This window comes from Triticum urartu, chromosome 3 (genome assembly GCF_003073215.2).
Source record: "Triticum urartu cultivar G1812 chromosome 3, Tu2.1, whole genome shotgun sequence".
In the NCBI taxonomy this organism is placed as follows: domain Eukaryota; kingdom Viridiplantae; phylum Streptophyta; class Magnoliopsida; order Poales; family Poaceae; genus Triticum; species Triticum urartu.
Genome location: NC_053024.1, coordinates 606693286 through 606765374, shown reverse-complemented (window position 1 = coordinate 606765374; position 72089 = coordinate 606693286). Strand labels below are relative to the sequence as shown.

Below are 72089 nucleotides of genomic sequence, written 5' to 3'. Positions count from 1 at the left end.
CAGGTCGAGTAGCGCTCGCAGCGCTCGACCCCTGTTTCGAGAGCCGCGCGCTGTCGCTCGCGTTGACCAGCGCCCCAAGCCGGCCTACCTCCTCCACTGACCGGGCCAAGAGCCCATGGTGAGCCTCCCAAGTTCCTGTAGCTCCAGTCCGGCCCAGTTCCAACCAGATCCGGCCCGTATCCTGTTTTTTTTACATAGTATGTTTTCCTATTTTTCCCAGAGAATGTCAGTTTTGCAGAAAAGACCCTCTTGTTCATGCATTTAATATCTCACAAACCATGCATCGGATTAAAATAAGTTATATATGAAACTTGCTTAGAATTTTCTCTAGATTCATAATATCCAACTTTCATCCATGTTCAAAATGTTTAAAATGATGTTTGTTTAAATTTGCCCCTATGCCATACTAAAATGATTTATTTCATAACTAAATAACCGTAACTCGGATTTTAATAAACTTTATATGTATATGGTGTAGAATTTTTCCTAGTTTAACATGGTGACATCATTTTGCATGATTACCAACTATAAAATATGGCTTAGGGCAGAACCGCACCAAATATAAAATATGCATATGGGGATTTACCGAAATTGTTGTTCGTTGCTTCCGGCCTCATTTAAACTTGACTAGATAGGTAGTTTTGCTTTGCTTCACCCTCTTGCCATGTTTAACAACATTTAATATTGTTGGGTACATAAACGAGATCGAATCTAAACAAGTCATGTGGTGTTTCGTCAATATGCAACGGAGTTGCATATTGAGCTCCACTTAATTTGTAGGGTTGTTTGTTGCACTTTGCCATGTCATGCTTCTTTAAACTGTACATGCATCATACTTGGTTGTGCATCGTGCCATGCTTATGTGATGTTTGTTTACTATGTTGTGTGCTTCTTTCCGGTGTTGCTTCTTCGGGTTGGTTCCGTTAACGTCGCGTTGTGAGGAACCGTTCGTCTACGTCCGTTTGTCTTCTTCATGGACTCGTTCTTCTTCCTAGCGGGATTTCAGGCAAGATGACCATACCCTCGAAATCACTTCTATCTTTGCTTGCTAGATGCTCGCTCTTTTGCTATGCCTATGCTACGATACCTACCACTTGCTTATCATGCCTCCCATATTGTTAAACCAAGCCTCTAACCCACCTTGTCCTAGCAAACCGTTGTTTGGCTATGTTACCGCTTTGCTCAGCCCCTCTTATAGCGTTGTTAGTTGCAGTTGAAGATTGAAGTTTGTTCCTTGTTGGAACATGGAGATGTTGTTCCTTGTTGGAACGTTGTTTACTTGTTGGGATATCACAATATATCTTATCTAATTAATGCATCTATATACTTGGTAAAGGGTGGAAGGCTCGGCCTTATGCCTGGTGTTTTGTTCCAATCTTGCCATCCTAGTTTCCGTCATATCGGTGTTATGTTCCCGGATTTTGCGTTCCTTACGCGGTTGGGTAATAATGGGAACCCCTTGACAGTTCGCCTTGAATAAAACTCCTCCAGCAATGCCCAACATTGGTTTTACCATTTGCCACCTAGCCTTTTCTTTCCCTTGGGTTCTGCAGACTCAAGGGTCATCATTATTTTAACCCCCCCGGGCCAGTGCTCCTCTGAGTATTGGTCCAACCTGTCAGCTGCCGGTGGCCACCAGGGGCAACTCTGGGCTGGCCTACCCGTACCTTGGACAATCTGAGTGTGCCCTGAGAAAGAGATATGTGCAGCTCCTATCAGGATTTGTCGGCACATTCGGGCGGTGTTGCTGGTTTAGTTTTACCTTGTAGAAATGTCTTGTAACCGGGATTCCGAGTCTGATCAGGTCTTCCCGCTAGAAGGAATATCCTTCGTTGACCGTGAGAGCTTGTGATGGGCTAAGTTGGGACACCCCTGCAGGGATTTGAACTTTCAAAAGTTGTGCCCGCGGTTATGGGCAGATGGGAATTTGTTAATGTTCGGTTGTAGAAAACCCGAAGTTGACCTTAATTAAAATGCATCAACCGCGTGTGTAACCGTGATGGTCTCTTTCCGGCGGAGTCCGGGAAGTGAACACGGTGTTGGAGTTATGCTTGACGTAGGTTGTTCTAGGATCACTTCTTGATCATAGTTTCTCGATTGTGCTTTGCCTTCTCTTCTCGCTCTCATTTGCGTATGTTTATCCACCATATATGCTAGTCGCTTGCTGCAGCTCCACCTCATACCTTTTACCTTACCCATAAGCTTAAATAGTCTTGATCGCGAGGGTGTGAGATTGCTGAGTCCCCGTGACTCACAGATACTTTCAAAACCAGCTTGCAGGTGCCGATGAGTCCGTGCAGATGACGCAACCAAGCTCAGGAGGAGCTCGATGAAGATCTTGTCCTTTGTGTTGTTTCGTTCTAGTTGATCAGTAGTGGAGCCCAGTTGGGGTCGATCGGGGGACCTTGTCGCTTTTGGGGTTCTTCTTTTATTTTGGTTCCGTAGTCGGACCTTGATTGTATTTGATTGTTGTGATGCTGTATTCATGTATTGTGTGAAGTGGCGATTGTAAGCCAACTATGTATCTCTTTCCCTTATGTATTACATGGGTTGTGTGAAGATTACCTCACTTGCGACATTGCTTTCAATGCGGTTATGCCTCTAAGTCGTGCTTCGACACGTGGGAGATATAGCCGCATCGAGGGTGTTACAAGTAGCTCCGTGCAGAGCATTGTAGACATAGAAATTTAGAAAATACATACGGATCTAAATGTGGCAGACCCATTGACTAAACCTCTCTCACAAGCAAAACATGATCACACTTTAGTAAACCCTTTTGGGTGTTGGTCACATGGCGATGTAAACTATGGGTGTTAATCACATGACGATGTGAACTATCAGTGTTAAGTCACATGGCGATGTGAACTAGATTATTGACTCTAGTGCAAGTAGGAGACTGAAGGAAATATGCCCTAGAGGCAATAATAAAGTTGTTATTTTATATTTCCTTATATCATGATAAATATCTATTATTCATGCTAGAATTGTAATAACAGGAAACTTAGTACAAGTGTGAATACATAGACAAAACAGAGTGTCCCTAGTATTCCTCTACTTGACTACCTCGTTAATCAAAGATGGTTAAGTCTCCTAGCCATAGACATGTGTTGTCATTTGATTAACGGGATCACATCATTAGAGGATGATGTGATGGACAAGACCCAGCTGTTATCTTAACATAATGATCGTTTAGTTTTATTGCTATTGCTTTCTTCATGACTTATACATGTTCCTCTAACTATGAGATTATGCAACTCCCGAATACCGAAGGAACATCTTGTGTGCTATCAAACGTCACAACGTAGCTGGGTGATTATAAAGATGCTCTACAGGTGTCTCCGATGGTGTTTGTTGAGTTGGCATAGATCAAGATTAGGATTTGTCACTCCGAGTATCGGAGAGGTATCTCTGGGCCCTCTCGGTAATGTACATCACTATAAGCTTTGCAAGCAATGTGACTAATGAGTTAGTTACGGGATGATGCATTACGAAATGAGTAAAGAGACTTGCCGGTAATGAGATTGAACTAGGTATGAGGATACCGACGATCGAATTTCGGGCAAGTAACATACCGATGACAAAGGGAACAACGTATGTTGTTATGCGGTTTGACTAATAAAGATCTTCGTAGAATATGTAGGAGCCAATATGAGCATCTAGGTTCCACCGTTGGTTATTAACCGGAGATGTGTCTCGGTCATGTCTGCATAGCTCTCGAACCCGTAGGGTCCGCATGCTTAACACTCGATGACAATTTGTATTATGACTTATGTGATTTGATGACCGAAGTTTTTTTGGAGTCCCGGATGAGATCACGGACATGACGAGGTGTCTCAAAATGGTCGAGAGGTAAGATTCATATATAGGACAATGGTATTTGGACACCGAAAGTGTTCCGGTGATACCGGGTCACCGGAAGTGGTTCCTAAAGGAAATATGCCCTAGAGGCAATAATAAAGTTATTATTTATTTCCTCATATCATGATAAATGTTTATTATTCATGCTAGAATTGTATTAACCGGAAACATAATACATGTGTGAATACATAGACAAACATAGTGTCACTAGTATGCCTCTACTTGACTAGCTCATTGATCAAAGATGGTTGGGTTTCCTAGCCATAGACATGAGTTGTCATTTGATCAATGGGATCACATCAATAGGAGAATGATGTGATTGACTTGACCCATTCTGTTATCTTAGCACTTGATCGTTTAGTTTACTGCTATTGCTTTCTTCATGACTTATACATGTTCCTATGACTATGAGATTATGCAACTCCCGAATACCGGAGGAACACTTTGTGTGCTACCAAACGTCACATCGTAACTGGGTGATTATAAGGGTGCTCTACAGGTACCTCCAATGGTGTTCGTGGAGTTGGCATAGATCAAGAATAGGATTTGTCACTCTAATTGTCGGAGAGGTATCTCTGGGCCCTCTCGGTAATGCACATCACTATAAGCCTTGCAAGCAATGTGACTAATGAGTTAGTTGCGGGATGATGCATTATGAAACGAGTAAAGAGACTTGTTGGTAATAAGATTGAGCTAGGTATTGAGATATCGATGATCGAATCTCGAGCAAGTAACATACCGATGCAGAGGGAACAACGTATGTTGTTATGCGGTTTGACCGATAAAGATCTTCGTAGAATGTGTAGGAACCAATATGAGCATCTAGGTTTCGCTATTGGTTATTGACCGGAAACATGTCTCGGTCATGTCTACATAGCTCTCGAACCCGTAGGGTCCGCGCGCTTAAAGTTCTGTGACGATCGGTATTATGAGTTTATATGTTTTGATGTACCGAAGGTAGTTCGGAGTCCCGGATATGATCACGGACATGACGAGGAGTCTCGAAATGGTTGAGACATAAAGATTGATATATTGGAAGCCTACATTTGGACACCAGAAGAGATTCGGGTGAAATCGGGATTTTACGGAAGTACCAGAGGGGTTACCGGAACCCCCCGGGGGTTAATGGGCCTTGTTGGGCCCTAGTGGAGAGAGAGAGAGGGGCCGGCCAGGGCAGGCCGCGTGCCCCCTCCCCCTCTGCTATGAATTGGACTAGGAAGGGGGGGGCCCTGAGGGAGTCCTGGATTAGGGGGTCTCCGGACAGCCGGACTGTTGGACTGTGAAGATACAAGATTGAAGACTTCGTCCCGTGTCCGGATGGGACTCTATTTGGCGTGGAAGGCAAACTAGGCAATACGGATATGTATATCTCCTCCTTTGTAACCGACCTTATGTAACCCTAGCCCCCTCCGGTGTCTATATAAACCGGAGGGTTTTAGTCCGTAGGACAACATACAATCATACCATAGGCTAGCTTCTAGGGTTTAGCCTCTCCGATCTCGTGGTAGATCAACTCTTGTACTACTCATATTATCAAGAATAATCAAGCAGGACGTAGGGTTTTACCTCCATCAAGAGGGCCCGAACCTGGGTAAAACATCGTGTCCCCTGCCTCCTGTTACCATCCGCCTTAGAAGCACAGTTTGGGACCCCCTACCCGAGATCCGCGGTTTTGACACCGACATTGGTGCTTTCATTGAGAGTTCCTATGTGTCGTTGTCGTTAGGCTTGATGGCTCCTTCGATCATCGATAGCGATGCAGTCCAGGGTGAGACTTTTCTCCTCAGACAGATCTTTGTATTCGGCGGCTTCGCACTGCGGGCCAACTCGCTTGGCCATCTGGAGCAGATCGAGAGTTACGCCCCTGGCCATCAGGTCAGGTTTGTAAGCTTAAACTACACGGCCGATATCCGCAGAGACTTGATCTTCGACGGATTCGAGCCCCTGCCTAGTGCGCCACACGGCCACGATGAGCATGATTTAGCTCTGCCATCGGACAATGTCCAGGAGATCACGCCGGCAGCCGCTCCGACCCTCAGTTCGGAGCCAGTTGCGCCTTCCATGGGCGGGTGGATAGACCCCACCATGGAGGCCGCACTCTCATCGGTGATCGAGCCGAATATCGACCTTACCATTCACGAGAGCCGTGATGCCACTCTGTCGGATCCTTCCCCGGCCACGGACTCCGAACCGCCTGCGCCCGTGCCCATCGAATCCGATTGGGCGTCGATCATGGAGTTTACCTCCGCAGATATCTTTCAGCACTCGCCCTTCGGCGACATACTGAACTCATTAAGGTCTCTCTCCTTGTCAGGAGAGTCCTGGCCGAACTATGTCCGGCAGGATTGGGGTGTGGATGACGAAGAAATTCGCCGCCCACCCACCACCCACTTAGTAGCCACTGTCGACGATTTGACCGACATGCTCGACCTCGACTCCGAAGACATCGACGGTATGGACAACGATGCAGGAGACGAACAGGAACCACTGCCCACAGGGCACTGGACGCCCACCTCATCATATGATGTAGACATGGTGGACACACCCAAAGAAAACGATGACGAGGAACGAAAGGACGCAACGAAGGGTTGTTCCCTCGAGAAGCAGTCAAAGCGGAGGCATAAGCGCCGCTCCAAATCCTGCCTCGGCAGAAACAGTGGTCACATAGACCCAACGATAGAGCAGGGTGAACCATCGCCCAACCAGGGAAACACGGGGAATCAAACCGAACAACCTGACTCCGTCGAAGATAACAGTCCGGACGATATCACGCCGGACAGGCGCCCGGAGCAACAGAATGCCCATCAAAGGCTTGTTGCCACTACGAGGAGTCTGAAAAAGCAGAAGCAAAGGCTTAGGGCTGCGCAAGACACACTCAGAATCAGATGGAGTGAAGTACTCAACACTGCAGCGAACTACGGCGGTAATCGCCACACCAAGAGCTACCCGAAGCGAAAGTTGCTACCTGAATTCGACAAGGAGGCCTTAGATCCCCCGCAATTAGAAAATAAAAGGGCCATACGGTCGGATAGACAACCTCGTGGCCAATATAGAGCCGCAAATGATGCCGCACATAAGCCAGTACGCGATCCACATGAGGGCTCGCATCAAAAGGACGGCGCAACCAGATCCATATATGGGCCACGCATGTGCGCTCCAGTATGCAATACGACACAACAAACATCCGAACACCATGGTACACCCAAATACAGGGGTGCCGCACACCCCCTATGTTTCACCGATGAGGTGTTGGACCATGAATTTCCAGAGGGATTCAAACCCGTAAACATAGAGGCGTACGACGGAACAACAGACCCTGGGGTCTGGATTGAGGACTATATCCTCCATATCCACATGGCTCGAGGAGACGATCTCCATGCCATCAAGTACTTACTCCTCAAGCTCAAAGGGCCAGCTCGGCACTGGCTTAAAAGCCTCCCCGAAAACTCCATTGGAAGCTGGGAAGAGCTCGAAGACGCCTTTCGGGTAAATTTTCAAGGGACCTATGTCCGACCACCGGATGCAGACGATTTAAGTCATATAACTCAACAGCCAGGAGAGTCAGCCCGAAAGCTTTGGAACAGGTTCCTCACTAAGAAGAACCAAATAGTAGACTATCCGGACGTTGAAGCCTTAGCATCTTTCAAGCACAGCGTTCGAGACGAATGGCTTGCCAGACACCTCGGCCAAGAAAAGCCGAGAACAATGGCAGCATTAACAAGCCTCATGACCCGCTTTTGCGCGGGCGAGGACAGATGGTTAGCCCGATGCAGCACCAGCGACCCAAGTACATCCGAAGTCAGGGACGGAAACGGGAAATCACGACGCAACAAAAACAAGCGCCGGAATAAAGAAGACAGCTCGAAGAGCACAGCGGTAAACGCCGGATTCAGAAGCTCTCGGCCAGGTCAGCAAAAGCCGCCCTCCAAAGGCAACAGAGATGAACTGTCCAGCCTAAACAAGATTCTGGACCAAATATGTCAGATCCATAGTACCCCCGACAAACCTGCAAATCATACCCATAGAGAATGTTGGGTCTTCAAGCAGTCCGGCAAGCTCAACGCCGAACATAAGGGGAAGGATACACCAAGCGAAGACGAGGACGAGCCTCGCAAGCAAAGCACTGGGGAACAGAAGAAATTCCCACCAGAAGTCAAAACAGTCAACATGTTATACATGATAAAGGGCAGAAACAAAGCGGCACTCCCAGAGACACATGCCCCAGGGCCTATCACCGCGGAGTTCTGCCACTGGTCGTCCCAACCGATCACTTTTGACCATCGGGATTACTCAGCAAGTGTCCGCGTGTAGGATGGGCTGCCTTGGTATTAGATCCAATAATTGACGGATGCCACTTCACACGAGTCCTGATGGACGGCGACAGCAATCTAAACCTGATATATCAGGACACAGTCCGCAACATGGGGATAGACGCAGCAAAAATTAGCCATAGCAACACTACCTTTAAAGGAGTAACACCAGGCCCATAAGCCCATTGCACGGGCTCCCTGCTACTAGAGGTTATATTTGGCTTCCCCGATAAATTCCGCAGTGAAAAATTAACCTTCCACATCGCTCCGTTCCAAAGTGGCTACCAATCACTACTCGGACGCGAAGCTTTCGCTTGCTTTAACGCAATACCGCATTACGCATCCCTCATGCTTAAGATGCCCGGTCCATGCGGCATCATTACAGTAAATGGAGATATTGAGCGCCCCTTGCGCGCGGAAGACCGTGCGGCTGCCTCGGCAGCCGCACACTAAACGGCCTCACTAACTAAAGCATCTGACAGGTCGTTAAGACCACGCACACGGTTGGACGAGTCTGGCGCAGTTATATGTAATTGATACAGGTTTGATGGCTATACCCCTATTACAATACAAGGGGCTCAACGCGCGCAAACAAGTGGCAATTAGGCTCAACTTTACTCATCTTGAACTGTACATATTTTCTTTTGTACAACCTACCTTTTTGCACGACAACTTTTCAACTAAGTTCCTCTCTTTTACAAATGACCATCGTGCTACACCCGTCCAGGATACGGCACAACGGACACACATGCGCAGACGTGCAGCAGGGACCTGTTCCAAGGATTCTTTTTAGATTAAGACCCTGCGTAAACCTTTTTTACTGTCTCCTGTTGATACACATCCCCTGGATTCTCAGTACAATTGAGAAGGATGCTGATGTATTGGCATGTGGCCACGTCAGAATATTGCACGTACCTGGACACCAGGGGCTTATTACAAAGGGCACTGTTTAGGCCCGGTTTACACCAAAAAGACCGAATACCTTAGGGAGTGTTCAGCGTCGCGAGTTTGGCCTTATATGCATCAGCTCCGAATCATGTCTTTGGTCAAATGTTGGGTTTGCCCGGCTCCTGTGTTTTGCTGCCTTACATTCCGCTCTATCGGCTAAGGCGGCACCAGGAGAACTACTGCGATTGTGCCCTGGTTCATCCGGACGAGCACCTCAGTAGAGAAAGCCGAAAACTGACTGTCATGATATACGTGAGACTGGTCAACCACTCGATGACCTACTGGAATCTTTGGGATTCCTCCGCCTTAACGAAGGGCCGTTTCCCGGCCAGGCATGTACGCACCCCGAATTCAGATGAGTGCGGAGCCACCAGGGGCTATATAGTAGCCCCACTGTCAAACTCCTCTAGCTAAGTGAAAGTGGTAAAGCATTATAGTCCGGTTGCCTAGTTCGCTGCGCTATCACCTCCTTAATGGACCAAGACGTTGGATCAAGTGTGAACATGCGTCTTCTGTGAACACCCCCGCATTATATGCATGGGGGCTGAAGCCGACGACTGCAATCTTTCAGGTTATATACATATATACATAAACGGCCGCACAGGAGGCATCATAATACTTTTGGGCAAAAGTATAAATAGAGCCTTGATAAACTTAATAAAACATTGTTTTTACAATGGGAATACATGTCATTCAAACATAATATTCTTCGAGCACTGGGCCTCTATCGAACGAGCGCCTTCAAGAACTTCTTCAAAATAGTGCTCGGCAGCCACTTGGCCTATGGCCGAACCCTGCGCCGCGACAGTGGTGGCATCCATCTCCGCCTAGTATGTTTTGACACGGGCAAGGGCCATCCGCGAGCCTTCTATGCACGCCGACCTCTTCATCGCATTAATGCGCGGCACCGCACCAAGGAACTGCTGCACCAAATTAAAATAGTTGTTCGGCTTTGGCCTTTCTGGCCACAGATGATCCACAACAGACCTCATGGTGAGTCCGGAAAATCTATTCAGCTCGGCCCATTTGGCAAGCCGATCAGTCAATGGAAGCAGAGGCTCTGGAATATTAAATTGTGACCAGAATAGCTTGTCCACTTCACGATCTGTTTGATCTCGGAAGTATTCGGCCGCATCAACAGCACTCGCCGCCAAGTCCAGATATGCGTCCGCCGAACTCCACAGCCGGTCCAGAGGGGCATACTGAGGATCTCCAAACTTCCTCCGCGGCATGAAGGGTTTCCTAGCCGCGATATCCCCGGCTTGACGCAGCTCCTCCTTCTTCGCTCTCATCGCAGAGCGGGTGTCTTTGGTCTCTATCATGGCCTTTTCCAGGTCCGTCGCCTTCGCCCGGTTTTCTTCTTCAAGAAGCTGGCAACGGTCGGCAGTGTCTTTTAACTTTACATCCATCTTGGCCATTTTCTCTTTGCTCTCGCAATGCGCGGCCTTTTCGGCTCTTAACTCTTCGGCCGCCTTTAAAGCGGCCGCATTACTACTCCTTACTTGCTCCTTGGCTCGGGCAAGCTCCGCCCGAAGGGCCTCCATGGTGGCAGCTCCATCTGCAGTCACAACATATTAAAGATACTGGCATCATGCTGCTCTTATTATGTGATGATCACCAGAAAAATCACTCACCCTAAGCCTCGTCAAGACGCTTGTTGACAAGCACAATGTCGGCATCTACCGCATCCAGTTGCCACTTTAGTCCGGCAAACCCATCAGTCCGGCTAGCCACCGGAGCTTCAACCACCTGCACATAAAGGCGGTCTGGTTATTACCTGGGACTACGATCCTCTGTTTTGCGCCGTTCTCGACGACAACCAGAGTCTCAGGGGCTACTATCTACACAGGGCACACCTTAAAATGTGCGGTACTATCAAAAATGTACATCATTTCACGTACCTCAAAACCCGTCAGTAGACTCATAAAGGCTTCATGCAACCCGCTTTCGACGGACGAAATCCTTTCAACCACCGTACCCATCAACGCACGGTGCTCTTCTGAGATAGTCGCTCGCTCTAGCAGATCCCTCAGTATGTCCGACTGCATACCAGACGGTGTTGGACTCTTTTGGTTGCTCTCTTCAAGAGCCGGATACTGGGGACTTCGGGTGGCCATAGGATTGTCTTCTGGCCTCGCCGGATCCGGAGAGACCCTCCGCGACGACACTTCAAGGCCGCCGGCTTCTTGAGCTGGGGAGTCCGGGGGAGGCGTTTTGCTCTCCATCATCTCCGGAAGAAGATCCCCCGAAGACGAGCTCTGCTGAGAAGGGCTAAGATCCGAACTGCAAGATAAACGCTTTAGTTATTTTTCCTCAGAAGTAAGGTAGGATATCTTCACTATTAAGTACTTTTTGATTACTTACAGCTCATTAGAGGGCTGATCCCCGCGCGTACATTGTGCGGCAAGAGCACCCTCCGAGGCAGGACCCTCTGGTGGATATTTCTTCTCCCGTTTGGAAACCTTGGTTTCCGGATCTTCAGAGGTAGTCCTCTTCCTTCCCTGGGGCAAGAGAATGTCAGATTCTTCCCCTGGGTTGTCCGCCCTCACGGAGACGCACATTCCCTCGGTTGGAATAGGTAGCGGTGGAGGCCCGCTTTCGCCCTCTTTATTCCCCCCTTCATCTTCCTTTGAGGGCACCAGGCAAGATGCTGGCTCAAGCATCTTTTCCAGCACCGGATTGTCCAAGCCTTCAGGAAGGGGGGCCAGACACCGGATCATCTTCGCCTTTGTTATCCAGTCCTGGTCAAAGAGCGATTCTTCAGAATGATGTCATGATAAAGAAAAGGATAGTGTGTTCGGCCATGGGATTACTTACTTGGGCTGCGGTGCGGTTGCTACTCAGGCCCACATCCTCGGTAGTGTCCGGACACTCTATTTGGGGTCCAAAGAATGATTTGTACATCTCCTCATGCGTCAGGCCGAGGAAATTCTGAATAGTGCGCGGTCCTTCCGGGTTGAATTCCCACATGCGGAGGGGCCGGCGTTTGCAAGGCTGGACTCGACGAACCAGCATGACTTGCATCACCATAACCAGACTGAAATCTCCCTCAAAGAGATCTCGGATGCAGCTCTGCAGTATGGGCACGTCCTTGGCTGGTCCCCAGCTCAGCCCCCTGCTGATCCATGACATCAGTTGTGGTGGAGGGCCCGAGTGGAAGGTGGGGGCGGCTACCCACTTGGCACTTCCGGGAGCTGTGACATAAAACCACTCTCGTTGCCATAGTCCGGAAACCTCTGGAAAGGAGCCCTTCAGCCATGGAGCGCCAGCAATTTTGCTTATTATAGCACCTTTGCACGCTGCGTACTGCCCCTCGACCATCTTCGGCTTCACATCAAAGGTCTTGAGCCACAGGCCGAAGTGAGGGGTAATGCATAGGAAGGCCTCGCAAATGACAATAAATGACGATATGTGAAGGAGGGAATCCGAGGCTAGGTCGTGAAAATCCATCCCGTAATATAACATAAGACCCCTAACAAAAGGATCCAGTGCGAGGCCTAGTCCTCGGAGGAAGTGGGAGACGAACACAACGCTCTCGTTGGGTTCGGGAGTAGGGATGACCTGCCCTCTGGCGGGCAGCCTATGCGAAATTTCGGCGGTCAGGTATCTGGCCTCCCTCAACTTCTTGATATCCTCCTCCGTGACGGAGGAGGGCATCCACCGGCCTTGAAGGCTGGATCCGGACATGATTGAAGGTCCGAAGCACCTGAACTGGGCTTTGGGTGTTAGAACTCGGGGCGGGGGAAGGATTCGATTGAGCACGGGAGGGAAGAATTAAAAGCTTTGTCCCTTTATAAAGAGGGTGAATATCAAGCATCCTCCTCATGGCCGTTTGGGACTTGCCTAAAATCTAGGAGTCCTAGGAACGGTTGGGTTACCCGCGCCTGTATTAATGAGGATCCCGTGATAAGGGGAACACGATCTCTGCTTTGACAAGACGTGTCAAGAAACCGCCTCGCGTTATGTGCGGGGCTGGTTAAGGAAAAACGGTTCGAATAATTACCGGGCCATGGCATGATGTCATGCTGCCAAAACATGTCAGCAGATTGGATTTGTGGAAATATTATTCTCTATACGGTGGTATGTGGAACTTATTTTGCAGGGTCGGACACTATCCTTGTATTCAAATTCTTCCGTGGTGTATTTGGAGGAGGAACCCGCCTTGCAATGCCGAAGACAACACTGTGCGCCGGACTCATCGTCATTGAAGCCCGGTTCAGGGGCTACTGAGGGAGCCTTGGATTAGGGGGTCTCCGGACAGCCGGACTGTTGGACTATGAAGATACAAGATTGAAAACTTCATCCCGTGTCCGGATGGGACTCTATTTGGCATGGAAGGCAAGCTAGGCAATACGGATATGTATATCTCCTCCTTTGTAACCGACCTTGTGTAACCCTAGCCCCCTCCAGTGTCTATATAAACCGGAGGGTTTTAGTCCGTAGGACAACATACAATCATACCATAGGCTAGCTTCTAGGGTTTAGCCTCTCCGATCTCGTGGTAGATCAACTCTTGTACTACTCATATTATCAAGAATAATCAAGCAGGACGTAGGGTTTTACCTCCATCAAGAGGGCCCGAACCTGGGTAAAACATCATGTCCCCTGCCTCCTGTTACCATCCGCCTTAGACCCACAGTTCGGGACCCCCTACCTGAGATCTGCCGGTTTTGACACCGACACCCCCCTTTCCTTCTCCTTCCCCCTTCCTTTCCCCTCCTAGTAGGAGTAGGAAAGAGGGGAGTCCTACTCCTACTATGAGGAGGACTCCTCCTCCTGGTGCGCCCTACAGGGCCGGCCGGCCTCCCCCCTTGCTCCTTTATATACGGGTGCAGGGGGCACCCTAGAACACACAAGTTGATCATTGGTCTCTCCCAGCCGTGTGCGGTGCCCCCCTCCACCATAATCCACCTCGGTCATATCGTAGCGGTGTTTAGGTGAAGCCCTGCGTCAGTAGCTTCATCAACATCATCACCACGCCGTCGTGCTGACGAAACTCTCCCTCGAGCTCTACTGGATCGTGAGTTCACGGGACGGCACCGAGCTGAACGTGTACTGAATGCGGAGGTGCCGTACGTTCGGTACTGAGGATCGGTCGATCGTTAAGACATACGACTACATCAACTGCGTTGTCATAACGCTTCCGCTTAACGGTCTACGAGGGTACGTGGACGACACTCTCCCCTCTTGTTGCTATGCATCACCATGATCTTGCTTGTGCGTAGGATTTTTTTGAAATTAATACATTCCCCAACAGTGGCATCCGAGCCAGGTTTATGTGTAGATGTTATATGCACGAGTAGAACACAAGTGAGTTGTGGGCGATACTAGTCATACTGCTTACCAGCATGTCATACTTTGGTTCGGCGGTATTGTTGGATGAAGCGGCCCGGACCGACATTACGCGTACGCTTACGCGAGACTGGTTCTACCGACGTGCTTTGCACACAGGTGGCTGGCAGGTGTCAGTTTCTCCAACTTTAGTTGAACCGAGTGTGACTATGCCCGGTCCTTGTTGAAGGTTAAAACAACACTAACTTGACGAACTATCATTGTGGTTTTGATGCGTAGGTAAGAACGGTTCTTGCTCAGTCCGTAGAAGCCACGTAAAACTTGCAACAACAAAGTAGAGGACGTCTAACTTGTTTTTGCAGGGCATGTTGTGATGTGGTATGGTCAAGGCATGATGCTATATTTTATTGTATGAGATGATCATGTTTTGTAATAGAGTTATCGGCAACTGGCAGGAGCCATATGGTTGTCGCTTTATTGTATGAAATGCAATCGCCATGTAATTGCTTTACTTTATCACTAAGCGGTAGCGATAGTCGTAAAAGCAATAGTTGGCGAGATGACAACGATGCTACGATGGAGATCAAGGTATCGCGCCGGTGACGATGGTGATGATGACGGTGCTTTGGAGATGGAGATCAAAGGCACAAGATGATGATGGCCATATCATATCACTTATATTTGATTGCAGGTGATGTTTATCCTTTATGCATCTTATTCTGCTTTGATTGACGGTAGCATTATAAGATGATCTCTCACTAAAAATTTCAAGGTACAAGTGTTCTCCCTGAGTATGCACCGTTGTAAAAGATCGTCGTGCCGAGACACCACGTGATGATCGGGTGTGATAAGCTCAAAGTTCTTATACAACGGGTGTAAGCTAATTTTTGCACACGCAGAATACTCAGGTTAAACTTGACGAGCCTAGCATATGCAGATATGGCCTCAGAACACTGAGACCGAAAGGTCGAGCGTGAATCATATAGTAGATATGATCAACATAGTGATGTTCACCATTGAAAACTACTCCATTTCACGTGATGATCGGTTATGGTTTAGTTGATTTGGATCACATGATCACTTAGATGATTAGAGGGATATCTATCTAAGTGGGAGTTCTTAAATAATATGATTAATTGAACTTAAATTTATCATGAACTTAGTACCTGATAGTATTTTGCCTGTCTATGTTGTTGTAGATAGATGCCCTGTGTTGTTGTTCCATTGAATTTTAATGCGTTCCTTGAGAAAGCAAAGTTGAAAGATAACGGTAGCAATTACATGGACTGGGTCCGTAACTTGAGGATTATCCTCATTGCTACACAAAAGAGTTACATCCTGGAAGCACCGCTAGGTGTACCACCTGCGCTGGCAACTATAGACATTGTGAATGCCTGTCAGTCGCGCGTTGATGACTACTCAATAGTTCAGTGTGCTATGCTTTACGGCTTAGAACCGGTACTTCAATGACGTTTTGAATGTCATGGAGCATATGAGATGTTCCAGGAGTTGAAGTTAATATTTCAAGCAAATGCCCAGATTGAGAGATATGAAGTCTCCAATAAGTTCTACAGCTGCAAGATGGAGGATAATAGTTCTGTCGGTGAACATATACTCAGAATGTCTGGGTACCATAATCACTTGACTCAATTGAGAGTTAATCTTCCTGTTGATAGTGTCATTAGCAGAGTTATTCAATCACTGCCACCAAGCTACAAGAGCTTCGTGATGAACTATAATATGCAAGGGATGGATAAGACAATTCCCGAGCTCTTCGCAATGCTAAAGGCTGCGGAGGTAGAAATCAAGAAGGAGCATCAAGTGTTGATGGTCAACAAGACCACCAGTTTCAAGAAAAAGGGTAAAGGGAAGAAGAAGGGGAACTTCAAAAAGAACGACAAGCAAGTTGCTGCTCAGGAGAAGAAACCCAAGTCTGGACCTAAGCCTGAGACTGAGTGCTTCTACTGGAAACAGACTAGTCACTGGAAGCGGAACTTCCCCAAGTATTTGGCAGATAAGAAGGATGGCAAAGTGAACAAAGGTATCCGCGATATACATGTTACTGATGTGTACCTTACTAGAGCTCGAAAGTAGCACCTGGGTATTTGCTATTGGTTCTGTTGCTAATATTCGCAACTCGAAACAGGGACTACGGATTGAGCGAAGATTGGTTAAGGACGAGGTGACGATGCGCGTGCGAAATGGTTCCAAAGTCGATGTGATCGCAGTCGCCACGCTACCTCTACATCTACCTTCGGGATTAATTTTAGACCTGAATAATTGTTATTTGGTGCCAGCGTTAAGCATGAACATTATATATGGATCTTGTTTGATGCGAGACGGTTATTCATTTAAATCTGAGAATAATGGTTGTTCTATTTATATGAATAATATCTTTTATGGTCATGCACCCTTGAAGAGTGGTCTATTTGTGTTAAATCTCGATAGTAGTAATACACATATTCATAATGTTGAAGCCAAAAGATGAAGAGTTGATAATGATAGTGCAACTTATTTGTGGCACTGCCGTTTAGGTCATATTGGTGTAAAGCGCATGAAGAAACTCCATTCTGATGGACTTTTGGAATCACTTCATTATGAATCACTTGGTACTTGCGAACCATGCCTCATGGGCAAGATGACTAAAACGCCATTCTCCGGAACTATGGAGCGAGCAACAGATTTGTTGGAAATCATACATACTGATGTATGTGGTCCAATGGATATTGAGGCTCGCAGCGGGTATCGTTATTTTCTCACCTTCACAGATGATTTGAGCAGATATGGGTATATCTACTTAATGAAACATAAGTCTGAAACATTTGAAAAGTTCAAAGAATTTCAGAGTGAAGTGGAAAATCATCGTAACAAGAAAACAAAGTTTCTACGATCTGATCATGGAGGAGAATATTTGAGCTACGAGTTTGGTCTACATTTGAAACAATGCGGAATAGTTTCGCAACTCACGCCACCCGAAACACCACAGCGTAATGGTGTGTCCGAACGTCGTAATCATACTTTACTAGATATGGTGCGATCTATGATGTCTCTTACAGATTTACCGCTATCGTTTTGGGGTTATGCTTTAGAGACAGCTGCATTCATGTTAAATAGGGCACCATCGAAATCCGTTGAGACGACGCCTTATGAATTGTGGTTTGGCAAGAAACCAAAGTTGTCGTTTCTTCAAGTTTGGGGCTGCGATGCTTATGTGAAAAAGCTTCAACCTGATAAGCTCGAACCCAAATAGGAGAAATGTGTCTTCATAGGATACCCAAAGGAAACTATTGGGTACACCTTCTATCACAGATCTGAAGGCAAGACATTTGTTGCTAAAAATGGATCCTTTCTAGAGAAGGAGTTTCTCTCGAAATAAGTGAGTGGGAGGAAAGTAGAACTTGATGAGGTAAATGTACCTGCTCCCTTATTGGAAAGTAGTTCATCACAGAAACCGGTTCCTGTGACACCTACACCAATTAGTGAGGAAGCTAATGATGATGATCCTGAAACTTCAGATCAAGTTACTACCGAACTTTGTAGGTCAATGATACGTCTCCAACGTATCTATAATTTTTGATTGCTCCATGCTATATTATCTACTGTTTTGGGCAATATTGGGCTTTATTTTCCACTTTTATATTATTTTTGGGACAAACCTATTAACCAGAGGCCCAGCCCAGATTTGCTGTTTTATGCCTATTTTAGGGTTTCGGAGAAAAGGAAAATCAAACGGAGTCCAATTGACCTGAAACTTCACGGAACTCATTTTTGGAAGGAAAGAAGCCCAGAAGACTTGGAGTGCATGTCGGGGGATCTGCGAGGAGGTCACGAGGCAGGGGGGCGCCCTCCACCCTCGTGATCCCCTCGTGGCCCCCCTGACGTACTTTTTCCGCCTATATATCTCCATATACCCTAAAAACATCCAGGAGCACAATAGATCGGGAGTTTCGCCTCCAGAAGCCTCCGTAGCCATCGAAAACCAATCTAGACCCATTTCGGCACCCTGCCGGAGGGGGCAATCCTTCTCCGGTGGCCATCTTCACCATCCCGGTGCTCTCCATGACGAGGAGGGAGTAGTTCTCCCTCGGGGCTGAGGGTATGTACTAGTAGCTATGTGTTTGATCTCTCTCTCTCGTGTTCTTGAGGTGATACGATCTTGATGTATCGCGAGCTTTGCTATTATAGTTGGATCCTATGATGTTTCTTTCCCCCTCTACTCTCTTGTAATGAATCGAGTTTCCCCTTTGAAGTAATCTTATCGGATTGAGTCTTTAAAGACTTGAGAACACTTGATGTATGTCTTGCCGTGGATATCTGTGGTGACAATGGGATATCACGTGACTCACTTGATGTATGTTTTGGTGACCAACTTGCGGGTTCCGCCCATGAACTTATGCATAGGGGTTGGCACACGTTTTTGTCGTGATTCTCCGGTAGAACTTTGGGGCACTCTTTGAGGTCCTTTGTGTTGGTTCAATAGATGAATCTGAGATTGTGTGATGCATATCGTATAATCATGCCCACGGATACTTGAGGTGACATTGGAGTATCTAGGTGACATTAGGGTTTTGATTGATTTGTATCTTAAGGTGTTATTCTAGTACGAACTCTAGGGCTCTTTGTGACACTTATAGGAATAGCCCAACAGATTGATTGGAAAGAATAACTTTGAGGTGGTTTCGTACCCTACCATAATCTCTTCGTTCGTTCTCCGCCATTAGTGACTTTGGAGTGACTCTTTGTTGCATGTTGAGGGATAGTTTTATGATCCAATTATGTTATTATTATTGAGAGGACTTACACTAGTGAAAGTATGAACCCTAGGCCTTGTTTCCTAGCATTGCAATACCGTTTACGCTCACTTTTATCATTAGTTACCTTGCTGTTTTTATAATTTCAGATTACAAATACCTTTATCTACTATCCATATACCACTTGTATCACCATCTCTTCGCCGAACTAGTGCACCTATACAATTTACCATTGTATTGGGTGTGTTGGGGACACAAGAGACTCTTTGTTATTTGGTTGCAGGGTTGCTTGAGAGAGACCATCTTCATCCTACGCCTCCTACGGATTGATAAACCTTAGGTCATCCACTTGAGGGAAATTTGCTACTGTCCTACAAACCTCTGCACTTGGAGGCCCAACAACGTCTACAAGAAGAAGGTTGTGTAGTAGACATCAAGCTCTTTTATGGCGCCGTTGCCGGGGAGGTTAGCGCTTGAAGGTATATCTTTAGATCTTGCAATCGAGTCTTTTAGTTTCTTGTTTTATCACTAGTTTAATTTATCAACTATAAAAAAATGGAATTGAGTTTGTCTCATAAGCTTCATCTTTTTAATTATCTTTCGTGAGTATGATGGAAAGGAAAATTGTGCTAAGTGCTAGAAGAAGAAATCTATTAAATGTTTGGCACTAAATATTTTAATGATTGCAATGTTGTTAGTATGAACTCCTTGAATATCCATAGTACTAATGATGATTGCACTAGTTATGATGAAAATGTCTCCTATAAACATGTCAATTTTTGTGGAGTACATTGGGTTTGCAAGTACACACCAAATAGGGAAGATAGATATTGCAAGAGGCATGAGTACTTAGAAACCAAATTGTTGCAAGAAGAGCTAGATGAATGTGCTGAAAATTTATTTTTTCTTAGCCCTACTTGTGAACTTTGCAATGAACGTGATCATTTTAGTACCCAATGCAAATTGTTTCATGATTGTATCGTGTCCAAAAATTGTGATGACTTGATTTCCCTTGCACATCATAATGAACTTAGTTTGCTCTTGGGTTATGAAGAAATTAAACGTATAACTAAGGATATTCCAAAATTTGCCCTTGATAAGGTTCTTCATTTTGATCTAGAGAAAATTTATATGTATTGTGCGGTGAATTGCATTGAAAATCCTTATATTGCCAATTACATAAAGAAAAGAAAACAAATAGAGGATGAAGAGAATACTAATGAAAGGGAAGAGACTTCCCAATATCCTCCTATTATTTCTTATGATGAATCAGGTAACGAGGAGGAGCCTCCTATTCAACCAATCTCATTAATAAGGAGCTCCAAAAAGAAGATTGAACCCACACATGATGTGGTGAAGAAGAAGAAAAGAAAAAGGAAGAGAGGTAAAAAGATATCTCTCCCAAATAGTGATGCTCCTATTACTATTGTGCCTCATGAAAATATAATTGTGGAAGATAATGATACTTCTTATGATCTTGAAAATCTTTTTGGCACTTGCTAGGAAGAATATGATAATTGCTATACTATTGGTGCTATCCATACTATTAATGATGAGAGTGATTATGCTTATAATATGAAAAGGCCCAAGCTTGGGGATGCTATGATGAAGATGATGTTTTTGAGAATATATTTGATGCAATTAATGTTTGTCCCAAGCTTGGGGATGCTACGCTTAATGAAGATGATATTTTTAGTATCCCAAGTTTTGATATGCAAATTTATAATGATAATAACATGCCTCCTACTTATGATAATTATTGTGATGATACATATGCTATAAAAAGTAGTGAGGATTATATTTATAAAACTTGTCATGATTATGGTTACCCCTTTTCTGAACATTACTCTTTTAATGTGGAAACAATTTATAGTATCCAAGTCTCTTATGATACTCCCACTATCCCGAATGAGAAGAATTTTGCTTATGTGGAGAGTAATAAAATTTCTATGCTTGTAGATCATGAAAAGAATGCTTTAGGTGCTGGTTATATTGTTGAATTCATTCATGATTCTACTGAAAATTATTATGAGGGAGGAATATATGCTTGTAGGAATTGCAATAATATCAAGTTTCCTCTCTATGTGCTTAAAGTTTTGAATTTATGCTTGTTTTACCTTCCTATTCAAGTTGATTCTTGTTCTCACAAGTTGTTTGCTCACAAAATCCCTATGCATAGGAAGTGGTTTAGACTTAAATGTGCTAGTAATATTCTTCATGATGCTCTCTTTATGTTTCAATTCTTGAGCATCATTGAAATCATCATGCCTAGCTAGGGGCGTTAAACGATAGCGCTTGTTGGGAGGCAACCCAATTTTATTTTAGCTCCTTTATTTTTGTTCCTGTTTAATAATAAATAATCCATCTAACCTCTGTTTAGATGTGGTTTTATGTGTTTAATTAGTGTTTGTGCCAAGTAGAACCGTTGGGAAGACTTGGGGAAAGTCTTTGCGGTCATGCTGTAAAAAACAGAATCTTTAGCGCTCACGAGAATTGCTGCCATTTTTATTTGGAGACTGATATTTAGTTAATTATTTTTGAAGATTATTAATAGATAAATTACTCATGTCCAGCAATTTATTTGAGAATTTTATGAGTTCCAGAAGTATACGTTTGATCCAGATTACTACAGACTGTTCTGTTTTTGACAGATTCTGTTTTTCATGTGTTGTTTACTTATTTTGATGAATCTATGGCTAGTAAAATAGTTTATAAACAATAGAGAAGTTGGAATACAGTAGGTTTAACACCAATATAAATAAAGAATGAGTTCATTACAGTACCTTGAAGTGGTGATTTATTTTCTTATACTAACGGAGCTTACGAGTTTTCTGTTAAGTTTTGTGTTGTGAAGTTTTCAAGTTTTGGGTAAGGATTCGATGGACTATGGAATAAGGAGTGGAAAGATCCTAATCTTGGGTATGCCCAAGGCACCCCAAGGTAATATTCAAGGATAGCCAAGAGCCTAAGCTTGGGGATGCCCCGGAAGGCATCCCCTCTTTCGTCCACTTCCATCGGTAACTTTACTTGGAGCTATATTTTTATTCACCACATGATATGTGTTTTGCTTGGAGCGTCAATTTATTTTGTTAGGATTTTCTTGATGTTACTTAGAACAATGTTTTTCATATTTTATTTCAATAAAAGTGGCATTGATAGCCTTTACTATGCCTATGTTACAAGTATACATGTTGCTGTTTGAAAACAGAAAGTTTACCGCTGTTGCAATAATTCCCTAGAAAAGTCAGAATGTGATAAAATGTTGAAACCTTTTGAATATTAAGATCTGATAAATTTACTACAGTGGGAATTTTATTTCATAATTTTTGGAGTTAGGGAAGTATGGATGTTGCAGCATTCTTTACAGACTATCCCGTTTAGGCAGATTGCTGTTATGTTTGCATTGTTTGCATATGATTGCTTCTTTAATGATTCTATTTGAGGATAGGACTATTAAATATGCAGAGGCATTTAGTATGCAATGTTGAATAATAATTTTAGTGATTTTCTACAGTAGAGTATGATAAGGTTTTTGCAATGGTTTATACTAACTTATCTCACGAGTCCTTGTTGAGTTTTGTGTGGATGAAGCTTTTGAGATTTAGGGAGACCGTGATATGAGAGGAATTAAGGAGACACAAAAGCTCAAGCTTGGGGATGCCCAAGGCACCCCAAGATAATATTTCAAGAAGTCTCAAGCATCTAAGCTTGGGGATGCCCCGGTTGGCATCCCACCTTTCTTCTTCAACAACTATCGGTTAGTTTCGGTTGATCCTAAGTTTTTGATTCTTCACATGATGTTTGCCATTCTTAGAATGTCATTTTGCTTTGCTTGCTGTTTGAATAAAATACCAAGATCTGAAATTCTTAAATTTTAGAGAGTCTTCACATAGTTGCATAACTATTCAACTACTCATTGATCTTCACTTATATCTTTCGGAGTAGTTTGTCATTTGCTCTAGTGCTTCACTTATATCTTTTAGAGCATGGTGGTAGTTTTATTTTGAAGAAATAGATTAACTATCATGCTTCACTTAGATTATTTTGAGAGTCTTAAATAGCATGGTAATTTGCTTAAAATCCTAATATGCTAGGTATTCAAGAATAATAAAATTCTCTTATGAGTGTGTTGAATACTATGAGAAGTTTGATGCTTGATGATTGTTTTGAGATATGAGGATGGTGATGTTAGAGTCATGCTAGTTGAGTAGTTGTGAATTTGAGAAATACTTGTGTTGAAGTTTGTGATTCCCGTAGCATGCACGTATTGTGAACCGTTTTGTGATGAAGTCGGAGCATGATTTATTTATTGATTGTCTTCCTTATGAGTGGCGGTCGGGGATGAGCGATGGTCTTTTCCTACCAATCTATCCCCCTAGGGGCATGCGCGTAGTACTTTGTTTTGATAACTAATAGATTTTTGCAATAAGTATGTGAGTTCTTTATGACTAATGTTGAGTCCATGGATTATGCACACTCTCACCCTTCCACCATTGCTAGCCTCTCTAGTACCGCGCAATTTTCGCCGATACCATAAACCCACCATACACCTTCCTCAAAACAGCCACCATACCTACCTATTATGGCATTTCCATAGCCATTCCGAGATATATTGCCATGCAACTTTCCACCAATCCATTATTATGGCACGCTTCATCATTGTCATATTGCTTTGCATGATCATGTAGTTGACATTGTATTTGTGGCAAAGCCACCGTTCATAATTCTTTCATACACGTCACTCATGCATCATTGCACATCCCGGTACACCGCCGGAGGCATTCATATAGAGTCATATCTTGTTCTAAGTATCGAGTTGTAATTCTTGAGTTGTAAGTAAATAAAAGTGTGATGATCATCATTATTAGAGCATTGTCCCAGTGAGGAAAGGATGATGGAGACTATGATTCCCCCACAAGTCGGGATGAGACTCCGGACGAAAAATAAATAAAAAAGAGGCCAAATAAGCCCAAATAAAAAAAAGAGGTCATAAAAAAAGATAAGGCCCAGATAAAAAATAAAAAAAATGAGAGAAAAAGAGAGAAGGGGCAATGCTACTGTCCTTTTACCACACTTGTGCTTCAAAGTAGCACCATGATCTTCATGATAGAGAGTCTCCTATGTTGTCATTTTCATATACTAGTGGGAATCTTTCATTATAGAACTTGGCTTATATATTCCAATGATGGGCTTCCTCAAAATGCCCTAGGTCTTCGTGAGCAAGCGAGTTGGATGCACACCCACCAGTTTTTTTTGTTGAGCTTTCATACACTTATAGCTCTAGTGCATCCGTTGCATGGCAATCCCTACTCACTCACATTGATATCTATTGATGGGCATCTCCATAGCCCGTTGATACACCTAGTTGATGTGAGATTATCTTCTCCCTTTTTGTCTTCTCCACAACCACCATTCTATTCCACCTATAGTGCTATGTCCATGGCTCACGCTCATATATTGCGTGAAGATTGAAAAAGTTTGAGAACACCAAAAGTATGAAACAATTGCTTGGCTTGTCATCGGGGTTGTGCATGACTTAAATATTTTGTGTGGTGAAGATGGAGCATAGCCAGACTATATGATTTTGTAGGGATAGCTCTCTTTGGCCATGTTATTTTGAGAAGACATAATTGCTTAGTTAGTATGCTTGAAGTATTATTATTTCTATGTCAATATGAACTTTTGTCTTGAATCTTTCGGATCTGAATATTCATATCACAAGTAGGAAGAATTACATTGAAATTATGCCAACTAGCATTCCACATCAAAAATTATCTTTTTTATCATTTACCTACTTGAGGACGAGCAGGAATTAAGCTTGGGGATGCTTGATACGTCTCCAACGTATCTATAATTTTTGATTGCTCCATGCTATATTATCTACTGTTTTGGGCAATATTGGGTTTATTTTCCACTTTTATATTATTTTTGGGACTAACCTATTAACCGGAGGCCCAGCCCAGATTTGTTGTTTTATGCCTATTTTAGGGTTTCGAAGAAAAGGAAAATCAAACAGAGTCCAATTGACCTAAAACTTCACGGAACTCATTTTTGGAAGGAAAGAAGCCCAGAAGACTTGGAGTGCACGTCGGGGGATCTGCGAGGAGGTCACGAGGCAGGGGGGCGCCCACCCCCCTGGGCGCGCCCTCCACCCTCGTGAGCCCCTCGTGGCCCCCTTGACGTACTTCTTCCGCCTATATATCTCCATATACCCTAAAAACATCCAGGAGCACCCTTGTTAGTATGCTTAAAGTATTATTATTTTTATGTCAATATAAACTTTTGTCTTGAATCTTTCTAATCTGAATATTCATACCACAATTAAGAAGATTTGTATTGAAATTATGCCAAGTAGCACTTCGCATGAAAAATTCTTTTTTTTATCATTTACCTACTCGAGGACGAGCAGGAATTAAGCTTGGGGATGCTTGATACGTCTCCAACGTATCTATAATTTTTGATTGCTCCATGCTATATTATCTATTGTTTTGGGCAATATTGGGCTTTATTATCCACTTTTATATTACTTTTGGGACTAACCTATTAACCGGAGGCCCAGCCCAGATTTGCTGTTTTATGCCTATTTCAGTGTTTCGAAGAAAAGGAATATCAAACGGAGTCGAAACGGAACGAAATAACCTAGAGAAGTTATTTTTGGAAGGAAACCTACCGGATAGACTTGGACCCTACGTCAGAAGATGAAGGAGGTGCTCACCAGGGTAGGGGGCGCGCCCACCCCCCTGGGGCGCGCCCCCTGCCTCATGGCCCCCCCTTCGTTCCACCGACATACTCCTTTCACCCATATATACCTACATATCGTAAAACTTCCAGAGAGCACAATAGATCGGGAGTTCCGCCGCCAGAAGCCTCCGTAGCCACCGAAAACCAATCTAGACCCGTTCCGGCACCCTGTCGAAGGGGGCAATCCTTCTCCGGTGGCCATCTTCATCATCCCGGTGCTCTCCATGACGAGGAGGGAGTAGTTCTCCCTCGGGGCTGAGGGTATGTACCAGTAGCTATGTGTTTGATCTCTCTCTCTCTCTCTCTCGTGTTCTTGAGGTGATACGATCTTGATGTATCGCGAGCTTTGCTATTATAGTTGGATCCTATGATGTTTCTTCCCCCCTCTACTCTCTTGTAATGAATCGAGTTTCCCCTTTGAGGTAATCTTATCGGATTGAGTCTTTAAAGATTTGAGAACACTTGATGTATGTCTTGCCGTAGATATCTGTGGTGACAATGGGATATCACGTGACTCACTTGATGTATGTTTTGGTGACCAACTTGCGGGTTCCTCCCATGAACTTATGCATAGGGGTTGGCACACGTTTTCGTCGTGATTCTCCGGTAGAACTTTGGGGCACTCTTTGAGGTCCTTTGTGTTGGTTGAATAGATGAATCTGAGATTGTGTGATGCATATCGTATAATCATGCCCACGGATACTTGAGGTGACATTGGAGTATCTAGGTGACATTAGGGTTTTGGTTGATTTGTATCTTAAGGTGTTATTCTACTACGAACTCTAGGGTTGTTTGTGACACTTATAGGAATAGCCCAACAGATTGATTGGAAAGAATAACTTTGAGGTGGTTTCGTACCCTACCATAATCTCTTCGTTCGTTCTCCGCTATTAGTGACTTTGGAGTGACTCTTTGTTGCATGTTGAGGGATAGTTTTATGATCCAATTATGTTATTATTGTTGAGAGGACTTACACTAGTGAAAGTATGAATCCTAGGCCTTGTTTCCTAGCATTGCAATACCATTTACGCTCACTTTTATCATTAGTTGCCTTGCTGTTTTTATAATTTCTGATTACAAATACCTTTATCTACTATCCATATACCACTTGTATCACCATCTCTTCGCCGAACTAGTGCACCTATACAATTTACCATTGTATTGGGTGTGTTGGGGACACAAGAGACTCTTTGTTATTTAGTTGCAAGGTTGCTTGAGAGAGACCGTCTTCATCCTACGCCTCCTACGGATTGATAAACCTTAGGTCATCCACTTGAGGGAAATTTGCTACTGTCCTACAAACCTCTGCACTTGGAGGCCCAACAACGTCTACAAGAAGAAGGTTGTGTAGTAGACATCAGTCAACCAGAGTAAGGTCCGCACCAGAGTAGTATGGTAATCCTGTTCTGGAAGTCATGTTACTTGACCATGATGAAACTAAAAACTATGAAGAAGCGATGGTGAGCCCAGATTCCGCAAAATGGCTTGAGGCCATGAAATCTGAGATGGGATCCATGTATGAGAACAAAGTATGGACTTTGGTTGACTTGCCCGATGATCGGCAAGCCATCGAGAATAAATGGATCTTCACGAAGAAGACTGACGCTAACGGTAATGTTACTGTCTACAAAGCTTGACTTGTTGCGAAAGGTTTTCGACAAGTTCAAGGGGTTGACTACGATGAGACTTTCTCACCCGTAGCGATGCTTAAGTCTGTCCGAATCATGTTAGCAATTGCCGCATTTTATGATTAGGAAATTTGGCAAATGGATGTCAAAACTGCATTCCTGAATGGATTTCTGGAAGAAGAGTTGTATATGATGCAACCAGAAGGTTTTGTCAATCCAAAGAGTGCTAACAAAGTGTGCAAGCTCCAGCGATCTATTTATAGACTGGTGCAAGCCTCTCGGAATTGGAATAAACATTTTGATAGTGTGATCAAAGCATATGGTTTTATACAGAGAAGCCTGTATTTACAAGAAAGTGAGTGGGAGCTCTGTAGCATTTCTAATATTATATGTGGATGACATATTGTTGATTGGAAATGATATAGAATTTCTGGATAGCATAAAAGGATACTTGAATAAGAGTTTTTCAATGAAAGACCTCGGAGAATCTGCTTATATATTGGGCATCAAGATCTATAGAGATAGATCAAGACGCTTAATTGGACTTTCACAAAGCACATACCTTGATAAAGTTCTGAAGAAGTTCAAAATGGATCAAGCAAAGAAAGGGTTCTTGCCTGTGTTACAAGGTGTGAAGTTGAGTAAGACTCAATGCCCGACCACTGCAGAAGATAGAGAGAAAATGAAAAGTGTTCCCTATGCTTCAGCCATAGGCTCTATCATGTATGCAATGATGTGTACCAGACCTGATGTGTGCCTTGCTATTAGTTTAGCAGGGAGGTACCAAAGTAATCCAGGAGTGGATCACTGGAGAGCGGTCAAGAACATCCTGAAATACCTGAAAAGGACTAAGGATATGTTTCTCGTTTATGGAGGTGACAAAGAGCTCGTCGTAAATGGTTACGCCGATGCAAGCTTTAACACTGATCTGGACGATTCTAAATCGCAAGCTGGATATGTGTTTATATTGAACGGTGGAGCTGTAAGTTGGAGCAGTTCTAAACAAAGCGCCATGGCGAGATCTACGTGTGAAGCGGAGTATATAGCTGCTTTAGAAGCAGCAAATGAAGGAGTCTTGATGAAGGAGTTCATATCCGATCTAGGTGTCATACCTAGTGCGTCGGGCCCAATGAAAATCTTTTGTGACAATACTGGTGCAATTGCCTTGGCAAAGGAATCCAGATTTCACAAAAGAACCAAGCACATCAAGAGACGCTTCAATTCCATCCGGGATCAAGTCCAGGTGGGAGACATAGAGATTTGCAAGATACATACGGATCTGAATGTTGCAAACCCGTTGACTAAGCCTCTTCCATGAGCAAAACATGATCAGCACCAAGACTCCATGGGTGTTAGAATCATTACTGTGTAATCTAGATTATTGACTCTAGTGCAAGTGGGAGACTGAAGGAAATATGCCCTAGAGGCAATAATAAAGTTATTATTTATTTCCTCATATCATGATAAATGTTTATTATTTATGCTAGAATTGTATTAACCGGAAACATAATACATGTGTGAATACATAGACAAACATAGTGTCACTAGTATGCCTCTACTTGACTAGCTCGTTGATCAAAGATGGTTGGGTTTCCTATCCATAAACATGAGTTTTCATTTGATCAACGGGATCACATCATTAGGAGAATGATGTGATTGACTTGACCCATTCCGTTAGCTTAGCACTTGACCGTTTAGTTTACTGCTATTGCTTTCTTCATGACTTATACATGTTCCTATGACTATGAGATTATGCAACTCCCGAATACCGGAGGAACACTTTGTGTGCTACCAAACGTCACAACGTAACTGGGTGATTATAAAGGTGATCTACAGGTGTGATGTCTACTACACAACCTTCTTCTTGTAGACGTTGTTGGGCCTCCAAGTGCAGAGGTTTGTAGGATAGTAGCAAATTTCCCTCAAGTGGATGACCTAAGGTTTATCAATCCGTAGGAGGCGTAGGATGAAGATGGTCTCTCTCAAGCAACCCTGCAACCAAATAATAAAGAGTCCCTTGTGTCCCCAACACACCCAATACAATGGTAAATTGTATAGGTGCACTAGTTCGGCGAAGAGATGGTGATACAAGTGGAATATGGATAGTAGATAAAGGTATTTGTAATCTGAAATTATAAAAACAGCAAGGTAACTAATGATAAAAGTGAGCGTAAACGGTATTGCAATGCGTTGAAACAAGGCCTAGGGTTCATACTTTCGCTAGTGCAAGTTCCCTCAACAATAATAACATAATTGGATCACATAACTATCCCTCAACATGCAACAAAGAGTCACTCCAAAGTCACTAATAGCGGAGAACGAACGAAGGGATTATGGTAGGGTACGAAACCACCTCAAAGTTATTCTTTCCAATCAATCCGTTGGGCTATTCCTATAAGTGTCACAAACAGCCCTAGAGTTTGTACTAGAATAACACCATAAGACACAAATCAACCAAAACCCTAATTTCACCTAGATACTCCAATGTCACCTCAAGTATCTGTGGGTATGATTATACGATATGCATCACACAATCTCAGATTCATCTATTCAACCAACACATAGAACCTCAAAGAGTGCCCCAAAGTTTCTACCGGAGAATCACGACGAAAACGTGTGCCAACCCCTATGCATAGGTTCATGGGCGGAACCCGCAAGTTGATCACCAAAACATACATCAAGTGAATCACATGATATCCCATTGTCACCACAGATACGCACGGCAAGACATACATCAAGTGTTCTCAAATCTTGAAAGACTCAATCCGATAAGATTACTTCAAGGGGAAAACTCAATCCATTACAAGAGAGTAGAGGGGGAGGAGAAACATAAGATCCAACTATAATAGCAAAGCTCGCGATACATCAAGATCGTGCCAAATCAAGAACACGAGAGAGAGAGATCCAACACATAGCTACTGGTACATACCCTCAGCCCCGAGGGAGAACTACTCCCTCCTCGTCATGGAGAGCACCGGGATGATGAAGATGGCCACCGGAGAGGGATTCCCCCCTACGGCAGGGTGCCAGAATGGGTCCAGATTGGTTTTCGGTGGCTACGGAGGCTTCTGGCGGTGGAACTCCCGATCTATTGTGCTCCCCGGTCGTTTTAGGGTATATGGAGATATATAGGCGGAAGAAGTACGTCAGGGAAGCCACGAGGGGCCCACGAGGGTGGAGGGCGCGCCTAGGGGGGGTGGGCACGCCCCCTGCCTCGTGGCCTCCTCGTAGATCTCCTGACGTGCACTCCAAGTCTTCTAGGCTTCTTCTAATCCAAAAATAAGTTCCGTGAAGTTTCAGGTCAATTGGACTCCGTTTGGTTTTCCTTTTCTGCGATATTCTAAAACAAGGTAAAAACAGAAACTGGCACTGGGCTCTGGGTTAATAGGTTAGTCCCAAAAATGATATAAAAGTGTATAATAAAGCCCATAAACATCTAAAACAGTAGATAATATGGCATGGAGCAATCAAAAATTATAGATACGTTGGAGACGTATCAAGGTGTCTCCGATGGTGTTCGTGGAGTTGGCATAGATCAAGAATAGGATTTGTCACTCCGATTGTCGGAGAGGTATCTCTGGGCCCTCTCGGTAATGCACATCACTATAAGCCTCGCAAGCAATGTGACTAATGAGTTAGTTGTGGGATGATGCATTACGAAACGAGTAAAGAGACTTTTCGGTAACGATATTGAGCTAGGTATTGAGATACCGACGATCGAATCTCGAGCAAGTAACATACTGATGACAAAGGGAACAACGTATGTTGTTATGCGGTTTGACCGATAAAGATCTTCATAGAATATGTAGGAACCAATATGAGCATCCAGGTTCTGCTATTGGTTATTGGCTGGAAACATGTCTCGGTCATGTCTACATAGTTCTCGAACGTCGAACCCGTAGGGTCCGCACGCTTAAAGTTCTGTGACGATCGGTATTATGAGTTTATATGTTTTGATGTACCGAAGGTAGTTCAGAGTCCCAGATATGATCATGGACATGACGAGGAGTCTCGAAATGGTCGAGACATAAAGATTGATATATTGGAATCCTACATTTGGACATCGGAAGAGTTCCGGGTGAAATCAGGATTTTACCGAAGTACCAGAGGGGTTACCGGAACCCCCGGGGGTTAATGAGCCTTGTTGGGCCCTAGTGGAGAGAGATAAGGGCCGGCCAGGGCAGGCCGCGCGCCACCTCCCCCTCTGGTACGAATTGGACTAGGAAGGGGGGCGGCGCCCCCCTTTCCTTCTCCTTCTCCCCCTTCCTTTCCCCCTCCTAGTAGGAGTAGGAAAGAGGGGAGTCCTACTCCTACTAGGAGGAGGACTCCTCCTCCTGGCGCGCCCTACAGGGTCGGCCGGTCTCCCCCTTGCTCCTTTATATACGGGGGCAGGGGCACCCTAGAACACACAAGTTGATCATTGATCTCTCCCAGCCGTGTGCGGTGCCCCCTCCACCATAATCCACCTCGATCATATCGTAGCGGTGCTTAGGCGAAGCCCTGCGTCGGTAGCTTCATCAACATTGTCACCATGTCGTCGTGCTGACGAAACTCTCCCTCGAGCTCTACTGGATCGTGAGTTCGCGGGACGTCACCGAGCTGAACGTATGCTGAATGCGGAGGTGTTGTACGTTCGGCACTGAGGATCGGTCGATCGTGAAGACGTACAACTACATCAACCGCGTTGTCATAACACTTCTGCTTAATGGTCTACGAGGGTACGTGGACGACACTCTCCCCTCTCGTTGCTATGCATCACCATGATCTTGCGTGTGCGTAGGATTTTTTTTTTGAAATTACTATGTTCCCCAACAATTCCGGGCAACCCTCGGCAAAGATATGAGCTTAATGGGCTAAGTAAGGGATCACACCAGCCCACAAGGGGCTGATGCGCCCCCTATAGGGCCAGCCACGTGGGGAGAAAGGGAAGAGAGGAGGAAAAGGAAAGTATGAGGTAGGACTCCTACTTCCTTCCCCTACTTCCTTTCCCCTTATCCAAATAAGGTAAGAGGGGGGGCGAATTGGACTAGGGGCCCAACTAGGATTCCTCCTACTTGGGCACGCCCTAGGCTACCTCCCTCCCTCTCCCTCCTTTATATACGTGGGGAGGGCACCCCTAGAAGGCTAGAACACACATCAATTGTTCCTAGCCATGTGCGGTGCCCCCTCCACAGTTACACACCTCGGTCATGTCATCGTAGTGCTTAGGCGAAGCCCTACACCGGTAACTTCATCATCACCGTCGCCACACCGCCATGCTCACGGAACTCTCCCTCGGCCTCAACTGGATCAAGAGCTCGAGGGATGTCATCGATTTGAACGTGTGTTGAACACTGAGGTGCCGTACGTTCGGTGCTTGGATCGGTTAGATCATGAAGACATTCGACTACATCAACCGTGTTACTAAACGCTTCCGCTTTCGGTCTATGAGGGTACGTGGACACACTCTCCCCGCTCGTTGCTATGCTTCTCCTAGATAGATCTTGCGTGATCGTAGGATTTTTTTTTTGAAATACTATGTTCCCCAACACCTCGACCCTGCCCGGGCACCTACCGCCTTCACAGCATTGTAGCCCCGCCGAGGGCACTACTCTTCATCTTGTTGGTCGTGGCCCCCACAACATCCACCATCCCTGTGCATCTTGGCCCGCCTCTAGTGGTGCCCTGTGGGAAAGATGGACACCATGATGAGGAAGAAGGTTGTGCCCCTATCGCCCCATCCGGCCCTTGTTGCCCCCCCCCCCCCCCCCCCCCCCCCCCCCCCCGCCCCTCCGATCCCCGATGTTAGTGGAGGTGACATTGTCTCGAATAAAATGGTCGACATAATTCCTGATAGGTGTCTTCTTTTCTCTTATAGGTTTTCAGTTTTCTTGATTATGCAAATGCACATTGTTTCTTGCAATTTTATTATTTGAAGTGAAACCGGAATAGTTCTAACTTGTTTGCACACGTGGGCTCCTCCATGCCTAGGTTGAATGACACTATTGCCATCAATCATATTATCGCCTATGGTACCAGATATCGACATGAGTGAAGGGGTGAATGGGAGGTTCAACAAGTACTTTGAAAAGGCAGGGTTTTCTAAAGTAGAATAGAGTAAGCAGACCAATCATTGAACACAATAGAGAGTAAACTAAACTAAGCAGAGAGATAACTTAGAGAAACAACTAAGAAAACCAAGGTAAATCTAAGTAGCAGTGCATATGGAAGACAACATAGCATAGGCATCGGAATAACCGAGTTCCTGAAATATTTTTTTAGCATTCATAGAGAAAGAAGACGAGAGAGGACTAACAAACACATGCAAATTACGAAGGTAAATGAGTTTGAGAAAGTAAAACCCGTAACTTTATGAAGACAGAGATTTGTACAACTAGTTCAAGTTACTCGCACAACTCTACGTTTGGTTCGAAGGGCCGGGATTTAACTCAGAGGACAATGTCCTCACCCTATTCCCGTTGAGCTAAATTCACTTGGGCTTCACCCAGTCACTCGTGGTAGATCTTCAGGTAGATCTCCAGGACCTTCATAGACTTGGTCTTCGGTCATGCATAATTACTCTCGGAGACTCAAAACTGACACATAGCCATCTAGTGGATGCACGGTCCACAAGAGTAATAGGTTAAGTTACGTTTCAGCTAGATCTTTGGTGATGCTCAATCACTTAGTAGTCTTAGGCTCTGGGTTTTTTCCTCTCTTAGCATTTCTCTCAATGTCTTTCGAGAGGATGGGTTGCTCTGACAACTCTTGCCAATTCTCTCTGGAGCAGCCAACCATCTAATGTTGAAGTTGGGTGGCTATTTATAGAGGGAGCAATCCCGAGGTGTGAAATGATGACCAATAGTGACACTGGCCACCTAATGGGCAACTGGCACATGGCACAACGGTCATATTTCAAACACGACCTATGACTTCCTTGTGGAACATGTCAAGTTGACTCAATTGTACTTGATTCTTCCTCAGAGTCCTGAAGAACATCGTCTCGGACTCGGATAGACAACCACAACGCACAAGAGATTTTCAAGTCTTCACTCGAAGTAGGTTTTGATTGAGCATGCATCAGAGACATAAATCTGAACAATCACTTAGACCCTCTTAATAGCATGTTTCCCCTATGACTCAGAAAGAGAGAAATAAAACTAGAAAACATAAGTATTCACTACACTTCATAATCTCTATGCTATCTGGTTGTTCCTTGAACAGGCATTCCGAAAGACTTCATTGTCACCGTAATTGTTAGGGATCATAACTCTTATGTTAAACCAAATCCTCTAGGACATCTCTCCAGACCTCAACATCACACTGGATTCCCAAAGGAAATACATACCCTACAACTACTATGCAGAAGGCATCACCGGGCTCCTCCATCTTGTCCCCGGCCAAAACCGCCAGAGGATAGGATCTGCAACAGATCTGGGTCTGAACTCTCTCAAACAACTCTCAACGATGCTAGAAGGGGAAAGGATGAGGGGGAGTGTTGGGGATATAACTATTAGGTATGACCCACCCAGGAGGGGTCGGGTCATCCCTATAATGACCCATCTCAATGAAGCCCAAGAGCATGTGGCGGTTCATAGATAGGCTTGATAGAGGGCCCAGACCCGAAGGCAGTTTAAGGCCCATGATTATAAACCGCCATGTATGTAAACTTGTATTGTAAGGTATATGAGAAAGGTCACCGAGCCGGATACGTTGTATAAACCGGCCGGGACTCTGAGGGCCGCAGGGCGTCAACCCATGTATATAAGGGGACGACCTAGCGGCGGCTTAGGACAAGAGACAACAGATCGAGAGCTGGGTCAAGCGTATTCGCTCCCTGCTCATCGAAACCCTAGCAATATCAACTACAAAACTGGATTAGGCTTTTACCTTCATCGTAAGGGGCTGAACCAGTATAAACTCCTCGTGTCCTTTGTCCCGATTAACCTCTTTAAGCTAACCTCAACGTGATGGCTTCATGACTAAGTCCTCACACTAGGACATCTGTCATGACAATTCCACGACAGGGGGTCCCCCAACACAACGACATTGGTTGTTTATTGTTAAAAGAAAAAGGTCAAAAACTTGAGGTAAGATATTCAACATCTTATCTTCAAATGTATTCATGCTCGAGAACTATGGAGCCGAGTAGGTATTTTAGATCTCATTTATTTGGCGATCCCGGTTGACAGGTTCGGCTCGGTAATTTTTGAACATGCTCTTTCCTTGCCTGTTGGACAACTGAGTTTATCCCCAAGTCTGAATGCCAAAAGTTCTAACTGTTGGGAGCTGGTATCTTTGGTGGATTCGGTGCCAAGTTAGACACAATCAACCCCCCCCCCCCCCCCCCCACTTGAATGGAGATGGTCAGTGTTGCCAATAGCAAGCAACTTATAGAAGACACTTTCTTGGGTCTCTTTTGAATCTGATTTAAAATGGTGTAAGCCTGATCAATGCTCATTAAACTGAATGTGGATGCTCCATTCTTTTTGGATGAAGGAGTAGGCACAACTGCTGCTGTTTTACTAGGTGATGGAGGAAATTTCTTGATTGCTCAATGCACGTTTATTTCACAGGTTGCCGACGCAATTACCACAAAAGCAATGGCTATGAGAGATGGTCTGAAACTTGATAACTCCCTTGGCTTCAACCGGATTGAGGCAAAATTTGACTCTCTTCAAGTGATTAATTTTTGCACCAGGCAAACAAGATGGTGGGATGGAGCATCGACAGCATTCGCAGAGTGCGTGGATACAACTACAATGATTGGCACCGGCTCCGGCCCATACAAATTGCGGGTCGTACCGTCAGGCCGGGTCCAAACAAACCAGCGCCAGCATCACGGACCACATGAACAAAGCGAGCCCGTAAACCAGCGCCAGTAGTACACGTCACTGCACCAATCCACCTCACCTGAATCATCCACCCAGTGTCTCGAAAAAAAAACCCTGAATCATCCACCCACCACTTCCACTCCGGCAGAGCGCACCCGGACGGCGGAGAAAACAAACCATGGCCCCTCCCGGTCCCGGCCAACTGCTCCCCTTGACCCGCTCGCTCCTGCCTCCCTCCGCTCCCCCCTTCCTCTCCGGCCGCCGTCGCCTGCCTCCTCCCGCCCGCGCTCAAACCTCGCGTCCGCCTCCATGGCAGCCCCACAGCCTCCTGTGTCCCGCTCCCCTCCAGCCGCTCCGCCCTCTCGCCAGGAACAGGACCCGCCCCGTTGCTGCGCCTCCTGGGGCCTCCGCCGCCGGCGGAGGCGAGGCGCAGGCCCTGGCGGCGGAGTTCATGACGTCTGAGAGGGTGAAGGTGGCGGCGATGCTGGGGCTGGCCCTCGCGCTCTGCAACGCCGACCGCGTCGTCATGTCCGTGGCCATCGTCCCGCTCTCCCAGGCGTACGGGTGGACCCCTTCCTTCGCCGGCGTCGTGCAGGTTCCCAGCTCTTGCTGCTTCTGTTTGCTGCTGTTTGGCTGCACTGCACACACCGCTATTCCACTAGTGATCGGCCTCGGGGACACAATTGTGTTTGGTGATAGAATGCTCAACTACGACGATTAAGGTTCAGCGACGTGCTCCAGTGCTCAATTGCAATTACGGTTTAATACTTGAATGGAAATGCGGTGGCATGGTTCGGATGACACGCTGGTATAAGATTTAATACATTTCCCACTAAATCAGTGATTCACATGCTAATTCTTTCAGTTTCTTCATCCATATTATACATCATGCATAGTTTCCTCCCTTGGCAGCCATAAAGTAATGTACAAACTATTGTGTTTGACAAACCGTGGAAGTCCGGATGTCTGTTCACCCTAACCAAACCGTGGAGTGACCACTGCCTATACTGTTCTAGTTTCCTACATGACTTTGTGCCTCTTCCTTGAATGATGCGGTGATGCCATTGTGTTTTTGATGCTTCATACAGTCATCCTTCCTTTGGGGATATCTGATATCACCTATAATCGGTGGAGCGCTTGTTGACTACTATGGCGGGAAGCGAGTCATGGCATATGGTGTGGCTTTATGGTCCTTCGCTACATTCCTTTCCCCTTGGGCAGCTGCACGCTCACTGTGGTTGTTCATCTCAACGAGAATTCTGCTCGGTGTTGCAGAAGGAGTGGCATTGCCATGTATGAACAATATGGTGCTGAGGTATTTCTTTTGATTTCTGTAATTTTTCTTCACTTGATTAATCTTCATGCTTTTACCATAACCTAATGTTTGTATTGTTTTTGTTGCCCTGCCCGTCAATATTTGTGAAAACGTTTACATTGGGCCTTTTCTTACAGGTGGTTTCCTCGTACTGAACGATCTAGTGCCGTGGGGATCGCTATGGCTGGCTTTCAGCTTGGAAATACCATCGGCTTACTTCTTTCCCCTATTATCATGTCACGAACTGGAACATTTGGACCCTTTGTGATTTTTGGTTTGTTTGGATTTCTGTGGGTGCTGGTGTGGATATCTGCTATAACGGGAACTCCTGGTGAACATCCTCAAATATCAGCATATGAACTAGAGTATATAACAAAGGGTCAGAAATTGGTGAAACCTCAAGTTCAAGGTGAAAAACTAAAAAAGATCCCTCCGTTTAGAAACCTACTTTCTAAATGGCCGACCTGGGCTTTAATTTCTGCAAATGCTATGCATAGCTGGGTAACTCCTATAAACTTAACTCTTTGGTTAGATTGTGCCATGTGAGGAATACTGTTTGTGGGTAATCTGTTGAGGGCTGTGTTATTTTTTCAGGGCTATTTCGTCATCCTTTCATGGATGCCAGTGTATTTCAAAACCGTAAGCCCTGATTCCGCTGCATGTTTCTAGACTAAATAAACTGATTCTCCCTGTGGTTTATTAAATATTTCCTTGGTGGTCAGATATTTCATGTCAATCTGAGAGAAGCTGCATGGTTTAGTGCAATTCCCTGGGTCATGATGGCAGTTTTAGGTTATGTGGCTGGTGTTGTATCAGACACACTTATCCGAAATGGCACAAGCATTACTTTAACTCGGAAGATAATGCAGGTGCGTTGCTGAAAATTTTCAGGTTAAAATAAAAGTGAAGAATCATCACTGTGTTTTTAGTTTGTTTTATTGAATAAGATCTTGAGTACACCTCCACATTCTTACCAAACATACCATAATTTTGTGATATGATGAACTATTGGCGGTTGGTTTCACAAGATACATCAATCAGCATATGTTAAATTTGTAAGCTATTGTATGTTTGGAATGCAAGGCATGGATGTTCTCAAAGAAACCTTACATATGTTATTTGTAAGCTATTGCATGTTTGGAATGCAAGGCATGGATATTTTCAAAGCAATTACTAACATAGGTGACCCTTCATGAACAACAACTTTACCAATCTACCCTTCTTTTTGTTATCCAGCTTGGCTAAATTATAGTCAGAGCTGATTGTATATCCGTAACACAATTCTCACAATGGTAAATCACAGTAGATACTCTGGTAAAAATGCCAAGTTTTTGTGCTACCACCTGCTGTTTATTTAATTAATATTGATTTGAAAATCAATATTAAAATGTGGATATATGCTGCTGGGATTAAATCCAAGCTTTGACCCTTTGATATTGTTTCGTGCAGACAATTGGCTTTGTGGGTCCTGGTATTGCTCTTATTGGTTTAAATGCAGCAAAGAGTCCAGCCATTGCTTCAGCTTGGCTAACTATTGCTGTTGGTTTGAAGTCCTTTGGTCACTCAGGATTCCTTGTAAATTTTCAGGTGTTTAAACTTGTATACATTAGTTCAGTGTGCAAAGCAGTCACCTTTTTTTTTATTTCATCCCTCCCCCCCCCCCCCCCACCCCCCTCCCCTGACACCCAATTTGGATTATCTTTCCCATCTGATGGAATTTATTTTTAAATTCTTACCAGGAGATCGCCCCACAATATGCTGGAGTGCTACATGGTACTAAATAAGTTGTGCTCCCTGTGTTTTAGTTATAGATTTTGTGCATATGCATTACTATATTAAATCTATGTTTGTGTGCTAACAGGAATGGCAAATACGTCCGGAACATTTGCTGCCATTTTAGGAACTATTGGAGCAGGATTCTTTGTTGATCGGATGGGTTCTTTCCGTGGATTTTTAACGTTAACATCACTTCTATATTTCAGCAGTGCCCTGTTCTGGGATATCTTTGCTACTGGAGAGCGTGTTGATTTTGATGGCACTAGCTAGCGCCAAAGACGAAATATACAGTAAACGATTTGACTTCACTGGGAGTATTGTGGCATCATCATCTGGGATAGTACCGAAAATGTCCATGAACCGAGAGATGAGCATTACACATCTGTACTACAACATCGTGTGGTTCAATGTAGTGGAGATATGCGGTGAATTGTCTTATTGTGGAAGCAGAGTTTCAGAGGTTTAGATCATGTGAATCTTTCTGATGCGCAAGTCCGAAATGTGAATTTCATCCGAAATGTGAATTTCAGGAGTCAAGGATACCTGAAGCATGCCAGAGAATAAATGGCGGTGTAGGAGCTGTACTTTAGGGGTGGCAAACTGGCAATGGCAGTGGTAGAGATTGAAAATAATGGCCAGTATGGTTGAATGGCTTGATCTAGCATAGTTTGGTGAGGCTAGCAGATGCACTGCATGATTAGTGAAAAGGTGAGACCAGGAACTCACAAACAAAGTGGGGAACCTGTTGAGGGTGTAAAGACAGCAATATAAGTCGTGGAGATCATTTAAACTCATAATGCGAGGCTACTGTAAAGATCCAGAATTCTCTGTCGGCTTCACAATGTTTGTTCACTTTGGCTTGGGTCGTTGTTTCGTGAAATTTGTATTGACCGAAGGAGAACTATAGTTATTGCAATTTCTTACTGTTCATAAATAATGTTTGATGTGCGAAAAATGTTGAATGGTTGTAACTATCAGCATACAAAGTCCCCTCATATACTGATGTGCTGTGAAACAGAGGGGGCATTGAGTTGTAAAACGCCACTTGGAGCTCCCCGCTGATGCCAAACAGGCAGGGCTTAGGGTGTCAAAATGCCCTGAATAAAGGAAAAAAAAAACAGCTGCTGTGCAATCATGGACGAACGTGTACATGTTGGTCATACTGATTCTTGCTGAAAGAACAAACACCAAACCTGATAATCAACTGCTGGGGTGGCGTCCAACATCGTGGCGCCAAGTCATCCATCACGGGGCTGAACCGTCCAGATGATCAACTCAAACTTTCCTGTGGCAGCAGAGAATGTAATGCTTCCTTCGCTAGGGTTAGAACTCCAGAGCGGAGGACGGCACACTTCTGTATTGCCAAGAGTCTGAAGGCTCAATATCTGAATCCTTCACCCATATTAAATTCCTGGTCTGTGAACTGTTGTTATCATAGACGACATCCGGGCTCCACTGGTTTGACCTTAGGCCCAAAGGAGCATTCCTTTCATAGTTATTTAGAGGTACCCACCACCACCAGGTCAAGCTTGAACCAGTCCATTGCGTTATGTCCAACAAAGTTGAAGGAAAGAACCAGATGAACTGCTACCTGCTTCTGTGAGAGCAGGTTTCAACGCAATCTTCTAACCCCGTCGGTTATGCAGGCAGTTTGATCCCCAAAAAAGAAAGTTATGCGGGCAGCACGCCATCGAGCACTCGGCACGGGCCATGGAGGAGACCTCTCTGCCTCCAACCATGAGTTTCAGAAAGATCCTGTCTTCTCCAGGGCATCCACGTATACAGTTCGTTCCGGGGTGGCCGAGAAGAAGGCCAGGAGCAGAGGATCATTCTGGGAAGAAGCTGCTACGATGATTGCCCGAGCTTGCACAAGCTGCTTCGCTCCTCGCGAATCTAAAATTAGGGAGGGCCCTGTCAAAACCCCCGAAGATGCTCATGATGTGTCCACTAGTTCCAGTAAGTTCGGCTTTCTTTCTTCATTCCTCCATCATGTGCATGTTATCCTGCAACTGCATATGCCTCTGCAAATTTGAGCTGGCTCAAAAGAAAAAAGACATGTATGTTAACTTGGCACCTAGTCAAATGACATGCGGAAGGCCTTCAAAATTTAACCATACAAAATTGTAAAATTGCAGCGTACAACAACAATGAGGAGTCAGCTCTGATCAAAGGCCATAACTTCTGGGTTAAATATCATATAATAACGGCATGATGTTTCGTCTATCACCAAACCAGCTCGTTAGAAGCTTTTAGAGAATCCCAATTTGCCACCTTCTCTGTCCTGTTTCCATTAATCTTGGGCACGTTAGCTTATGTTAATTCGAAACCCTCCAAGTTAGCATTGTAGTTCAATTCAAACCATCCATATATTTCTCCCAATCGTTATTCTGTTATTCAAGATATCCAGCTTGCATGTTCATCAGTGTGCATACATGTATTTCAAGGCAAATTTTAACATGGTCCCTCTTACCTCCTTTTTTTACATGTGAGGTAAGAAGGTAAGAGTCAATCAAGCCATTCATTGATGAGATCAACGGCTAAGATCTATTTTATACTCTTACCTCTCATGTGAAAAGAGGGGGTAAGAGGGACCATGTTAAAACTGCTCGTATTTCAAATATTAGCTATTCCATTGATCAAGTAAACCGAGTTTGATTAATTACAAATAAGAAATTTAAGGTTTCCAATGGTTTATAGCAGTCTCAAGAATTTCATCAGTAAGCAGCACAAGCACTAGTCAAAACAAGTCATGGCCAGACCAGTTCTCATTTCAGGAAGTTTGCCTGGCTACTTCAAACTTCAGTGAACAAAACAAAATTGGGAAAGGAAATTTTGGCACTGTGTATAAGGCGAAGCTCAGGGATGGATCCATCATAGCCGTAAAGCGAGCTAAGAAGGTTCGTGGACAAATTTCTTAACACAGGAAGATCATACATCTTTACGAACAATTACTTCCAGCAACCAAGTGAATGAAATCCTTTCACGTAACATCTGGAACTGGCAGAATATGTTTGACAGGCACCTATCTGCAGAGTTCAGGAGTGAAATCCAGATATTATCGAAGGTCGAACATTTAAACTTGGTGAAGTTTCTCGGGCACCTGGAGCATCAGGATGAGCGCTTGATTCTGGTTGAGTATATCAGCAACGGAACACTACGTGAACACTTGGATGGTAGGTCAAATTTGCTTGAGGTCACCATAATATTGTTAAAATGTGTACAGATAGAAGACCCAGTAAGGCCATGGAACTGGATGGAATCAAACATATTATAGTACTAGGTATTTTCGTATGCAAGTCGCTAAGTAAATGTTTGTACTCTATTTTTTTATAACCATACCTGCTCAATGTTCCTTCTGTAACTTTGTTACTCAAGTCTTCTTGGGACTCTGAATGTATGACGTAGATGTAATGCTATTTCTCTCACAAATTTCTACTACCTGAACTGCCAAAATGTCTTATATTTACGAACAGAGGGTGTACTAGATTAAAAGAATTTGGGGACCACAAACTTTTTCACTATGCAGGATCAAGAGGGCAACCATTGGAACTTTCACAGCGTCTCAACATTGCCATCGACATAGCTCATGCAGTTGCCTACTTACATGGATACACAGGTATTATGCTCTATTGTATTTCTGTATGAAAACACTAAAACCACTCATATTTGATATCCCATAGAGTACAGTTTCCATTTTCGATACCTTTTTTCACAAGCATGTTTTGTCTTATTTTGGCATGTCTCCTGGACCTTCAAAGGGAGGACATGTGCTACATTATGAACAAACTTATAGATGTACCTTGCACAGAGCATGTATGTGTTCGTATCCACACTTAAGTAAGGTCACGCATACATGGGCAAAGCTCTGAATGTCTAAAAGAATCACCACAAATTTCAAATTTTATTTATCAGATTTTTTTTGATATTTTGCACACATTTCATTTCTGAATCCTAAATAATGTATCTGCATCCACAACATCGACATCCTAATGTCTGACAAATACTCATTTGCGTATTATGCACATGCAGACAACCCAATCATCCACCGTGATATCAAGCCGTCCAACATTCTCCTAACAGATCAGCTGAGAGCAAAGGTGTCCGATTTCGGCTTTGCGCGCCTATCCCCGTACGACACCGAAGCAACCCACATCTCAACAATGGTGAAGGGCACGGTAGGGTACGTCGACCCCGAGTACCTGAACACGAACCACCTCACTGAACGCAGCGACGTCTACTCCTTCGGCGTCCTCCTCGTCGAGCTCATCACCGGCCGGCGACCCGTAGAGCGCAACCGCGGCCGCCAGCAACGCCTCAGCACCGAATGGGTAAAAAATCTCCACCCCTAGCTAACATTTTGTGCGTTCAAAGGGACTGCGAGTAAAGTGTTCGACGGAATTACCGTGTGGACGCAGGCGCTGCGGAAGTGCAGGGAGGGCGACGTGGTGGTGGCGATGGACCCCCGGATGCGCAGGACCAGCGCGGCGGTCGCGGCCGTGGAGAGGGTGATGGCGCTGGCGGCCGAGTGCGCGGCCATGGAGCGCGCGGCGCGGCCGGCCATGCGGCGGTGCGCCGAGGTGCTCTGGTCTGTCAGGCGCGACTTCCAGCACGAGCAGCAGCGCGCCGCGGGCGCAGGCGCGGGAGCGGGAACGAGGCGGCGAGATGGGCCCACCGCCACGTACGGGTCGTCGTGTATGGAACAGTAGGAAAGATCGGGATGTTTGTCACTGTCTACGCGGCTATGAACATGATTTGAATTTTTATTTTTGGGTTTTATCACTTTCGCCATTAGTTACTCCCTCCGTTTCATGATTGGCGGAGGGAGCATGTCACACTACTCACTTTTATCATTAAAAGTTTCAACTACTCGACACCGTTATAGTTTGAAGGTCATTGACCGACGTGAAATGACCAAAATACCTCTAAACCCCACTTCCCACTTGTCAACGCTCCGCTATAACTTGTGGGTCCTATTTCCTTCATTCCACAATGTAGTGTGCCCGCGTTTTCCGAGATTCAAATTTGACCGTAAATTTAACCAATAAGACCGAATGCGACGGGAGAAAAAATTATACCACTGAATTCATATGAAAAATACGAATTCAGTGGTATAATTTTTGTTCCCTCCGTAGTTGGTCTCGCTGGTTAAATTTACGGTCAGACTTGAATTTTGGGAAGCGCGGACGCACGACATTGTGGAATGGAGAGAGTAATTGTTATCACACCTGAGAATTAAAACTACAAGAAAAAATAATGACATGTGGAGATTCGATAACTCGCGGCGAAGCTATTTTTGCTTCTAATTTCATTCTCCATATATTGAAACTATGGCCCACGCTTACAGTGAGTTGCGGAAGGGATGTTGACAAATGAGATTCAAGGATATTTTGGTCATTTCACCCCGACCAATGGCCTTTGACCGAACGGTAACACTATTGAGTGACATTTTTAATTACATGTTTAACTAAAGGATTGCATTTTAAATACTTGAAACTTTTAATGGAAAAGTTAAATAGTATGGCATAACTAATAACAAAACTAATTAAAGCCCTTTCTTTTATTTTGCGGGAATGATTTGAATTGATTAACTATGAGGTCACGCATGGTATCGTTAAGTTTATCTACAATATCTAGACTGCGTTAACCGATTCAAACAACCATTTATTCAATATAGGTTGATTACAACTGTCTCGCGACATTAACTCCTAAACAACCCATAACAAAGGTCATAAATGGATCATCTAGCGATGATACCTGAGTCGTTGGTTAATTCATAGTTTCATCGATCAACTCCTCCGAATGTGTCTGATCTAACTGTGAGCTTGAGATTTTTTTTTCGTGCAATAGAGAACTCTATGCAAAAGTTTTAGCATAACTGCAATGTTTCTCCCATGATTGTGTTAAAAGGCGTTCACTATGTTACAACATTTTAGACACATCAACATTTTAGACACATCGACAAAATCAAACTTTCTGAGTATGCAACAAAAACTTCCAACATCTCCATCAACAACAGAGGCACTCACTTTTGTCTAGACAGGCTACGGCCCTCCAGAGGTCATTGTTCTTTGTAAGGTTGACTCTAAGTAATACAAGTTTTTATCCACAAATAACAAATGCACTCATTTTTGTCGATTCAGGTTCGCGGTCCACGAATCTGGCTCCTGGGACCTTCAACATAACCGGATTGGGTGACTTTGGATATGTTCCCCGCAATCCTGACATCTTCCCGGAGCTTGGTGGTGTGCCCTCAATCTCCACCACAAGGTATCTATGGTGCTTTGGAAGAGGGTCAAGGAAGGAGAGGAGCTTAGAAGAGGAGGGAGATTTTGGGGGAGAGAGGAGAGATGGAGGAGGAGGAGACGTTCAACATGAAGGATAAAACAAAGCTTTTTCTCCTGTGGCAGATCGCCCAATTCTTTTTCCGGTTAGATACATCAATTGAATAGGACCGTGTGGCTCAAAAAATAGTTTGGATTCAACTTTGTAGGGAAATAATCAAGGGTCAAAAAATGAACATATTACCCATCAAACATGCCTATTCTGAAGTCCCATCTAAATGTAAAAATGGAGAAATATTTATTGTTTTGTTTAATGTCACCCTAAACCATATCCGAACATGTTGGCCTTAAATTTGAATCATTTCCCGTTTGGTCCCCTAATTGTTGTGTGTTAATGGCATGACAATAAAGGGTAATTTTGACTGAAAAGTACCCTTCTGCTCATGAGCTGATATCCACCCTCGTGAACATTAAAATAAATAAATAAAATAAACTGAATTTTTATTGGAACAAACATTGATGAATTTTGTACATGCTTACAAATTTTCATGAAGAAACAACATTCCAAAATTCTCCCGTAAAAAAACAAAATTGAGGCTCCAAAAGTTTGTTTCCTGGAGCATCATTTTTTACGGAAGTAGTTTGGAATAATTGTTCGTCATGAAAATTTGCACGCACATTGAAAATTTATCAATGTTTGTCCCCAATTTTTTTCATTTTTTATTTTACTGTTCACGAGGGTGCATATGAGTTAGCGAGCAGAAACTTCATGCCCCCTTTTGACATCATGTCCCTCCCAAAGATAGGGTGTGCACCTTCTATACAAGTAGACGTTGCTTGGAATCATTTGAATCATGGATGAGCCAAGAAGTCTGTAAAGGGTGAATGTCGGTGAAGTGTTGATTATGAACTTTGTATCCCAACTAAAAGAGTAAAAGGGGGCCTTTGTGGTCGTCGACGGTTGTGACCTTAGGTCTTGGTATTCGAACATCCTCCATAAAACATAGGACTATGCTAACAATTTGAACTTTGTACGAACTACCCACGTCGTTACTCCTGGCGGGATATAGACTGGCCCCACAGATCAATACTAGTCTTTTCTGCGCACTTTGTCCTCACTCATGTGCATCCGGGAGCAACTTCCTGGTCGGTCACCCATCCTGACACTACTCCAAGCTGAGCACGCTTAACTTTGGAGTTCTGTCCGAATGGGCTTTCGGAAAAGAAGGAATTCCTTATTGATATGAGTAGTCTATCATCCCTAATAAGCCAGGCTATCACACCCTAATGGCAAAAGGTCAATCAATGAACATTATTTTAAGTGTGATCTCTATAACCTAGTTTTCCCAAATCGGAGCATCTTGATCCCTCTGTAACACAAAATCATGACGTCTTGGACATGTCTTTGTTTAAACTTTAAAATTTCAAGCACATATATCTTTCAATTATCTAGATTAGGAGATTGAAAACCATGTGTATAAATTTATCTTGAAAAGGCATTTCTAAATATTTAGCTTGCTTGGTTTGAACACATACTCAATAGAAATTAGCGGTCAAAATTACATCTTAAAGACCGTGTCGATGTCTATTACCACATCATATTTTTGTGATATACAAAAGGTGGAGTATAGTAGTTTGAAGTTGACCCCGTCATGACGTGAGCCTGTTCATGTCTAAGATAACAATTGGTTTCGCAACCCGATAGTGTGCCTCAAACGTAAAGTACAGCATTAGTTTTAAGGCCTCAACAAACCGTAGATTCAGGCTCGGAATGAGAGTTCCAGCAAGTGGCTTGAGCTTCATTACGTTTGGCCAGCGACGAGAGGCAGCCAAAGGCGGGCTCTGAAAATCCTCTATCCGAGTACCGCGCAGCACCGTCCATTTTGGTGATGAGTGAAGGAACCAAAAGCACACGATCCGAGGCAACTCTGTCGCGCACGCGTCACCAGATTGGTCCCATGTCCGTGACAGCTCAGTGAACGACCAGCACGGACCTCGCGCCGTAACCGGACGTGACACCCCCGCGGCCTCCCCATCTTCTTCTTCCCCGCGCGTGTAGTACGAGACATGGGACTGCGAGAGCGCCGCGCAACTGGCCCCTCGTCCCCGTGCGTTCCGTGGACCGCACAGTGTCTCGGCCCCGCCGCGGTCACGTCACGTTCAAAAGGTTCCCGGGATCTCCAGGGGCCATCATAATTTCTCTTCGGTTCCATGCCAAATATTCCCTCTGTTTTTTTACATCAGTACAAACACAAGCATTCATATACATGCGCATACACTCATCCCTATGAACGCACACACACACTTTATCTCTATGACCATCTCCGAGAGACAGAGCCGGCATATCATCTTGAGATTTACGAAGTCACCATAGACGCCTCGTCATCGACGGAAACGTCTCCTCCCACTGAAAGCGCATCGCCGGAAATCCTGAAATAAATCCAGGAATAATGCGAGCATCAGGATTTGAACCCTGGTGGATTGAGGATACCACTGTCCACCTAACCAACTCAACCACAGGTTGATTCGCAAATATTCCCTCTGTTAGAGCATCTCCCACAGGAGGCGCTAAAAATCGTTCTCCGAGAACGCATCGGCGCAAACCGCGTGTTGGGGGCATAATGTTCCCCAGTCGCGGTGTCCATAATTTTTTTGAAAACTAAAATTCGACACAAACAAGGCGCAAATAAGCACAAACTTCGGCGAGTTCATTCATATTTAAAATATTTTACAAAAGAAGAAAAAAAAACGCTACTAGGCCCGTCGTTGCCCTTGCTGTTCCTCGCCGCCCGCCGCCCTTGAAGCTCTACATGCCGAGGAGCCTGTAGAACTTCGTGTAGTCGCCGCCGTCGTTGTCGTCACCTCCTCCGCGGCCGTCGTCCCTGCTGCAGCCCTCGCCAGGTTGGCGCGGCGGGTTGGACGGTCTGGGGGCGTCCTCGTCCTCGTGGCTGTCGAGGATCACCACGTCGTTCTCGTCCTCGCGCGCACGCTTGCGGGCGGCTATCTTCTCCAGGGCTCGACGCTGCCGGATCATCTCATCGCGAAGGTAGTCGTCCCGCGCCCACTTTAGGGCGGCCTCGTCGGAGAAGCCGCGCCGGACAATGGCCTCGTACTCCGCGGGGAGGCCGGGCTCCTCCTTCGGCCTGACGAGGACGAGGCGGCTAGAGGTGGGGAGGAGTCGGCGATGCGGACGCCGGAGCTGCGGGTGCGCTGGCTGACCGGCGTGTCCTGAGGCTCCGGCTTGACGGGGCGGAGGCAGGGAGAGCCGGACGAGCGGTCGGACGATGAGGAGGACGCCCCCGGATCCATGCGCCTCGGCGTCCACGAGCTCCCACGCCGGCGGGAGAAGGACGGGGGAGAGGGGTACTCCAGCCTGGGCCTGTTGTCGTCCTCGATGTGCTCGAGGACGGCCTCCAGCATGCAGCCGGGCACGCCCCACCATCGGCGGCGGCCTTCGGAGTTGAGCCTTCCGGAGGGCACGACGCCGTTGGTGGCCTCAAGCTGCTCGGTGTGGCGGTGCCGGAAGTACTGCTCCCAGAGCGGGCTGTCGGGGACGTACCGCGGACCTTCCTTTGCCGCCTGCGGCAAAGAGGCGCGGATACGCGCGATCTCCGCACGCTGCGCCGCCCCGGTGGGCGGCAGTGGCACCGGGACCCCGCCGGCGCTGATCCTCCATGCCCCGGGCACCCGCATGTCCGGTGGGACCGGATACTCGTCCTCGTAGAGGAGCCGAGTTTCGTCCTCGTGAAGGTGACGGCAGCCGAAGCCGTTCGCCGCCGCGCCATCGCCTGGAAAGTGCTCGACCATGGTTGAACTGGAAACGGTGAGAAGAGAGGGAGGAACGGGGGTGTCGAGGAACGAGGGCATCGGCGGTGGAGAGCCTGTGCGTCACCGGCGCGCTGGGGACGACTTATATAGGCGGAGGTGCCGCCCGTACGCGTGGCCGCCGTGTGTACGCATGGCGGGCGAAGGACGCGCGTCGTCACGTCTTCACTGCGTCGCCCTTGAGGCATCAATGAAGGAGGCTGATCGGCGCGACAGCTTTGGCATTGATTCTGCTACAGGAACCGAGACGATAAGGACGACGAAGCGGTGAGAAGAGGCCCTTTGATGATGTTATTGGGCCGATTTTTCGACGCCGGCGGCCGAAAAATCGCATGAAGGACTTTGTTGGGACGCGAGGACATGCTCTTGAGTCTTTCTAGAAATTTTAATAAATGACTACATATAAAGTAAAATAAGTAAATTGGCACTTTAAAATTTGTCTATATATATATCCATACGTGGTAGTCTATTTGAAATATCTAAAAACTTATATTTAACAACGGAGTAGTAAGTATATGCATGCAGAAGAGCATTTACTCGGGAATGTATCGGTCACATCCTCATGAAGTGGCCAGGTCGCGAAATTCGTACGATGATGGATAGCTGACGACCGTGTCGAGCAGCGTACTGGAGTTCAATGAACGGAGCCCGGCACACGAACTCGGGAAACGGATGTTCAGATCTGGTAGTAGCAATGCTACGAGTACATGCTACAGGAGACAATCTTCTGGGTGCGTCACGGTGGCCGATAGCACAGGATATCATACTTAAATAGGAAAGCTGACAAGCTGCACTCCTGCCCAATCTGGAAATGAAAATGGTGGCCCGATCCATCTTTATTACTACCCGATTTACCAGCGGGGGCGCAGGAAAAAGCGTGGCCTGACAGACACCATCCCACGTGACACGTGTGCTCTCCAGGCCCTGCTTCCTCCCTCCCTCACTCCCTCCGGTGTACCAGCTCCATCGTGTACGCCCTGTGGACTTGTTCCTTTTCATCTCTTTGGTCCGCATGATAAAACAACGAAAACAATATAGTAGCAGTAGAATTACAATTTCATTCATGCAAGAATTTTAGTCTGCAGCGAAGTTTGTATGATTGCACAACATAAAAAGCAAAATGATTAGGGTACAAATTTTCAAACAAAATGGTTCTTTCCGAAAGATATGACCGGATATTTTTTTTTCTGATTAAGTGTAATGCAGGAAAAAAACCGTATAAGATTCTTTCTTATGATAAAAAAACCAAACCAACGTAGAAAAGAATCCTTAGGACCAAATGCTCTAAAATACTCTCGCCGTCCGGAAATACTTGTCGAAAAAATGAATAAAAACAGATGTATATAGAACTAAAATATGTCTTTTCCTTTGACAAATATTTTTAGACGGAGAGAGTACCTACATAGATCCTGTAGATAAAAGAGGCCCTTAGTCTTGAGCTAGTCAGCATGGCAAGTCTAGAGTCCTTCCGAAACATGCACAAAAATGCATGTGTTCTTCATCTCTTCGGGAAAACATGTGAACCTCTTTGCAACATTGAGAAGAAATGGACCGTCTGATCAAAAGGAGATATGCTGCCGAGTCCACATTTGAGAATTTTGCTCTCCAGTCACAGAATTTAGTTACAATGTCATGGTGATCGTTCCCTTGGCGAAAATTTAAGAGGAAGTCGGAGTCGCTAGATTGAAGGTGGTGAACCATGATGGCGACATTGTGCATATATAGCCTCGATGATCGTTTTCTTCTTAGCAAGGCGTATGGACTTATGTGTGGGTAACTAGATCGGCCATTGATCTTGGACGTCATGGTCCATGAGGCTCAACAGCTGGGCTTGTTTCCCGGTTTTCATTCTGGTCTTATTTTCCTTCTAAAAAATGCTCCCTCTGCCCCATATAATATAAGATGTTATAACAATCGGTTGTAACAACATCTTATATTATGAGTCGAAATGTTTTAATTTGGTAGTTGAGCTCGTATCTCGATTTTCATTTGGTTTTTTCTCTAATTAACTGGCCAATATTTTTCTTAACTAATGAGATCGTTGAACCACCACAAAGAAACTCTACATTTGTGTATTCCGGTCTGTTGTGCTCACTCACAAAAACCCTATTGACCCTTTCATGGAAAAGAGAGAGAGAGAGAGCAGAAAATAACCTCACAAAACAAGAAGCCAAAGAAAGAACTATCCAAGGGGAGCCCAGAAAACAACCGACGCGCCCTTCATTTTCTCCCGCTTTTACTCCTCTACCACTGAAAAATAAAAATATCTCTGGAGCTTCCAAGAATCGTTCGCCTCGCCCAGTTTCTCGGATCCCGTCGCCCTCACCGGCCGTGAGCCACGTGAACTCGGTACAAAAGGAGCCCCCCGGCCTCCAGAGTTTACCGTTCCCATTCGGTGCCCGCCCCGAGGCCTTATCGCCACCTCCCCCGCACACACCGAGTGCTCGTGCTCGACGCAATTCCCCACCCCGCGATGAGTGCGGCGGACAAGGTGAAGCCGGCGGCCAGCCCCGCGTCGGAGGACCCCTCCGCCATCGCCGGCAACATCTCCTACCACGCGCAGTACAGCCCCCACTTCTCGCCGCTCGCCTTCGGCCCCGAGCAGGCCTTCTACGCCACCGCCGAGAGCGTCCGCGACCACCTCCTCCAGGTGCTGCCTTCGCTATCTCGCGCCGCCCGCTCGCGTCCTCCGTCGCTGCTGCGGCGCGGAATGTTGATCTGTGCTTTTGTGTGTGCAGAGATGGAACGACACCTACCTGCATTTCCACAAGACGGATCCCAAGCAGACCTACTACCTCTCCATGGAGTACCTGCAGGGCCGCGCGCTCACCAACGCCGTCGGCAACCTCGCCATCACCGGCGCCTACGCTGACGCCCTGAAGAAGTTCGGCTACGAGCTCGAGGCCATCGCTGGACAGGTGAGCGATCGAAGTGCCTCTCGTCCTAAATTGGAGTGTGCTTCGCTTAATTAAGGCTATCTATTTTCGTACTCTTGGGAGTGACATTATTTAATTAGTGCTTTGTTTGACCGTGACATTTTCTAATTGAAGTACCAGTACTACGTTTTGTGTGGCTTTTTGTAGAAGCGGTTCAGGTATCTGGTTGGCTGGCTTAGATTTCTTGATCCATTATTTAACCAAACAAAAAGAAAGTGCACTACACAATGCGTAGATCACTGCATGTCTCAAAAAGAATTGCGCAAGGCGTAGAAGGTGCACTATGCAAGAACAATTGAAAATCAGTTGTTTACAATAGCAACACAAGCAGATCCAGGGTCTGCAAGATTGACATTTTTCTCCTCTGTTAAGCACCACCACTTAATATGAATCTAGATCTATTACCAAAAGCTAATTATGGGTTCATGGCACCGGGATAGCTAATAAAGCTTTTGACTGAAACATCTGGACCCTCTTTTCACCAGTAATTGATGGTGTGAATTTGTCTTGAATTCAGGAGAGAGATGCGGCTCTGGGAAATGGTGGCTTGGGCAGGCTTGCATCTTGCTTTTTGGATTCAATGGCAACGCTGAACTTGCCTTCTTGGGGCTATGGCCTTCGTTACCGTTATGGCCTGTTCAAGCAGCGCATTGCCAAGGAAGGACAAGAAGAAATCGCTGAAGATTGGCTTGATGTACCATTTCTATATGCTCATATCATTCTTCACAATTTTTTTATCTGGATCTCGATAATAGCTATGCTGTTTAATATTTTTCAGAAGTTTAGCCCATGGGAGATTGTCAGGCATGATGTTGTATACCCAATCAGATTTTTCGGCCATGTCGAGATTTCGCCAGATGGAAAGTAAGCCATAGATGGACACCTGGACAAGTGCTATAATGATAAAATATTGATTAATGGCTTGAGATGGAGTTTTTTATGACGTGATGCCTTCTAAATTCAAAACGATAGTATGATGCTTCTTTAACTGCATTTCTTTTCCGTGTTTTAATTTACAGATTTAGGATCTTCTGTACTCCATGTTTGTTTGATCAAATGTTTTGAATATGTGTTTTTTTTTGGTCCAAAAAATTTGAGCGTGTATGAATGAATGTTCATGCATGAAACTACATTTGGCGATGCTTTAAGCAGAGTTGTTGTACATCAGACGGGATAAAAAAACTAGATTTGGTGATGCTTTTATCAGAGTTCTTGTACATAGACTGGATCCATTATCACAGACTCGCTATTTATTCATTTTATTGGTTTTTATGCCAATGCCTTTTTGTGTCCCTCTAATTGATATGTTTGTTTGCTTTATCATGTGATAGGCGGAAATGGGCCGGTGGAGAAGTTCTGAACGCTTTAGCCTATGATGTGCCAATTCCTGGGTACAAGACAAAAAATGCAATCAGTCTTCGCCTTTGGGATGCAACAGCTACTGCTGAGGATTTCAACTTATTTCAGTTCAATGATGGCCAGTATGAGTCAGCTGCTCAACTTCACTCGAGGGCACAGCAGGTGATGTGCAAGTCCTAAACTGAGTCACTCAATTGCTCGTATATGATAAATCAAGAGCGCCTTTAACTTTGTGAATACTGCTCCTGATCGATGGCATCATATACTAAACCAGTAATTTTATTTTTTCTTTAAAGCAAGAACGTCCAATACAGTCTGCCCTGTGTGATAGCCATGTTTTCCTATAGATTTCACGCACTAACCGTCTCATCAAACAACTTGATCACAAATAATGCTAAAAGGTTATCTATTGTGGTTTTAACATGCTTTTTAGATGTGACTATAAGTGAGGTGTTAATCCATCCTAGTTAATAAGTTGAAGATTATGTGTGTTTCCTATCTGTCATCTGCTATCAATGCCTATATGTAAGCCAGAAATAACTGTCGTATCTTTTGGCTCCAGTTTCGTCTTTCATGAATTAACTAACTTGATTTAAATTATATTGTATATCCTGTAGATATGTGCTGTTCTCTATCCTGGTGATGCTACAGAAGAAGGGAAGCTTCTGAGATTAAAGCAGCAGTATTTCCTTTGCAGCGCATCACTTCAGGTAATTATGTAGTTAGTTTCATTTGGTATGATGGTTACTGTAAAAGGAAGGTGCACCTATGGCCAGCTTGTGCTTTTCTGTTTGGTTGAGAAATGATGTTAGAGATACTTGCATTGTTACAAGTCTTCTTGTATTGTTGCACGCTGCATCAAATTTCCACCATCTTGCATGAGAAAAATGCATGATCAAGGTTCATTAAGAAAACCTGTATCACTATTATCATTATCATGACCAGACTTCTGAGTCCCATTACATTTAAATTATCCTTCCTATTTTTACGCAGTTACAACGTGGTTTTATTTCGTCTTTTCTCAATATCTTTTCGTTTGGTCCTCCACGATAAATATTGACAAGCATAACTGACTATGATTTTTTTCCAGGATATTATTTTCAGATTCAAAGAAAGAAAAGCTGACAGAGTTTCAGGGAAGTGGAGTGAGTTCCCTTCCAAAGTTGCTGTTCAAATGAATGACACTCATCCAACTCTTGCCATTCCTGAGCTAATGAGGTTGCTTATGGACGTGGAGGGACTTGGTTGGGACGAAGCCTGGGCTGTCACAAATAAGTGAGATTTTCACCAATATTAAATTTGCATTATTACCTTTACATACTTATTTACAAATTTGTCTCATGGTCCAGGACGGTTGCTTACACCAATCACACGGTTCTTCCTGAAGCTCTTGAGAAATGGTCACAGGCTGTAATGAGGAAATTGCTTCCACGTCACATGGAAATCATTGAGGAAATTGACAAGCGGGTAACTGTCAAGCCGTATGTACTCTTTCAGTACACAACAGTTATGGCACAAAATGACAAAGTTGTGCATTTGCTTGCAGTTTAGAGAAATGGTAATCTCCACCCGGAAGGATATGGAGGGAAAGATCGAATCGATGAGGGTTTTAGATAACAATCCCGAGAAGCCAGTAGTGCGGATGGCGAATTTGTGTGTTGTGGCTGGGCATACGGTATTCCTATTTCATTGCCATGTTCTGCATCCTGTTATTTCATTTTTCATGTTCTACAGCCCGTTACACGGTAGTTTTGTCTCTGTACTCCTACTGGACCATTTTACATTGTCTTTCTTTTTAAGATAATAAAGGCATAGTGAATATCCTCCTACTTGACCATGATTACTTTATTTATGTATTTTGCAATTTACTGTATCTCACTCATTCTCTGAGAAAACGTTGCTTGTAATCCCATTATTTTGCTTGCTTCTTTATGCTAACTTGCTAAGATTTTTTATTAAAATGTAATTTATGGGCGCTTCAATTGGTTCTGGAGCTCTCTGTTCTGTACTTTTTGTGCTATTCCAGCTTCGATTTGCCTTCCTGTATCATATGAGGTAGACCATAATGAAGTGTACTAAATTCTTCTGACAGGTGAATGGAGTGGCCGAGTTGCACAGCAACATCTTGAAACAAGAGCTGTTTGCAGATTATGTCTCTATTTGGCCTAACAAATTCCAGAACAAAACTAATGGAATTACACCACGTAGATGGCTCCGTTTTTGCAACCCTGAGTTGAGTGAAATAGTCACTAAATGGCTAAAAACAGATCAGTGGACAAGCAACCTTGATCTTCTCACCGGGCTTCGGAAAGTATGTGTGCATGCTTCTAATCTTCCATCTCTTTTTGTTATTGCCCATCACACTATCACAGTATAACTGAATTTTTTAACAGTTCGCAGATGATGAAAAACTACATGCTGAGTGGGCAGCAGCCAAGCTGGCCAGCAAAAAGCGCCTAGCCAAGCATGTATTGGATGTGACTGGTGTTACAATTGACCCAAATAGCCTTTTTGATATACAAATTAAACGCATCCACGAATACAAGAGACAGCTGATGAACATTTTGGGAGCTGTGTACAGATACAAGAAGTTAAAGGTTTGGCTTCTTTCTTGGAATTGCCCCTATTCTTATAGCTTTACCATGTCTCCATTAGATGGAAAATATTCAGTATTATGGTCCTGAATAGGCTTATGTATCATGTTAGGAAATGAGCGCAGCAGACAGGCAGAAGGTTACACCGCGCACTGTCATGGTAGGAGGGAAAGCATTTGCAACATACACCAACGCCAAAAGAATAGTGAAATTGGTAAATGATGTTGGTGCTGTGGTGAACAACGATGCTGACGTCAACAAATATCTGAAGGTATCGACTGTACAGCATTCACTTCTTCGTTGGCAATTTTCATCTAATCCTAATATATATAATTCTTGTGGAATGAACATTACTGAAATATTAATTTGACATTCGATTGTGTTTTATGATTTAATACGAGGTTCTTGTTCCTCCAGGTGGTGTTCATTCCAAACTACAATGTATCAGTGGCTGAAGTGCTCATTCCTGGCAGTGAACTGTCACAGCACATCAGTACTGCAGGCATGGAAGCAAGTGGAACAAGTAACATGAAGTTCTCTCTGAATGGCTGTGTTATCATTGGAACTCTCGATGGAGCCAATGTTGAAATCAGAGAAGAAGTGGGACAAGACAACTTCTTCCTTTTCGGTGCCAAAGCAGATCAGGTTGCTGGTCTGAGGAAGGATAGAGAAAATGGCTTGGTAAGATATCTTCCAGTAGATTGCGTGTTAGTTATATGCAATATTACAATATTAGGCTAGCCAGACTTGCAAATAGCTAATCTATTTGTGGTGTTCATAGTCTACTGATTTCAGTATATATTCTCACCAAGTCACGATCAGATGGGCTATTAACTTATTCTTTGTCTCGCTATGAACAGTTCAAGCCAGACCCACGCTTCGAAGAAGCCAAGCAGTTTATCAGGAGTGGTGCTTTCGGCACCTACGACTACACTCCTCTCTTGGATTCCCTTGAAGGGAACACTGGATTTGGGCGTGGTGACTACTTCCTTGTTGGCTATGACTTCCCAAGCTACATTGATGCACAGGCCCGGGTTGATGAAGCCTACAAGTAAGGATACAAACACAATATCCCTTCTATTGGGCTGATGCTTTGAATTCTAGAACTAAATACCATTGCAGTTCCCATGACAGGGGTTTGCTGAATATCGTAATGCTGAATCCTTAACTCATGTTTCCATGACAGGGACAAGAAGAAATGGATCAAGATGTCCATCTTGAACACGGCTGGAAGCGGCAAGTTCAGCAGCGACCGCACCATCGACCAATATGCGAAGGAGATCTGGGGCATTTCGGCTTGCCCTGTTCCATGAAGAGGAGACGTGATCAAGAGGTGATGGATGATGATGCGTGGCAGTAATAAGGACCTTATACTGGTCCATGGTGAATAGCCCCTGCTTCCGTTGTAGCTGAGAAGAATGAAGCAACGTACGAAGCCTGTTGTGTTGTGTATTCTGCTGCACTTTTGAAGTGCATAGAGGATGCGACTTTTCTTTTGTTCTTTTTCTTTTTTGGTCTGTAACCATACTATTTTGATCCTGAACCAGAATGGCGGAATCATCCAGGTTCTCAATAAAATAGTTCAAGTTTTGATTACCTTTGGTATCGAAATGTTGTTTTGTGATCATGTTGCCTATGTAGTTAGGATTACAATCTCCATCCATATATCTAACTTATTCAGGTTTGAGAATTATTGGGTGGAAATTGAAGGTTTTTTTTGATTGTATCAAGTAGTCTTGGGAGAGGCCATCCAGAAAGACTCATATCGCATAAGCTGAAATCTCTTAGGCAGGATTTGAAGAAATGGCAATTGAGCATTGCTAGAATGAAGCTCCTAATAAGTAAGTGTAACAAGGTCATCGTTATTCCAAATAATTTGGAGGAATTGAGGCCTTTGTATAGGCAGGAGTTCAATTTAGGAAGATTATTAAGTTGCATGTGGAACATTTGTTGCATAAAAAAGAGATGTACCAGCTGCAGCGCCTCGACATTGATCTGGAAGACCTTGGTGCCACCAAAAGTGAAGTTTTTCAATACCAGCTGCAATGCCTCGGCATTGATTTGGAAGACCTGGGCGCCACCAAAAGTCAAGTTTTTCCATTGGCTCGCCAACCTGGATAGGCGTTGGACTGTTGAGAGATTGCAACGCCGTGGCCTGCAGCACCACCCCTGTTGCGTCCTTTGCGACCAGGAACCAGAGACGATGCGCCACCTACTAGTTTCATGCCCCTTCTCGTGGCAGGTATGGCATGATACCCTTGTCTGGTTAAGGATGATGTGCAGACCACATAACCGGGATGCCTCCATCTCCGGATGGTGGTTTGCTGTCAAGGCGACGACCCCCAAACCGCTTCGCAAGGGACTGGCAACTGCGATGCTTTGCTACTGATGGGATGGATGATTTGGAAACAATGAAATGCTTGTGTCTTCGATGGGGATCAACCATCCGTCCACCAACTAACAAAGAGAAGCAAAGCAGAGGTCGCCCTATGGGTTGAGGCTGGGGCTTCAAGCCATCGATTGGTGATCCCAAGCACCTGGGATGTCCACCAAGATCACTGTAAGATAAACTGTAAACCCCCCTCCTAGGAGGCATGTAACTTCTCCCCCTTTCAATGAAAAGAAACACCAAGTCTTTGTGTTTTCTCAAAAAAAAGAGATGTACCATTAGGTATATCAAGGTGGGGGAGGAGAATACAAAATCTTTCATGCTATAGCAACTGAGAGGTTCAGCAGGAATTCCATTGCCAGTCTTCTGCAGCTTACCGATGGGACTATGATTTCTGATCATAGCTAGGTGGAGGTGTTATTTGGTCTAGTTTTAAGGGGAGGATGGGGGTTGCTAAAGGAATTAATATGGGATTTGATTTAAATTCTCTCCTCAACCATGTGGATGGACTGGATGAATTAATAAAGCCTTTTGAAAATGATGAAATGGATCTGATTATCAAGAATATGCCTATTGACAAGGCCCTAGTACCTGATGGCTTCAATGGCCTTTTCTTTAGGAAATGTTGGCCCATCGTTTGCAAAGAATTCTATGCTCTTGCTTAGTCCTTCTATGAGGAGAACGCCAGGTTAAATAATATTAATGGATCTTATATTACCCTAATTCCCAAGAAGCTTTCACCCGAGACGGTAGGGGGTTATAGGCCAATTTGTCTTACTAGCATGGGCTTGAAGTTGTTGTCAAAGATTGCTCGTAACATGTTTCAGAAGGATAATATGAGATGCATTCACAAAAATCAATATGGTTTTATTACGAGCAGGACAATACAAGATTGCATTGGTTGGACACTTGAATACCCCCATCGGTGCCATCAACCATTTTAATTCTGAAATTGGACTTTGAAAAGGCTTTTCATTCTGTTGAGCATTCAACCTTCTTGGAGACTCACAAACACGAAGGTTGTGATTCTAAATGGATTAGCTGGGTGGAGCAGCTTTTATCCACTAGAACATCATATGTTCTTTTGAATCGTGTTCCTGGGAAGTAGTTTGTTGTAAGAGGGGTGTTAGGTAGGAATATCCTTTATCTCCTTTGTTGTTTGTACTTGCAGCTAATCAGCTTCAGTTGTTGGTTAATGACATGCACTAGAGGTGTGTGTTGCAGCTCCCAATCCCTTGCCATGACCAAGATTACCCTATTGTCCAATATGTTGATGATACTTTGATAATCCCGTCCGTAGAGGAAATTTAGTTACGCCCTTAAAAGTATGTTGCTGGTTTTTGCTACTCGTGAGCTGCGTTGGGATTTCTTCGAAGAGGAGATGATGCAGCAGTATAGTAGAGATAAGTGTTTCCCTCAGTTAAGAACCAAGATTATCAATCCAGTAGGAGAACCACACAAAAACTCATTGGTAGCACCTGCACACACAAAAGCAAATACTTGCACCCAACACAAACAAGTGGGTTGTCAATCCTCTTGGCGGTTATTTGCAAGGATCAAATCTCGTAGTGGTAGATAGATAAAGTAAATTGCAAAATAAAATAAAACATAAAAAGTGCAGCAAAGTATTTTTGGATTTTATAAATGATAAAAGTAGACCCGGGGGCCATAGTTTTCACTAGAGGCTTCTCTCTCGAACACATAGCATACGGTGGGTAAACAAATTACTATTGGGCAATTGATAGAAAAGTGCATAGTTATGATGATATTCAAGGCAATGATCATGTATATAGGCATCACCTTCGAGACAAGTAGACCGACTTCTGCCTGTATCTACTACTATTACTCCGCCCATCGACCGCTATACAACATGCATCTAGGGTATTAAGTTAATAAAAACAGAGTAAGGCCTTGAGCAGGATGACATGATGTAGACAAAGTAAATCCAAGCAATATGAATAAATCCATCTTTTTATCCTTAATGGCAACAATACAAATATGTGTCCTTTCCCTTTCTGTCACTAGGTTGGAGCACCACAAGATCAAACCCATTACAAAGCACCTCGCCCATTGCAAGATAAATCAATCTAGTTGGCCAAACCAAACGGATAAACCGAAGAGGAATACAAAGCTATAACAATCAAAAGAGTTCAGAGAAAACTATATTAATATTCACAAATATTCAGATCATAAACCCACAATTCATCGGATTCTAACAAACACACCGCAAAAGAAGATTACATCGGATAGAACTCCAAGAAGATCGAGGAGTACGTGGTATTGAAGATCAAAGAGAGAGAAGAAGCCATCTAGCTGCTAGCTATGGACTCGTAGGTCTGTGGTAAACTACTCACGCATCATCGAAAGGGCAACAAGGATGATGTAGAAGCCCTCCGTGATCGATTCCCCCTCCGGTAGAGTACCGTAAAAAGCCTCCAGATGGGATCACGGAATAATAGAAGTTTGCAGCGGTGGAAAAAGTGTTTCGAGTGCCTCTATGGTATATTGGGAATATTTGTGAATTTATAAAGGTGGAATTAGGTCAATATGTGCCACGAGGGGCCACAAGCTCAAGGGGCGCGCCCCCTAGGGCGTGCCTGGTGAGCTTATCGCTCCCTCGTGGCTCGTCTGGTCTTCTCCCGAACCTTCTAAGGTCTCTCTTGGTCCATAAAAAATGTCAAAAATTTTCGTAGTGTTTGGACTCCGTTTGGTACTAATTTCTTGAAAATCCAAAAACAAACAAAAAAATAGCAACTGGCCCTGGGCATTAGGTTAATAGGTTGTCCCAAAAAATGATATATAATTGCATATAAAACATCCAAGATTGATACTATACTAGCATGGAACAATAAAAAATTATAGATACATTGGAGACGTATCAAGCATCTCGAAGCTTAATTCCTGCTCATCCTCGAGTAGGTAAATGATAATTTTTTTATGTAATCTTTCTTCTATGGTATGAATATTAAGATCTGGATGATTCAAAGCAATAGTCTATAATTTGATATAAAGACATCAATACTCAGGCATACTAACAAACAATCATGTATTTCAAAATTAAAATGCTAAAAAAAATTATCCCTACAAAACCATATAGTCTTGTCATGCTCCATCTTCTTAACACAAAGTATTTATTATGTACAACCTTGGTGAAAAGCCAAGCAACTGGTTCATACTTTTAGCGCGCTTCAGCTTTTTCAACCCCCACGCAATACATGAGCGTAAGCCATGGATATAGCACTATGGGTGGAATAGAATACAATGATAGAAATTAATGAGAAGTCAAAAAGGAAGAAAGTCTCACGTCGACGTGACTAATCAACGAGCTATGGAGATGCCCATCAATTGATGTCAATGTGAGTAGGGATTGCCATGCAACCGATGCACTAAGAGCTATAAGTGTATGAAAGCTCAAATTGAAAACTTAGTGGGTGTGCATCCAACTTGCTTGCTCATGAAGACCTCGGGTATTTGAGGAAGCCCATCATCGGAATATACAAGCCAAGTTCTATAATGGAAAATTCCTACTAGTATATGAAAGCGATAACATAGGAGACTCTCTATATGAAAAACATAGTGCTACTTTGAAGCACAAGTGTGGAAAAGGATAGTAACATTGCCTCTTCTCTCTTTTTCTCTCATTTTCTGGGCCCTTTTTGTCCTCTTTTTTTTTCTCTTTTTTATTTCCTCACTAGGACAATGCTCTAATAATGATGATCATCACACTTCCATTTACTTACAACTCAAAATTATAACTCGATACTAGAACAAATATGACTCTATACGAAAGACTCTAGCAGTGTACCAGGATGTGCAATGATCTAGCGTAACATGCATAAAAATGATGAACGATGGCTGAGCCACAAATGCTATGTCAACTATATGATCATGCAAAGCAATATAACAATGATGCTGTGTGCGATAATAACAGAACAATGGAAGTTGCATGGTAATATATCTCGGAATGGCTATGAAAATGCCATAATAGGTAGGTATGGTGACTGTTTTGAGGAAGATATATGGAGGCTTATGTGTGATAGAGCATATCATATCATGGGGTTTGGATGCACCGGTGAAGTTTGCACAAACTCTCGAGGTGAGAAAGGGCAATGCAAGGCACCGAAGAGGCTAGTAAATCGCGGTAAGGTGAGAGTGCGTATAATCCATGAACTCACATTAGTCATAAAGAACTCACATACTTATTGCGAAAGTTTATTAGCTGTAACATCCCAAATTTTCAATTTGGAATGTTATACATTAGATCATCTATGCATATCATATTTTATTTTTCATTTTGGTTGATCCTAGAAAATTCTACGCAACTCAAGGACCCACGGAGAGAGTTGGGGATTTCGTTATTTTCATATTTGAGTTTTCTTAAATTTTGAGAATAGGATCATTTGATTTTTGTTATTTTATCGTCAATTATTTCTATTACAAAAATATGAGAGAGGGAATAAAATGACTTTCCCAAAATAAAGAAATATTGAGGGTTTAATAATAAAATCAAATAAGATTTTATTTCGGAGTTTTTTGTTATTTTATTTGAATTTAGGAAAATTGTGTGTTTTTCAAAATTGCATTTAGGCCCCAAATAAATGTTCACCTTGTGCGGCTTGATTTTAGAAGCCCGGGAAAATTTATTTTGGGATTTTTGGAGTACGTTTAGTATTTCTTTTTATTTTTTTCTACGCGTAATTATTAAAAAAAACCGAACCGACCTGGGGGCTGTGTCCGACCCGGACTCCCGGCCCGCTAGGCTTTATAAGCCGGGGGGGGGGGAGGCCCAGCTGAGCCAAACCCTAGCCCGAGCCGCCCCAGCCCCAGTGCCGCCGCCGCCGCCGGACGCCGCCACCTCGCCGTCGCACGCCGCCCGAGGTTCGTCTCGTTTTCCGCGCCGGTTTTTTTTTATTTTTTTCTTTGAAAAACCGTCGGTTTTTTAGGTTCGGTTTTTTTAAATAGATCGGTTTTTCCGATTTATTTAATTAGCGAGCGTTCGTCCGTTCATTCGTTCTAACGAACGTTCATCGTTTTTCTTTTTCTCGGATTAAATCCGCGATTTTTCTGATCGCGATTCCTGATCCGATTTTCGTTTTAGTATAACTTTTCACTCGTTTATCGGAATCAGGCGATTCAAGCGCCTGGAGTTTCGTCTCGAAACCCTCTATCCGTTTAACCAAGTTAAACAAGTTTTTGCTACTGTAAAATTTGACTTAGATCCAGATTAGTAGAACGAAGTTGTTTTCTTTCGCCGTTTGATTTTCGTTGCTTTGTTCGATTTGATTCTTTTTGCCAACCGGAGTTCTTAAGTTGAACCTTCTGGTTAGATCTCTTATTTGAGTTTTACCCGTGCATTAGATGAGTACTTATTGTATGCTTGTTTGTTTGTCTGCGATAGAATACCCGGAGTGCGCCGCTTGTTACTTTGAATCGCTAGGTTTCCCGGATCATCAGCAAGGCAAGTAACACTTTGATCATACCTTTTCTACTACCCAGTTTTATTGCATTAGATCAATCCTCAAACATTGCATGATTAGGATCTAATTAAATTGTGGGATGGGAAGTAGTTGAGGTAGTACCTATCACCTGTTATATATCAACCTTTGGGAGTTACTTCTACGTTTGCTTATTGTGCCATGCTATGCTAGTAGACGTGGATTGGGTGAGTGATATCCATGACAGATGTGAGTTTGTTAATTAATGGTTTATCTAAGGTGGCAACTTAAACACACATCTGGGTGGATTGAGGCACCTGGGTAGTCCAGGACTTGCCTGTTTTCGTTTGGACCGCCACCCAGGCTTAAAGGGATCATGAGATTATTCATACTAGAAACTTCCGTGTGCAGCCACAAGCCATTATGGGCTCTGGCATAGTTGAATAAGTCGTGCGAACTCTTACAGGGTAGACTAGCAGATGTAGGGGAAAGTAGGTGTAACGGTCTATCCATCGTAAGGTGCTAGCGCTTCTGAAAGACTATGTCTCGGTCATCCGTCTTCTCAAACACCATGTAGTGCGAGAAACCAAACGAAGGCGATCGAGTCTTGTGGGGAAAAGTGCGCAAACCTCTGCAGAGTGTAATAAACTAATCATGGTTAGCCGTGTCCCCGGTTATGGACATCTTGAGTATCTAGTACATGGATTATCATGTGAATCTCAACATGTTACTCTAAATTAATTTTGTTGGGTTTTGTTAATGACATTTTTAATTGGGATTGAGGATGCTGTCAACCATTCTCAATGTTTAACAACTACTATGATAGTTAAATAAATTTATTCCTTTGTAGTAGGGAAAAATTGGCTTTACGCAAAACTGTAACCATAGAGCTTTCCACCAGCCAAATATGCATATAGTATAGCTGTTTCATTCCATTACTCTTTATGTGTTACCTTGCCAGCATATTCCATGTGCTGACCCATTTCGGGCTGCAACGTTAATGTTGCAGACTTTTTAGACGACGATTAAGGAGTTTTTAGGTCGTGGTTCTATACTCAGTGATGCCGTTGGAGTTGATGGACTCACTTATCTTCCAAGCCTTCCGCTGTTATCGTTATTAGATGGCCTTAAGCCATATTTATTGTAATAAGTTCTCTAGATGTGAGTTTGTTAATTAATGGTTTATCTAAGGTGGCAACTTAAACACACATCTGGGTGGATTGAGGCACCTGGGTAGTCCAGGACTTGCCTGTTTTCGTTTGGACCGCCACCCAGGCTTAAAGGGATCATGAGATTATTCATACTAGAAACTTCCGTGTGCAGCCACAAGCCATTATGGGCTCTGGCATAGTTGAATAAGTCGTGCGAACTCTTACAGGGTAGACTAGCAGATGTAGGGGAAAGTAGGTGTAACGGTCTATCCATCGTAAGGTGCTAGCGCTTCTGAAAGACTATGTCTCGGTCATCCGTCTTCTCAAACACCATGTAGTGCGAGAAACCAAACGAAGGCGATCGAGTCTTGTGGGGAAAAGTGCGCAAACCTCTGCAGAGTGTAATAAACTAATCATGGTTAGCCGTGTCCCCGGTTATGGACATCTTGAGTATCTAGTACATGGATTATCATGTGAATCCTCAACATGTTACTCTAAATTAATTTTGTTGGGTTTTGTTAATGACATTTTTAATTGGGATTGAGGATGCTGTCAACCATTCTCAATGTTTAACAACTACTATGATAGTTAAATAAATTTATTCCTTTGTAGTAGGGAAAAATTGGCTTTACGCAAAACTGTAACCATAGAGCTTTCCACCAGCCAAATATGCATATAGTATAGCTGTTTCATTCCATTACTCTTTATGTGTTACCTTGCCAGCATATTCCATGTGCTGACCCATTTCGGGCTGCAACGTTAATGTTGCAGACTTTTTAGACGACGATTAAGGAGTTTTTAGGTCGTGGTTCTATACTCAGTGATGCCGTTGGAGTTGATGGACTCACTTATCTTCCAAGCCTTCCGCTGTTATCGTTATTAGATGGCCTTAAGCCATATTTATTGTAATAAGTTCTCTATGGAGACCCTCGATGTAATAAGTGTGTGATTGCTACTCTGTTATAAATCCTCCGAGTACTGTGTGGTGTCAGCATTACTGATCCAGGGATGACACCGGAGCACAGAGATCAGACTGTTTGAGGTCTGGTCGCTACAGAGATGGTATCAGAGCACACGCTGACTGTAGGACACGACCACTAAGCTAAAAGACCTAGATCACTATCCACTCTCTTCTCATCTGACCTCTCATCTTTTCTACTCTTTTAGGATGGCGGATGCAAGGAACAAGTTCACGCAATCGGATGTTGATACACCCTTTGGACGTCACTTGAAGGAAGTCACTAGATACCTGAACATAGGAGTACCAAGCTTCACCGGAACCTACAACGCCACTTTACCTGAAGAAAAGCGCTGGATGATTCAAGTTCAAGTTCCAGGAAGGACGTTCATGCCAGTCACTGAGCCCATAGAGTTTTTTTTTGATGCACCAACTTGGAGTCTAGGAAAGAGCATGGCAGCTCACATCGCCATGGGACGCATTGGAGAAGTCTACCGCAATGATCTCAAGGATACAATCTACCAGATTTGTGGGCGCCGAGATGAGCACTGGGAGATGATCAGCACCAGGAAGGATAGATCAATTGCAGCTTTTATCCAGGAGTTAAACCAGCACATTTGACGACAGGAGAACCAGATGTGCGCTGACATGATAGATCTGAAGAAGGCAAGGATAAGAATCAAGGAACTGGAGGAAGAACTCAAGGCTACACATGAAGATTATGAAGAGGAAATTGAAGTATTGGTGGATAAGAATGTCGACCTAACTATGAAGCTAGCGATATTTATGGGAGACCCTACACCAGTAGATGAAGACGAAGAACCCAAGGAGATTAGCCCGGAATACTACATCATCATCGACGACACAGACTCGGACCCAGACGAAAGCGATGATGACTATGTTGTTGAAGCTGAAGTAGATATCATGGAGTCTGCAACCGAAGAATATTTCTAGTATACCACCTCATCAGTAGTAGTAGTCCACCATGTAAATATAGTAGTCCGAGCACTTTTGCGATAGTTAGATCGATTGTATGCCCTTGTTTGATTGAATGAAGTGAATTGTTTGCTTTTGCCTCATGTGCATATGGGCAGTGTTTTCTCTTTAGACCCCCTCTATTCTTACATCTCATCTTTTCTAAACCCTCAGATGCCTCCGAGACGTGACCCCGGATTTACCTTCCCACCGGAGCTCACCCAGTTGATCCAGCAGCAGAACACATTGATGCATTTGCTAGTCCAGAATCAGAACCAGGGGAACAACAACAACAACCCACCACCACCACCACCACCTGTTGATCACTTAGCCCGATTTCTTAGGCTGAATCCGCTGGTGTTTTCCAGTAGCACCGAGCCGATAGTAGCAGATGATTGGCTCCGCAAGACAACTAGAGAGTTGACCACAGAAGGATGCACGGATGCGGAGAAGGTGAAGTTTGCCGCACATCAGTTTGAAGGACCCGCAGCATCATGGTGGGAGGATTTCACAGCCACTTTCCCTGTCAACACTGTCACATGGGACCAGTTTCAGCAGGCCTTTCGTACTGCCCATGTTTCAGCAGGAGCTATGGCCATGAAGAAGCGTGAGTTTCGCAACTTGCGCCAAGGAGGATGGACAGTAGGCCAGTATGTGGAGGACTTTAGTAAGTTAGCACGTTATGCCCCAGATGACGTTGCTACGGATGCGGCTAAGCAGGAGAAGTTTCTGGAAGGACTGAATGATGAGTTGAGCATGCAGTTGATGGTAGCAACCTTCAACAACTACCAGGAGTTGGTAGACCGTGCTCTTATGATTGAAGGCAAGCAGCAGCAAATTGAGAATCGCAAGAGGAAGTATGGACAAGGAAAGTACAATTCAGGAGCTCAGCAGAAGCCACGTTTTACCCCTAGACCGAGAGGACATTTTTAGCATACCCATGGAGGAGGTAGCTCGCACAATCACAATGGCACCAGGAATGGTAATGGGAATGGAGGAAGCAATGGCCAGAATCGCACCAACCCATCAACCCCAGCCAAGAAGGACCTGAGCCAAGTCACTTGCTTTAAGTGTTCGAAGACAGGACATTATGCAAATGAATGTCCTGAATTACAAAATGGAAATAGCAATGGAAGCTCTAGGAAGAAGCCGAACCCTTTCAACAGGGGACAGGTGAACCACGTAAACGTGGAGGAGGTTGAAGAGTAGCCAGATGCCGTCATCGGTAAGTTTTTGGTTAAGTCATTTACTGCACTCGTTCTTTTTGATACTGGTGCATCGCATTCATACATATCAAGGGGATTTGTGGATAATTATAACCTGCCCACTAAGGTTCTTAGAACACCTATGCTAGTAAGCTCACCAGGAGCGGAGTATATGGCCAGTCAAGGATGTTTTCAAGTGCCATTGAGTATAGGTAGGCATGTGTTTCCCTCAGATTTAATCATTTTGGAATCACAAGGATTGGATGTAATTCTGGGTATGGATTGGCTGTCGATGTATGGAGGAAACATCGATTGCGCCAGTAAGACAATTTTGCTTACCACCCCAGAAGGGAGAAGGATCAAGTATGTATCCCGGCATGTGCCCAAGAGGACTCTAGTAAATTGTTTGACATGAGTAGTGTAGGAGGAAGTACCAGTGGTAAGGGATTTCCCTAAAGTATTTCCAGAAGAGTTGCCAGGCATGCCACCAGATAGAGATATTGAGTTTTTGATTGAACTATTGCCAGGCACCGGGCCAATATCGAAGAGACCATATAGGATGCCAGCAAAGGATTTGGTGGAAATTAAGAAGCAGATTAAGGAGTTATTGGATAAAGGATATATTCGCCCAAGTTCTTCGCCTTGGGGATCGCCAGTACTTCTAGTAGAGAAGAAGGATGGATCGTTAAGGATGGTTGTTGATTATCGAGGATTGAATGAAGTAACGATCAAGAACAAGTACCCACTACCAATGATTAATGATCTGTTTGATCGATTGCAAGGAGCTAAGGTATTTTCCAAGATCAATCTACGATCAGGATACCACCAGTTGAAGATTCGAGAACAGGATATTCCTAAGACAGCTTTTACCACCAGGTATGGGCTGTACGAGTATACCGTTATGTCATTTGGTCTGACTAACGCACCTGCCTATTTTATGAACATGATGAACAAAGTGTTTATGGAGTTCTTGGATAAGTTCGTCGTGGTGTTCATTGATGATATCCTGGTTTACTCGAAGAATGAAGAAGAGCATAAGGAACATTTGCGATTGGTACTTGAAAAGCTCAGAGAACATCAGTTGTATGCCAAGTTCAGCAAATGTGAGTTTTGGCTGAAGGATGTAGGATTTCTCGAACACGTTATATCAGGAGAAGGAATATCAGTTGATCCCACAAAAGTTGATACTGTGACCAAGTGGGAAGCACCAACCACGATTGGAGAGATCCAGAGTTTTCTTGGACTCGCAGGATACTACCGGAGATTCATTGAGAATTTCTCAAAGATTGCGAAGCCTATGACGGAGTTATTAAAGAAGGATACCAAGTTCAAATGGACTGAGGAATGTGAGGCTAGTTTCCAGGAGTTGAAGAAACGCTTGGTTACTTCACCAGTGTTGATTTTGCCAGATCAGACCAAGGACTATGAGGTGTATTGCGACGCTTCACGTCGAGGACTTGGAGCAGTGCTTATGCAGGAAGGGAGAGTTGTTTCATATGCCTCAAGACAACTGAAGCCTCATGAGTTGAATTATGCTACACATGATTTGGAGTTAGCAGCTGTAGTGCATGCATTGAAAACATGGAGACATTTCCTCATTGGAAACCATTGTGAGGTGTACACGGATCATAAGAGTTTGAAGTACATTTTCGCGCAGAAGGAGTTAAACCTCAGACAAAGGAGATGGTTGGAGCTCATCAAGGATTATGATACGAGATTGCATTACCATCCCGGAAAGGCTAATGTAGTAGCTGACGCATTGAGCCGTAAGAGCCACGTCAATACATTAATGATGGGAGAAATACCAAGGGAGTTAGCAGAAAATCTTCGTGAACTATGTTTGGAAATAGTTCCGAGAGGCTATGTAGCAGCATTGGAGATTCAGTCAACTTTGATGGATAGAATCAGAGAAGCTCAGAAGACTGACAAGGAGATTGCCTCTATTAAGGAGAAACTGAGCAAAGGAAAAGCTAAAGGATTTCGTGAGGATGAGCACGACACCCTATGGTTTGAAGACTGTGTTTACGTGCCCAATGACCCAGAGATCAGGAAGTTGATACTGCAAGAGGCACATGATTCACCATATTCGATTCATCCAGGAAATACCAAGATGTATTTGGATTTGAAAGATATTTTCTGGTGGACGGGAATGAAGAAGGATATTGCGGAGTATGTAGCAGTTTGTGATGTATGTCAGAGAGTAAAGGCAGAGCATCAGAAGCCAGCAGTATTGTTACAACCATTGCCGATACCCGAATGGAAGTGGGATAAGTTAGGCATGGATTTTATCACGGGATTACCCAGGACTCGTTCAGGCTATGACTCGATTTGGGTTGTAGTTGATCGATTGACGAAGGTAGCTCATTTCATCCCGGTAAAGACCACTTACACCAGTGCTAAGTTGGCAAAGATATACATGACCAGGATCGTATGTCTGCATGGAGTTCCGAGGAGTATCATATCAGATAGAGGAACCCAGTTTACCTCAAAGTTCTGGAAGCAGTTGCATGAAACTTTGGGTACTAGGCTAGAATTCAGTACAGCTTTTCATCCACAGACAGATGGACAGACCGAGGGAGTCAATCAGATTTTGGAGGATATGCTGAAAGCTTGTGCGCTAGATTATGGATCTAGTTGGGACGACAATTTGCCATATGCAGAGTTCTCTTACAACAACAGTTACCAAACCAGTTTAAAGATGGCCCCTTTCGAAGCCTTGTACGGAAGGAGGTGCAAGACACCGTTGTCATGGGACGAAGTTGGAGACCGCCAGTTGTTTGGACCTGACTTGATTAAAGAGTCTGAACAAAAGGTGAAATTGATTCGCGATAGGCTCAAGGTAGCCCAGTCCAGACAGAAGAGTTATGCAGATTCTAAATGCAAGGAGACTGTTTACGAAGTTGGAGATAGAGCTTATCTTCGAGTGTCTCCACTTCGGGGAACAAAGCATTTTGGAGTTAAAGGAAAATTAGCGCCACGATTTGTAGGACCATATCGAGTTTTGGAGCGTATGGGAGAAGTGGCCTACAAGTTGAAATTGCCCGAAGGATTGTCAGGAGTTCATGATGTGTTCCACGTTTCTCAATTGAAGAAGTGCCACGCGGAGATAGCTGACATACCTTTGAGAGACACAGTGCCATTGGAAACAATTCAGTTGGATAACGATCTGACCTATGAGGAGAAACCAGTTAAGATTCTCGAGTTTGCCAGTCGAGTCATTCGCAGCAAGGTTATCAAGTTTTGCAAAGTTCAATGGAGCCACCACACGGAGGATGAAGCCACCTGGGAACAAGAGGAAGATTTACTCAAGGACCACCCTCACCTATATGCTAGCCAACCCGAATCTCGAGGGCGAGATTCATCTTAAGGGGGGTAGGTTCGTAACATCCCAAATTTTCAATTTGGAATGTTATACATTAGATCATCTATGCATATCATATTTTATTTTTCATTTTGGTTGATCCTAGAAATTTCTACGCAACTCAAGGACCCACGGAGAGAGTTGGGGACTTCGTTATTTTCATATTTGAGTTTTCTCAAATTTTGAGA

General features: G+C 44.2%; 3 protein-coding genes across 4 annotated transcripts; all 3 read left to right on the top strand.

The window, feature by feature from the left end:
- The first annotated feature begins 36431 nt into the window (after positions 1 to 36431).
- Positions 36432 to 40387, top strand: LOC125545309 (probable anion transporter 3, chloroplastic). Its single transcript, XM_048709209.1, has 8 exons — positions 36432 to 36936; positions 37430 to 37656; positions 37794 to 38157; positions 38251 to 38295; positions 38379 to 38525; positions 39106 to 39243; positions 39396 to 39429; positions 39518 to 40387. Exons 1-8 carry the CDS (start codon positions 36520 to 36522, stop codon positions 39700 to 39702), a joined length of 1557 nt encoding a protein of 518 aa, XP_048565166.1. The 5' UTR covers positions 36432 to 36519; the 3' UTR covers positions 39703 to 40387.
- Positions 40388 to 40523: 136 nt separating this feature from the next.
- LOC125545310 (calmodulin-binding receptor-like cytoplasmic kinase 2) lies at positions 40524 to 44300 on the top strand. Of its 2 annotated transcripts, none has more exons than XM_048709211.1 (6): positions 40524 to 41388; positions 42133 to 42329; positions 42437 to 42605; positions 42959 to 43048; positions 43462 to 43760; positions 43848 to 44300. In XM_048709211.1, exons 1-6 carry the CDS (start codon positions 41106 to 41108, stop codon positions 44136 to 44138), a joined length of 1329 nt encoding a protein of 442 aa, XP_048565168.1. In that variant the 5' UTR covers positions 40524 to 41105; the 3' UTR covers positions 44139 to 44300. The 2 variants fall into 2 exon arrangements, with proteins under 2 accessions (XP_048565168.1, XP_048565167.1); XM_048709210.1 differs by having other exon boundaries at positions 42130 to 42329.
- A 7616-nt stretch (positions 44301 to 51916) lies between these two features.
- Positions 51917 to 58023, top strand: LOC125545307 (alpha-glucan phosphorylase, H isozyme). The gene is made up of 15 exons (XM_048709208.1): positions 51917 to 52188; positions 52277 to 52456; positions 52992 to 53168; positions 53253 to 53338; positions 53806 to 53995; positions 54451 to 54543; positions 54924 to 55108; positions 55183 to 55300; positions 55380 to 55508; positions 55926 to 56144; positions 56227 to 56430; positions 56540 to 56698; positions 56845 to 57108; positions 57288 to 57478; positions 57614 to 58023. Exons 1-15 carry the CDS (start codon positions 52012 to 52014, stop codon positions 57738 to 57740), a joined length of 2499 nt encoding a protein of 832 aa, XP_048565165.1. The 5' UTR covers positions 51917 to 52011; the 3' UTR covers positions 57741 to 58023.
- The last annotated feature ends 14066 nt before the right edge of the window (positions 58024 to 72089 follow it).

Coding starts and splice junctions, on each gene's coding strand:
- LOC125545309 (XM_048709209.1), top strand. CDS start 36,520: ATGGCCCCTCCCGGTCCCGGCCAACTGCTCCCCTTGACCCGCTCGCTC. Junction 36,937..37,429: donor CCTTCGCCGGCGTCGTGCAG/GTTCCCAGCTCT, acceptor TGCTTCATACAG/TCATCCTTCCTTTGGGGATA. Junction 38,296..38,378: donor TGCCAGTGTATTTCAAAACC/GTAAGCCCTGAT, acceptor CTTGGTGGTCAG/ATATTTCATGTCAATCTGAG.
- LOC125545310 (XM_048709210.1), top strand. CDS start 41,106: ATGCGGGCAGCACGCCATCGAGCACTCGGCACGGGCCATGGAGGAGAC. Junction 42,606..42,958: donor ACTACGTGAACACTTGGATG/GTAGGTCAAATT, acceptor TTCACTATGCAG/GATCAAGAGGGCAACCATTG. Junction 43,049..43,461: donor CTACTTACATGGATACACAG/GTATTATGCTCT, acceptor ATGCACATGCAG/ACAACCCAATCATCCACCGT.
- LOC125545307 (XM_048709208.1), top strand. CDS start 52,012: ATGAGTGCGGCGGACAAGGTGAAGCCGGCGGCCAGCCCCGCGTCGGAG. Junction 52,189..52,276: donor TCCGCGACCACCTCCTCCAG/GTGCTGCCTTCG, acceptor TTGTGTGTGCAG/AGATGGAACGACACCTACCT. Junction 57,479..57,613: donor CGGGTTGATGAAGCCTACAA/GTAAGGATACAA, acceptor TTTCCATGACAG/GGACAAGAAGAAATGGATCA.